Source organism: Symsagittifera roscoffensis, chromosome 1, assembly GCF_963678635.1.
Source record: "Symsagittifera roscoffensis chromosome 1, txSymRosc1.1, whole genome shotgun sequence".
NCBI classification, from domain to species: domain Eukaryota; kingdom Metazoa; phylum Xenacoelomorpha; order Acoela; family Convolutidae; genus Symsagittifera; species Symsagittifera roscoffensis.
In genome coordinates, this window is record NC_087062.1 from 34,584,807 (window position 1) to 34,650,174 (window position 65,368).

Consider the following 65,368-nt stretch of genomic DNA (forward strand, 5'->3'; position numbering starts at 1 on the left):
GATTTCCGAGGTGAATATCATTTTGTTCCTTTGTTATGTTGTCCGTATGTGGGTTATTTTGAATAACTTTTAAACCTGTAAAAGAATATAATTGAGTTAGTTCGCGGAGTGCGTATTCTTTTGGATAATAAGGTAATAGGTTATTTCGGTGTTGAACGATTTCTTTTTTATCTGAGTCGGTGATTTTATATGTGACATCAGTGGGTTTTGCAATCATTTGGTATGGTCCTTTACGAAGGGGTTGTAACTTTTTTGAAATTCCTTTTTGAGTATTAAAATTGGGTATTAAAACAAATGTTCCAATTTTTAAATCGGAGGCTGGTGTAAAGCGTGAATTTATTTGTTCATTAATATTTTGCCTTTGTAACAACTTTTTTGTCACCTTTTGGTAAATTTCATTGTGTTTTTTATCTCTGTTTAAAATCCATTCGGTGTGTGTACCGGAGGCTAATTTAAGAATTTGTGGGTGATGAAAATGATCTTCATCGTGTGTATGTAATGGTAGGTTATAACAAATTGAGTCTTTATTTGGTTGACAATAACCTTGTGCGTTTTTATGAGAGTTTGCTGTAAACATTATTGGTTTGCGTGGCTTTTGGTTAAAAACCATTTCATATGGTGACATTCCTAAAGTTGTCGTGATTTGTGAATTATATGCTAAGGGAAATAGTTTTACATCTGCTGACCATTCGGTATATCTTGTATCATTTCCATTGATGATACATCTGAGATATTCTTGTAATGAACGGTTCATACCTTCGACTAAGCCGTTTGTCCAAGGTGCGTGAGATGTACGTGGTTTGTGTTTAATGTTATATAAATGACATAGTGTGATGATTTCATTATTTATGAATTCTGTACCGTTGTCTGTAACTAAAATTTCTGGTAGTCCGAATTTTGCTATCCAGTGTTCATAGAGTGTTGTGTAAGCGTAATAAGCGTTACAATGTGGTACTGGGTTAAGTGCTACATAATGTGTAAATGCGTCAACAATTACCATAATGTAGGAGTTTCCTTCGGATGAGGGTGAAATTGGTCCTTTGGTATCAAATGAGATACGATGATTAAAGTACAAACTTTGTCCTTTAAAATCTTGTTTTTGTGCTATTTGTTTTTGATTTGGGTAAGGTTTATTTAGTTGACATACTATACAGTCATTGCATAGTACTTTTATCCAAATTGGTGCATTTGGGAAATAAAAGTTTCGTATAAAATTTGAATATGTTTTTTCTGATCCAGAGTGTCCTTTAATATTTTGTGTATGTGAAATATTAAAAGCTATAAGAATCATACTTAAAGGGAGACAGGGGGCTGTAGATTCATTTAGTTTGTCTTCTAGAAGGTCTGTGTTTTCGTTAATTGTTGTATTGTTGAATTTTCGAAAATATCGGAGGAGTGTTTTGTTTCCTAGAATAGTTGAATCTGCTTTGATAGGTTTAGTTTTATATTTGTGCCATGATTTCAGTTGTCGAATTACTGGGTCAAGGTTTTGATATTGTTTCAGTGTTGAAATTGTAATTGTTTCTGTTGGGGGGAGAAAAATGTTTTCGATTTCTAATTTAGATAAGGGTATTGTGTCAAGTGGGTCATGGAGGTCAAAAACTTGATTTATTGTGTATTTTGAATCGTTTGTTTGTGGTCCTGATAAGTTTATTTTATCAGTCAGATTTTCTTTTTCAATTAGTGGAAAATGGTCTTTTTTAGGCGGGTGTTGTTTTATTTTTTTTTGTTGGGTGTTGTTTTTTATCCATTGTGAATATGGGATTGGTTTAAAAGTTGATGTTCCAAGTAGATCAACTTCATAGTGATTATTTTGACAATCTAAATAAAGTGGGAAATGTTGTAAATTATTTATTTGTGATTGTTCAACGTCAGTTTTTACTGCATATTTGCATTCCAATCGGGGTGATGTTTCATTTTCTGCAAGGTAGAATTTTATGTTTTTGGGTATTTCAACTGTGGTTTTTCGTGTAAGTAATTCAGGTGGCGTATTTCGACTTAAGGTGTCTGGTAATGCAAGATTTTTTCCTGCGGTCCAAACTATATGTAATTTTGGGAATTTCATTAAAATGAGTTGAAATCTATAAACTCGGTGGTTTGGATTAGACTTTTGTGTAAAAAGAAAGATGATTGGTTTATGGTCTGTGAATAGAACTGTGGGATGTTTTGATCCAAGGATCAGAAATTCATATTCTGTTAGTGTATATATTATGGCTGTACATTCTCTCATTAGAGTTGAGAGTCTTAGTTCTGCTTGAGTGAATAATCGAGAATTTGCTGATATGAGGTTCATTTTATTTGTACTATTATGTGATTGTAATAATGCTGCGCCGATGCCAAAGTTCGAAGCATCGCACATTGCATAAAATGGTTGATTTGAATCTGGAATTGTGTTTGAAATTTGTTCAGTTAGAAGTTTTTTAATTTCTTCAAATCGTGCTTGATGTTCTATATTCCATTCAAAATTATTTTGTTGTCTAAGTATGTTATAGAATGGTCGTAGATATAATTGCATTTTATAAACATATTTGCTTAAAAAGTTTAACATTCCAAGGAATTCTTGGATTTTCTTTTTATTTGTTGGTGGTTGGAGTTTTTGAATAGCGTCTAAACGTGATTTCAATGGAGTGATTGTTTTTCTTTCTATATTATGCCCTAAGAATTTAACTTTTGTCAAAAAGAAGTGTGATTTATCGGGGGCGGCCTTCAGATTTTCGTTCTGAAGTATTTGGTGATATTGTTCTAAAACATTGAACATTTCCTCTTTTGTTTGTGATTGCATAAAAACATCGTCTAAATAGGTGATTGCGTTTTTCTTGAGTATTAGTGGTCGAAAATTTTGCTCATAAAAGCTGAAAATGCTGCTGGTCCTATGGATATTCCATAGAATAAGCGGTTGAATTCGTATTGTTGATTTCCAATAACAAATTGTGTTAAGCGTCGTGATTGTTCATCTAATGGCATTTGATTATATGCACTATTCATATCGGCGGTGGTAAAGTATTTTCCGTTTATTTTTGTTAAAATAACTTGTATTGGTTCAATGGGCCAATTACACTTTGATTCATCTATGAGTGAGTTGAGGTATCTAGCATCGAGAACAATTTTTAATGATTCTCCTTTGGCTAGAATGATAACAGGGTTGATAAATGTGTTGCCTTTTGGTTGTGCCTCTTTGTTTACTGGTGATATAATGTTGTATTGTTCTAAAATGTCGAGTAATCTGTTCACTTTATCGTGTAAGTGAATTGGTACTTTACTTGCTTTTTGTTTTTTGAAAACTGCGTCTGGTTTTAATGGGAGATGTAGTGATGAGCTGATTTTGCCAACATCAAATTTGGATGTTGCATAGACTGATGAATATTTAATTAGCTGTTTTGCTAGTTTTTCAAATTCGTCTTGTGTTATTTGTGAATGTTGGAAATTAAACATTGTTAAAAATTTCTGTTGATTCTCTGTGTAGTTACTTATGTTGAATGTAGGTTTGAAATATGGGGTTTTTGTGAAATAATCCGTATTTCTGTTTTCGTTACTTATTATATTATTTATAGATAATTCTTCATTAAGGATTGTGGATTGGCAAATATCTAGTAATTGGAGTATCTTTTTTACACGATATGCTTTTTCGTGTATTGGTAATATTGTAGCGTTGGTTTCGCAATAGCCTAAAAGTCCTAAAGGTAATGTTACTTGGTAAGGTGTATTGTTGTATACATGTAAGGAAATAATATCTGAATTCGAGTTTTTCAAATATTTTATTGATGAGATTGTGATTTTGAAAAACTTATGAATAGGTTTGAATTCAAAATCTGACATATAAAATTTTTGTTTGTTTTATTTTTTATCATATTGGTGAACTTGTTTGATTGAAAAATTATAGATGTTTCCTGATAGTGGTTTCAAGTGTTTTCTTTGTTGGTTATATATTGGGTAAAATTTTGAAAAAAATGGTGGTTGTTTATTTAATCTTTGAAAAAATGTTAGGGATGTGTCTTTTGTTTTTGTATATTTATCTTTGATTAATATTTTACTATTCAAGATGTTGATTGTTGGTATATATTTAGAGATAAATGGTATTCCAATGATATTATGTTTAATATCAGTGATATGGAATATTTGTTTAAATGGTTTGGTTAAAATTTTGTTTTGCTCCATTGTTCTTGTGGGGAGAAGAAATAATTGAATTTTTCCGTAGTTTATTAATGTTGATCCTTGTGCTGTTGCTAGTTTGCTGGAGGTTTCAAGAGGTGTTAGCTTTGGGTGTAAGGTTTTTATTTCATTCCATGTGGGAATGTTTATTATATTTGATTCTGCTCCTGAATCAATTAAAAAATCAATTTCAAGATCTGGTGGTTGAAATTCTTTGCTTTTTGGACTTTCCAAAAGAAATGGTATTGTCCAAATTTTTTCTTTGGGTTGTTCTTTTTGTATGTTTTGATAGATGTGATTTGTATTCAAGCATTTTGTTTTTTCTTTCTCATTGTGTTGGTTTGTAGTGTTAATTTCATTAGTTTTTTGTGTCGTCGGTGTGGAATGGACGGGTTCAATATAATAATTGTGAAGGAGTTCTGATTGATTCTCATATATGTGTGATGAAAAAGGTTCTTCATATATAACAGGTTCATAGTCATTTTCGACTTTTATCATGTTGATGGAGAGAGTGTTTTCTGCATCGCTTTCTGAATCTGATGATCCACAGTTTATTTGGTTGAGTTGTAACGTATCAGTTACTGTGTCATCAATACCTGGAGGGTCTGATGTTGTTTCTGGATTAGATTGTACTTGATTAATATGTCTTTGATGTTTAGGTGTACTACTTCTGTGGCGATTATTAGAATTATTATAGTTATTATTATTCCGGTGTGGTGATTGGGAATAATTTCTATAACGATTATTATAACTTGAGTGTCGATTTTGTGAATTATTTCGCGATCTGTTTTGGTAATTATTGTTTGGTCTGTTATAGTTCGATCTATTATATGAGTTATTCCTTGATTGATTGTTCGGGTAATTCTGGTTTCGGTTGTTTGAATAACTTCTATTCCGATTATTTGAGTAGTTTCTATTCCTATTGTATGATGAATTTCGTGATTGATTGTTTGGATAATAATCATTTCTTGATTGGGAATTAGATCTAGAAACAAATCGTTGTGTATTTGAATGTGATCTGGAGTAGTTATTTCGACTATTTGGTCTATTGTAGTGATTTTGTGATGAATTATGCGTGTTTCTTCGTTCTGGTGATCTTCCTCTATAACTTGAGTTATATGGTGATTGATTTCTTGTATAATTTGTATTGTTCGGGAGTGGTTTTCCTGAACTGTTGTTGCTGTAGACTGTTTTGTTCGGTAGATTTTGATCTTTTTTCATGTATTGATAGAATGATTTATTTGGTTCTTTATATTTTTGAGGTTTATTTTGATTGTCTTGCTGTTTTTGTCTACATTCAGAAATACTATGTCCGTATCGTCGGCAATAATTACACCATTTTTTGAAAGATGGTTTGCCTTTAAAGTTTGGGTGTTTTTCGTAAATATTGAGTATTTCAGTGATTTTTTCAACGAGATCTGTATCTGATTCCTGTATATTGTTTATATTTGTGGAAGCTGTTTCAATTCTGTTAACGTATTGTAATTTCAGATTTTCCGTTTCTTCGAGTTTCATTGTGATTTCTGCTTGTTCTAGTTTGTCTACTAGTTTTCGAAAAACTAAATCGGGTTCTCGAATTGACGAAGGATGGGATGCTCTCTTTTTTATTGCTATTTTCCTTAATTGTGGTGTTAAGGTCATCATTAAGATTTCTGTCATCTTTGTGTTTTTATAGTCATGTTTATTTAATGAATATGCTTTTCGAACTAGTGTTTCGATTCGTACTGCTAATTGCTTGATGGTTTCGTTTGGTAATCTGCGAATTTCATTACATAAAACTCTTTGTTGTTGTTTGTTTCTTTCGGAGTCAAACATTTTTGAAAATTCTTGTGTAAATCTTTTCCAATTTGATTTTATTTCTATAGGCAATACTGAAAACCATTTTTGGGCTGCGCCATCTAGAGTTGTTTGTATTAACGCTGTGCGTCGATGTATCCAGTTTTGATGTAGTGGCGTATTAATTGGTTCAGGTCCTATATTTAAAATCAAATTTGCTGTGACTGCATTTAAATAGTCTTCTACAGAATATTCAGGGTCTGTTCCTGTGAATACCATTAAAAGTTTATTTGATGTTATTGATGATCCACCCATAAGGTATGGATTGATCGTCATTTGTAATGATTCTGCTGCATTTGGCATTTGAGAAAAATTTGAAAGTTGATTTCTTGTTATTTCGTGTTGTTGAAGATAATATGGGAGTGGTATTTCATTTTGCATTTGTGCTGGTTGGTACGAGTTTGCAATCATTGGGTTTTGTTGCTGAATTGGTTGAAAAGATTTATTAATTGGGTTTTGTTGTTGAATTGGTTGTTGAATTTGTGTATCTATTGGTTGTGGAGAAAAAATTCTATGATATGTATGTGGTTTCTGTATTCCTTGTCCACGATATTCTTGATTATAGGGTGTAAATATATCTGGTTGTAAGAAATCATCATCTGAGGATAAGTAATCCATTTGATAAGATGTTTGTTTTTTATTTTTATTTTGTTGAAAAAATGGATAGTTTTCACTACGATCCTGTGGAGGATGTAAATTTGTTTGGAAATTTACTGAATTAGGTGGTGCCATTGGGTTATCCCAGTTTCGAGATCTTGTATAATTACTAAAATTTTTTCGTGGTTGATAATTTGTTTTTGATGGATGTGTGTAATTATAATTATGGTCTGCAAAGTTGTTTCTAGTGAACGTTTTGCGTGTTTTTGGCGGTATTGTCATGGGTCTGTATGTTTGGTAATCCATGTGTGAATATTTTGGGGCAACCGAAGGTTTAACGGTTGATTGTAATGTTACCTGTGTTTGTGAAGAATTTGTATTTCTTGGTGTTGTTAAGTTTGGACGTATTGGTGAAATACTTTGTTGTGTAGTTGTTGTGTGTACGATTTCTTCATTTATGAAGTGTGATGGTGTCTGGATATCTTGTTGAGTAAGATTCCTAGTTCCATTGAGGTTTTCATTGTGTATGACTGTAGAGTTTAAACTATTATTTTGCATATCGGGTAAAAATGTATTATAGTTTAATGGTGTTGCATCAATGGTTAATGGTATTACTCGTACATAATCTCTTACATAAGATATCGTACTTATTGCTTGACTTGAGATTGATTGTGGGAAGTTTATGAATGCGGGATGAGACCATTCGGGGTCCCAAACATAGTCTGATTGTTCTGTGATGGCAGTATCATCGTTTGAGTTTTGGGGTCTAAAATTTTTTCTTGCTTGTGAAATTAAATCAATATTATGTGTGAAATAATCTATTATGAACCATGCCAAGATTTTTTGTAAGTCGTGTTTTGTATGTTGTGAAACTTCATCTTTCGTGAAATTTTCTTTAATTATATTTAGAAAACTAGAGAGTAGTGTGATTTCATGTCGTACTCTTATATGTTTAGATGTTTCTGTCGGTGAGACATTTGGTATCTGGATTTCGTTTTCTAATATCGAGATATAACTATATATTATCGCAAAAACTTCATTGGTGAATATGGAGTTTGCTCTTTGTGAGTTATGATATTGGATGCTTTTTATATATTCTGAGAATACTTTTGAGAATTCTAAATCAAGGTCGTCTGTTTGAATTATATATTTACTGTGATTCTGGTTTGGTGAGCTGAATTCTATGGAGTAGATTCCGTATTGTTGTGTTAGGTTACATATATCTTTTAGATAGTGATCGATAATTTGTCTTTTGATTTTTACATCTGGGAACTCTGTTTTACATGGACTGATTCCGGGTTCAAACAAATTTAAGAGTAAATTTTTGCAGAATATATGCTGTCCTCTATCAGTGGTTGCATCTACGATAAAGGGGAAAATATCATCATCATCTGGACTTTCTTCACCTGGGGTGTGCGTTGAGCTCATTTTTTCGTTCGATGACTGTTAATATGTAATTATCAATGTGTCTAATTGGTTGATTCCAATTGTATAAATGTACTGGTTTGTGTTTATACTGCTTTTTTATTCTTCTTTTTCCTCTTTTTGATGAATTTGAAGTTGTTTCTGAGTCAGAGAAATATAATTGATCGTGAATTGGGCAATTTTTATCTATTGATTCTTTTAGTTTATAAAGTTCGTCTAAACTGTTGGTTTCTGATTCTGAAAATGCGTTTCGATTTTTTGAAAATCTTTTTCGTGTTATTTGTCTTTGTTTAGTTATTATTTTTCTTTTTAATGTTTGTCGTTTTGTTCTAATGTATCCAACTGTTTGTGTATGAGGTGTGATTACAAGGTCGTATTTTTTGTTATTTATTTCACAATTGTGTAAAACGATTGTTTGTTTATTTCCTAGGTTTTTAAATGACATAAGGTTTAGGATGACGGATGCAAAAGGTTGTTAAATGATTTCTATTTGCTTAAACTGTTAGTCCTTACGATTTTTTTGTTAGCCTAACCTGGGTCTATTTGTTCAGGGTTGGGGAGAAAAGTATATCGATTCCGAAGAATGATTTTATACTTTCTCGTGGCTAGTATAAGCTAAGGTGTTAGCTTACTTAGTCTTACTTAAGGGTAGTGATTGTGTTCAGGGTTGGAGAATAGTAAATCGATCCACAGGGTTCAGGTATAATTAGAACGCGAGTAGTTCGTTAGATACTATTTTAAACTTACTAAGTCTAAGATTTATCCTGGGTCTGGTAAGAGGGGGGATCAAGTGAAGGATGAATAACCGAAGTTCTTCACTGTTTATCCTAATTTGAATGATTAGTTTTGTTCAAAAATTTCTATTAGTCCTGGGTTTTTAGAAAGGGTTGGATAGTGAATCGACGTTTGAGGTCGTTAGACACTCGTTTAGTGGGTGGGGGAGAACAAAGTTGTTCTTTTTGATCCAAGGATAGGCCTTGATGATCAAGTTTTAAATTTAATTAAATAGAAAATGATTTAAGATCCAAGGATAAGCCTTGATGATCTGATTTTAAAATTAAGTGAATTTAAGTTTAAAATGTTTTAAATTTGTGTAAAGAATAGATTTAGTATTTTTATGATATTAGTGAGCTTATGATTGCTGTTATGTTTAGGCGATGAAGCTGGAACAACAGGTAGATTTATAATTACTAATCATTTATTGTCATGCTACTAATTTTTATTTTGATTTTTCAATAAATATTTTTCAAACATGTTTTGTATATTACTGCAGAATTTTGGAAAACGATCTGAGATCTTTTTATCAATCGTTATTGTATATTAATAATTTTGTTTAGCGCCTGAAATGATTTTGAAGATTGACTTCAAAATTTTATGTTTGCAAATGAAAATCTAAATTCATTGCTAGTAGTATTCTAAATACAAAAGTTTGTTCTGGCTTTTGCCGAACTATCATATAACTATATGGTAAGTTTCTGCTTTGTCGTATGTCGTCTCTGGTTCGAGGTCTTCTTTCAATTCCGGGTAGTTCTGTTATCGTTCGGAATATTGGCTCTGATCTATTGAGTCGTAGAGACATTTCGATTAAAGTATTGTCGTATAACATTTTGTAAATGTTTTGTCTAAATTCTAATCTATTATTGGTTAATGCTAAGCTATTAAGGTCTTGTTCGAGACTTATGGTCGCACCAGATGAGTTATGATCGATGGGTATAACTCATAGAGTAATTTCGGATAGGGTACACCGTCTGCTCGTCACGCTATCTTATTTTCGGCCGGATAGATTCGTGCAACTTCTTAGTCTAATACCGATCCTAATCTTACTCTTATACTATCTAGTCTCAGGTTGTTTAACTAGTCTCTGCTAGGCTCAATAGATCTAGGGTATACTGGTTTATTGCGGCTGCTGAAGTACTCGGGAGAGTTCAACTAATTTCTAAGTTAAATTCAAATCTCTCTGGTGCTGAAATTACAAGTAATTTCAGCACTTACAAATAAGTGGATTGTTAGTTAGATGGATCATGATTGGTTAATATTAAATACTTTACATTGGTAAAATATCTAATTTATCCAATCATAAAATGTAGTTTAGATCAGGTTCCAGGTTTCCAGGTTGACCTTTTTTCAAGTTTGTGTTGTTTGTGTAGTTCCTAACAACGATTTGAGTTTAAAATATGCCCAAATTATTTTTTGCAACAAATCTGACCAAACAGATTGAATGGAACTCCTCGCAAAGAAACTCATTTGGGCAAGGACCTAAGAATGCAATTTTCTCAAAATAGTATTTCAGCAGCGTAAATGATCTTATAGAAAGAACAAAGAGTTTCAGAGAAAGCAAATGACAGATCAATTTTTAAAGAGAGTTACCGGTGCCAATGGTTAAACTTATCAAAAGACCAAAACTAAAACTACTGATGCTAATGTTAACAATTATGCAGTATGGACTGGAGATACCAATAACTAAGCCAAAACTAAAAGGCATCTGTTGCCCTGAGCTACCGTAAAAAGAGAGATATATCTTACGAAATCCAATTGCAGTCGAAACATCAAAAATAAAACTAGTACAACAATTTATCGAACCTCTCGATAAAAAATAAATGCCTCAAGTCGTCAAATGCTCAAAAATGCAGCAGCAGCCATGACAAAAAAATTGATGAAATTGGAGCACGAAATTTCAATCGCACTTACGTTATCAACGCAGAACTAAAAAAAAGCTAGCAGAGGAAAAAAGATTTAAAAACAGGATTGTGTAGGATCCGTGATCTTAACAACGGTTCGCCAAACTCAGATTTTCGAGAAGTAGAAATCAAATGAAATAATTGCAAACAAATGAAACATTTCGGAAATAGTTCAACTCTGAAAGAGTTAGTCCCTCATATGGCTGAAAACCCTAGTGAAGTAAGATGTGATAACCCCCATCCCCCCACCATGACTGGAAACTGTAGAAGTTAACTTTAAAAAATCATAGGATGGATACTAGAGATGATTTTGACCCGGGCACGCAAAAACCCGGAACCCTCGGACACCCCTGAGGCAAGTGATAACGGTTTCCGGAAGTGCAAATAGCCTTTGGGTAGCCTACGGTAACTAGCGGTTGGAATGGGAAAAAATTTAGTATGTTATAGACCTAGTTGAGTGAAGCTTAGGGGTACAACTCCAGACCCCCTGGACTCCTACTTCCGGTGTAATGCCCTCACTAAATAATCACCACCCCAATTTCCGAATGTTGTTTCTCGGGCTCCACTGACCGCAAGGAAATGAAACTTTTGGATAGGATAGGTAGTGATAAAATACATAGTGCATTATAGTTTGAGCCAAATCCGGATGTTGGGCCGGATTTTAATAGCACTTGTGACAAACAGCCCTAGTCCGGAAACAGGTAATTTACGCAAAAAAATGAGCGAGAGCATTTCGATTTTAAAACTGCAAAAGACACTACATACGAACCCCGGAAACAGACTCCTGGAGAGTTAAACTGCTGCATCGGTTACTTCCGGTGTTAATAGCTTTTACCAGGATAAAAGATAAAGAACTTTAGAAATGAGATGATTTGGGAAGTATTAATGGGAAACCTTATGGGATTCTGAACCCGGATATAGAAGTTTGACACCGGGTGACCCTGGAATGAACTTTAAAGGACGATTAAGCATTTATGACCAAGAGTGCATAGAAAACTTCGGGTTTAACACCGGAAAGTAGCGCACTCCCATGTACTGACTCCTGTGAATGGGAATTATTCACTTTACTTGTAATTGGGAGGAAAAACATTCTTAGGGAATTGAAGCAGTAGCTGATATCGATTGAGCATTTACATTATAACCATGAAGCAGTGAAACCAAATACAGTGGAATTCGCAATCATTGGGCTCAACTTACTCTAACGAATGAGCTATTAATAGAAACTCAATCAGAAGAAAATTAGACCTAGAGAAAACTGGCAGTAAAGGGGTGTAGCATGGGAAGTAGACTCTCTAAAATAAAGGAAGGGCGAGATATAAACTTTACTCCTCTCAGAGTAAATTTCAGGTTTTGTTGAAACAATCATAGCGATAACTATAACTAAAACTCAAAGAGACAGAGATAGCAAAAAGTTTACGAGGGGCCTATCTTAAGGCAGGATAAAATTAGCTACTAGTGAGAGTAGTTGAGTTCTAAATCTTAGTTACAGATCAAATTTAGCTGCTAATAAGAGAACTCAAGTTCTAGATGATAGTCAGAGAGGAAAATTAAATACCAGTGGTGTTAGTTGTGTTCTGAATGTTAGTTAGAGAGCAAAACTTGCTACTAATGAAAGTAGTTGGGGTCTCAAAAATAGTTAGAGAAAAAACTTAGCTACTATTGAGAGTATTTGAGTTTCAATGTTAGTTAGAGAACAAAATTTGCAACTAAGGAGAGTAGTTGGGGTCTCTATGAAAGCTAGAGAACAAAATTTGCTTCTAAAGAAAAAACTTATTATTGAGAAAAATGAGTTCTCGTAATTAGTTAGAGAACAGTTCGACACTTGTGAGGACAGTGATTCTCCCAAGTGAGTGTGAATACGTATGATAGTGATTTATCAGGAGTGAGAGATAGTTGCCTGAGCTATCGAGGATAGCAAGAGTTTAAAATTGTTAGTTAGTGTTCAGGCGAAGTTTAAATACAATCGAGCAATCACTTTGATGAATTGCGAACCCTTTCCTTTTGATTAAATTGTAAGAAAATATTTTGACCACTCAGTGCTTTCTGTGTTTAGATTTAGACTTATCTGAATTAAATTACTTTTTTGAATGCTCGGGATCGTGAGAGCGAGCGATACCGCCTTAGAGCAGTACAAAGGGGCAAGCAACATAATATTTGGGTACTTGAGCCACTAATTGCCTTGACCGAAGTGAGGTGGCTAGGGATCTTGATGACAAGCCAGAGATGCGGCCAAACAAGGACCATTTACAAAGAGCAGACAGACGAGGAACAGATTTAGACGAACGCATTACAGCGAACCTACATTTAGGAGAAACTGATGATAATATTGAAGCGCTAGTTGTAGAACATTATCCGAAGTGAGGTGGCTGCGAATCATGAAAACAAGCCAGAGATACGGCCATACGAGGGTCATTTACAGACAACAGATATACGAGAAATGGATGTCCACGGACTCATCACTGCGAACCTAAAGTTAAGAGAAATCGAGTATAATATTGAAGCGCTACTGGTTCTCGGGCTAAGAAACCAAATGATAATGCAACTGCGATCAAGAGAGGACAATAAATTTTCTCCGGATTTTGGTTGCGACCAATTGTGGACTGAAACGACGGAAGGATCTAAGATTGCGTTGCTGTGTGCGACTCCAAAACTGGATCCAAAACAATTGCGCCGCACGGTGCCACCCGTCCAGGGAGGGCAGAGAGATTCGAAGAGTGTCTGGGGTCTACGCCTGTGTAGGGAGCAGAGTTAGGAGACTTCGAGAATATTCTGCTCGAACAAAAAAGTACGCGAAAATTGGCATTAGCCGTCCAACTACAAGGACCACAGTGTTAGGCTAGTCCAAGAGGGAAATGAGGAGGTAGAACTTGGGCAACGGAGGACAAAGGCGACACCAGTGAAATGTACCCTGAAGTAGTCTCGCTACAGGACGCTATGTAGAGAATAGGACGGCTCTTGCTGGAGAACGTGAGTTAAGGACAGCAAAGCTGAGGCTATCCGCTGGGAACGAACACACGCTGAAATATCCTCATTGCAGAAACAAGACGAAGCAGCCATCGCCCAAGTGCGTAGAGTAATCACACAAAATGATGGTCATGCCGTCACTAGGAACGAACATCATACCGAAGGAGCAGGCCACACAATACGGACCTGAGACACTTGCGTACTGGTCGCGAAGGAATGATCTGAGCTGAGCATAGGGAGCGGAATCTTCTACAATAAATGGTTTCAGGGGGACGGCTTTTGACCCATCCTTCTGACGGTAGTTCCAACGGTGGCTCAGAGGGAGATTCTCAACGAGCTGCTTTGGAAGCGAAGGGAGAACAACTCGCATCTAAGAAGACTCTGGTTAGAATGCGGAAAATGATCTGGTGGCTGACAGTGAGAATTGGCATTGGAAAAAACGTTCAGTGGTGTCTTGGTCGTGAACGCAAAAAAACTGAAGGGAAGAAGTCAGGAGCGACAATTCAGGCTATATTTTATCCGTGAGTCAGATTCAGCACTGTTGCAGTGGATAACTTGGGACCAAGGACAAAGCCGACGAGCACTAGAGCACTTGTGGTGATGGATTTATTCACGATGTGTGCAATTGCCGTTCTTCTGGTGTCAATGGAATCAACGGAGTTGCGAGAGAGATAGTGGAGCATTGAGTATTTAAATTGGATTTCTCGAAGTATTGGGAACTGAACAAGGGAAAATTACTGAAGACAAATTGATACAGGAAATGTACCGACTCCCAGCTATGGATAAGACCTTGGTCCATATCTGCTCCATACGAATAGCAAACGATAGGCCAGACAATCCGAAGATGGCCGAAGTGAATTTGAAATTTTCTATGGAGAACTCAAAAATGTTGAACTTTGTGTACAACACGACGATCAGCCGGATGATTGGGGCTAAGCCGCTTCTTATGGTGCATGTACAAGATTGCCAGTACCAGTTGACCAGTTCTACGTGGAACACCACGAATAACCATTAACGAAAATGATATTGCGGAATGGCTAGACGAGCAGTTCCGAGATGCACACAGCAGTGCGAGAGAAGTGCTGGGTACCGATCAGTGTCAACAAATGAACGAGTACTGGCAGAACTTTCACGCGGAGCCCCATGCGACTGGCGACAAAATCTGGGTATGCGCGAAAGAGCGGATCAAATCGAAGAAGCCTTTCAACCTGTGTGAAGTTGTGATGGATGGCCAGGATTTACGAAATGAACTAAAAAGTGGCAAAGCAATCGACTCCCAGTAAAGTGAAGCTTAAGCGATATGTGGAAGACACGGGGCAACCAGAGGAAGCTGCCGCGATCGACCAACTTCTTTGATGATCCAGAGATGCATGCCGAAGACATGGAGTTGAGGGCGAACCAGCGATATGTTCGTAAACAAGCTGAAGCGATATGTGGAAGGCACGGGCAACCAGAGGAAGCTGCCTCGGTCGCGAAGAAATCGAGCAGTGGAGGAGCCACTGTTAATCCCTCTGTGCGAAGCTATGATGGGAAAGTATTATGCGACGGCGCTGGAAGCCAGAAAAGACTATCCTCTGAATATTCCAAAAAAGATAGGCCTCTGGGTGAGACGGTGGTGTTTGAACCTGTGATAAAAAGTGGGACTATAGATGTAGGTGGACCAGTTCGAATTAAAAGGCCATAAACTCGATTTGGTTTTAGGATGCTGTTATCCCATTGGGGCTTAGAATTTGGATGAATTTTTTAAACTTAAGGGAACTGACTGATGGGTTGCAATTACGCTTTAGGAAAAACGAAATGGAAACTTGGAAGGGTTATTATAAGTTTAGGCCGTAGCGGGATGATTTTTTGGACTGGTAAATCGGACCAACTGATAAAAACAAGAATTCTTTTTTGTTAAGGACGGAAACGCTGAACAGCAAAAAATTACTAAAGCGGTTCGCTACATGAAATTGAGTCTATCTTAGGTTAGAAAATTAGATAGTGATAGTTTAGCTGATCGTTAGAAAGGCCGGTAACATGAACTTGGTCATTAGAAATTATTCGAGAGACAAAAAGTCTAGAACAGAAGAGTGTAGGTTGGGTATCCTAATACTTTTTTGCCATACTCAGGTTTCGATTGAGAGTTTTAGCTTGATAAATGCATGCAACATCGTGAAAGTTATTGATTAGTACGTACTTTGGTGTTCACTTAGAAAACAGAGCAGTAGAAAAGAAAACAAATGACCAATCTCGAAAGTAGTTCAACTCTGAAAAAGTTAATCCCTCGTCTGTCTGAAAACCCAAAAAAAAAGGATATGTTGAACCCCGCCAATAGGGACTACGAAAGCTATTTGTACAAAAATCCTAGGATGGATAGAAAAAATGATTTGACCCGGTCGCAAAAACCAAACCCCTCGGACCCCCCTGGGGCGAATTATATTGGTTTTCGGAAAAGCAAATAGCAAATCGTTGTTGTGTTCAAGTTGATGCTGATTTTGTTTTTCAAAAAGTATCATAAATTTGTGCAAAAAAAAGGAATATGAATTGAATTTAATTTATTCAAAAATGCGTTTACGCTGTGATGTGATTCTCATTTTACATTTGCATTTACTGCAACTATTACGTAACTTGCTAACAGACCACTTACTTACGACCTTCACTTTGACATTCTCTCCGGCGGAGAGAATGCTTTCTCACTTTTAAATGTTTTAACTTTAGACTAATTTACTTTTATTCTTTTATTCTTTTAATTGCATAAAGTAGATTTAGTTACAACAAAGTAACGTTTTATCATGGCGCAGTCAAATAACGAATCTAACGTGAGAGGAATACCTCCTTTTTGGCAGAACCCTATTGTAGATCCACCAATTCCCTGGGAAGACTGGAGCGATCTCTTTCATTAAGCTATTATCGCTAAAGAAAACATAGATATCGAAAACTTAATAAATCCTTTGGAAAGACATAATCCTCAACCTCCAACTTTGGAAAATCCGACGGACAACAAATCAGATAACCGAAGAAAATCAAGAACGGACAGGAATATACAAGAACAAAGACGTTACGACGACGAGGAAACGGCATCCATTAAAGCAAAAACCAAGAAATTTATTGGAATGAGAATGGATGAAGCCGATAAAAAATTACGATCATTCTTGTATCTTGCACTAGGAAATGAAGGAAAAAGAATCTTTGGACAAAGTTTCACAGAGTTTTGGTAATTTGAAGAGTTTTGATAATTCCTAGCAACTGTTTTCGTCAGAAAGACAAATGTCACATTTGAACGTCACAAATTGTTAAATCGTAAACAACGGGACAGAGAGTCTCTCAAACAATTTTGGGGCGCCCCAGCCGAAATTGCCAAAAAGTGTGACATAGCCGCAGGAGAGGAAGAATGGATCAGGGATATTTTCATTAACAACAAAAAAAAATTCCGTGAAAAATTACGACATCCAACGGAAACCCGTAACCGAATATCTACCTCCACGAGAAGCACTGAACGTAGCACTCATCGACGAAAAGCGAAGTTTAAACCACTTGAAACTCACAAATAATTTTAAATTCAACGGATCCACGGAAGTAACACCTGTATGAAATGTGGCGGGATCTTTTCGAAAGGACACTTAGCGGTTTGCCCTGCGAAGGATACTACTTGTACATCCTGTAAATATAAAGGCCATTTTACCAAACTTTGTAAATCTCGTCGCAAAAATGAAAACATTGTAAATAACCAAACTGTAGATAATACAGATTCTAATCCGTTGGATCACCTAGATGTAAATAGCGACCATGTAAATAGAGAATTCGGTGGCGTCATAACGCATGGTCGGAATCGGGACAAAGTGAAAACGACGATTACTCTGTATTAAATGTCACTACAGTTTTCAACGATGACCGAAAGGAACTGAAAAACTACTGAATATTGGCCTCGGGAAAGAAAATTAAGTACTTTTGAATATACAAGTGGACTCAGCTATCCCGGTTAGCTTTCTCAAGAAGAACGTACTAAACGAATTGAAGCTTCGAGATCCTTATTTAAAAATCTATCCAGTGGAGAAGGTAACCAAGGATTTATACTGTGGATTTACAGACAACGCAATCAACATTTCTGGAAAAGTGATACTTCCGATCTTTTCTAGGGGTTGGTCACAAGACGACTGCCACTTCTTTTTGATCGAGGGACACGAGCGGAAATGACAATCTACCCAAAGTGGGGATAGAAGTTTCACAGAAATTTTTCCCACACTTCCAGACAAACCAGTTGTGTAAGTCCATAAATTTTATCTCACCAACAGATAAAGGAAGAAAAATCACAAACATTTCTAAAACATTCAAAAACTTATTCCTTCGGATTAAAAAATAAAAAATCAGATAAAAACTAAACATTTTCACGAACCATTGAAACCCATCCAATTAAAAGGAAGACGAGTTCGCCTCCATTTACTGGACTCAGTCAAAACTGAACTTAACAGATTAAAAGACGAAGGACATAATAAAAAATTAGGAAACTGCGACGAAGATCGTTTTATTAGCCCAATCGTCATTACTTGCAAAAAAGACAAATCAATCAAGTTGCCTCTGGATTCAAAGTTCATTAACAAACAGATATACAAGAATAAATACCAGATGCCGAATATTCATGAAATGGTCGACAACGTAGCGGCAGAAACAGCAAATGATTCCGTTGGAGAAGTATGGTTTACAAACTTCGATTTAAGAAATGCATCTAGCCAACTTGCTTTAGACAAGTTTACCAGCAACCAATGTAATTTTAGTATAGTGGGCGGCAATATTACTGGCACTTACCAATTTTCAAATGGTTTAGGCGATATGCCTAATGAATTCCAAAGAGTAAGGGACTCAAATTTAGGTTCTATCCCTTTTACCAATTGCTACTTGGATGATATTTTAATCGCATCTATAGGAACTTTCAAAGACCACAAAAACATTCTGTTAAAAAAACTTTATCGACATTAGACGAATATAATTTCGCAGTTAAATGGTCAAAAGTACAAATTCTTTTGAAAACAAATCGAATGGTTGGGATTTAAAATCTCAAACACAGGAACCTCACCTTTATTCAACAAAACAAAACCGATAAAGGATCTACCTATTCCAAAAAATTTTTAAGAATTGAGATCATTTTTTGGATCCATAAATTAGTACATTAAATTCGTACCCTGATCTTAGCTTCCTTAGGAAGCCCACTCAGACCTTTGCTAAATAACAATTCGATCTTTCAGTGGAAATCAGACTAAACTAAAGCGTTTGAAAAAATCAAACAAGAAATCATCAACCTCGCGGAAAGTACTCGTTTTGACGTAAAACGTAAGACTAGAGTCCAAAGAGACGCTTCACACAATGGGTTGGGGGCTTCCCTTGAACAACTTTACAGGAGTGATTGGAGAACGATTTCTTTTGCCTCAAACTTTTTAAATCCTTACGAGTCAAAACATTCCACTAAGAAACTCGAACTGTAAGGAGTCATCTGGGCTGTCGAACACTACAAAAATTAACTTTATGGATCAGATTTGGAAGTAATCACAGATCATAAAGCATTGCTTTCAGCCCGGTCAACAAATCACGGCAATGAAACGTATCATAGCAGACTAACAAGATGGGTGGATAGATTACTACCTTTTAACTTTACAATCAAACACCGCGCCGGAAAAGGTATGGGCTTCACTGGTTTATTTTCAAGAATTCCATCCGGAAAAGCTTTACCAATATCACATTATGACAAAGTATTTGTAGTAGCAAATGTTAATAAAATTAATAAATCAATCAATCCGTCGGAGAAAGAAAGAAAGACCTGCTCAGCCGTTGATTCAAATTTGGAAATTTCCGGTTACGCAAAATTACGTAATTACCTTATAGCATCAGTACTAAAACTGATAAATTCGACTTTTCCAATTTGTTCATCTAATCACTATTGAAATGAATTTTTCCTATGGATTATTCCAACACAATTTTTTTTATATATTTCCATTTCTAACCCCGCATTTTTTTTTGTTTCTTGTTTCTTAATTGTAGATTAATCAATTCACCTGTAGATAAAAAAAAATTGTAAAAACTGTTAATATGGAAAATAAAAAAATTGTAATTTATCAGTCTATTTTCAGTATTTTAACATCTTTAGGTCTTCCCTTATTGGAAGATCATCAGGATCTTGTAAATAAACACCGCGAAAATTTGAAGTTACCCGATCGTCCCTTGAATTTAAATACTCTTTTTAACGCCAAGGTTGTAGCTCTCCTAACTGAAGACGACCCTATGTTGAGCCCTATCGTAGAAGCACTTCAAAATAAAGTCGAGACGGTTAATGCGAACTCCCCTTATTTCAAACACTTTACCAGAGATTTACACGAATCCGATGGATTATCGTACATGGATGTCAGACTTGTTATACCGTTTACCCTGAGAAACGCAATGATGAAGACTCTCCATGAAACTCATCCTGGTCAATTTGGAAAGAAGTATTTGGCCCAATACATCTGGTGGCCCCATATTAATAGGCAAATTTACTTTCACGGAATAGACTGCTCAGAATGTACTATTTCGGGTAAGAATTTGCAAAGTATAATTCCCAATTCGCAGATCAGTGAACTTCCCGCTACTAAAACCAAACGAACAACTCAACTTAGATTTTGCTGGACCTTTAGATTCATATTGGTGGTCAAACAAAAACATTTCACTTTGCACCGATCGATTTTCAAAATTTTCTTCGGCAAAAATTACCTCTACAACCTCTTCAAAAACAGTTATCAATTTTCTGCAGATTATATATTCTTACATGGCATTCCCTATTCAATTAGAGTCGACCACGCATCTTGTTTTACAAGCCAAGACTTTAAAAGTTTTCTGCGACTCAAATTATATTAAAATATTATTTTGTACAGTAGGATACCATCGCTCCAACGGATTAGTTGAAAAACTTGTACATACTGTAAAAATCAAAGTGTTAGCCATGGACCAAGAAACAACAAAAAAATACATTACAAAACGCTGTATCAAAAATTATCTGGAACTTACGATCCACCTACCAATCAATAATTAAATGCTCTCCCTTTGGAGTTCATTTTAATAGAAAACCAAATACAATTTTAAAATATTTGGCGTCTGGTAAACCATCCATTGGATTTTTAGACAAGGGTAAATCTATAATATCTAAGGAAAGAGCAAAGGATTGGAATGCCGATAACAGAGCCGAAGACGGGTACAAGGACACCTTGATTCCAATGAAAAATGAACCACCAACAGAGAAGGGTTACGACTCGAATTACCCCTCCACCTCGAAAACTGAAGTTACTAGAATACCACTGCAGAGTCCGTTTAAAGGTAAACTCCTACGGTAAACGAATGGGAGCATCAACGGAGATCCATTTTTAGGGAACTAAACAAAAGGATCATAAATTTGTCTACTGCGACAGTAGAACTATCCGACGGAAAAATAATTCGAAAATCGGATATTGCTATCCCTTAATCAAAATTGACTAACATTAGATCCTTTAAAGGCAATATTTTTTCCCCTTACTTTCCTAACCTTAATGTTGAAGTGGGTCGGAAACGCGCGAACTCAAGAAGACAAATCAAAACCCGAAAACCACAACCCAGGACCCGACATCAGATTGAAATAGGATCATCGGACAACATGACAAAGACACGTGTGTCAAAGCCCTCTAAAAACGCTACTCGGAGAGAACCACCCGGTCCAAGAAGACAACAAAACCTCCAGGTTAATCTGGTTCAGACGGCTCTATGTAGATTCCCTCGGATATTTCGGATACTAGTGACTGGGAATGGATAGCGGGAGGTTTCCCATGTAGAGATGTATCCAGGGAACAATTTATTTCCGACTCACTAAAACCTTCCAACCAGGATGAGAATACCCATAATTTTTGCGAACCCAACGATAACTTTAAAGTTGAGATTTTAGAGGACATCACTAACCCAGAAGTCGACCAACAAACACAGTGCCCAATAAGCATCAATCCGGCGGAGACAGAGCCCGCACCGCAGGGCCGGGAGTCATCCACGTCAGCCGAGACCGCCACAATTGCAAAGGTGCTTGACTCACAGGACAGCTCGACTCTTCCGATGTAAGAAGATGCAACGACGAACTTCCCTGTCTACGAAATTGTAGATTCTTCTGACGAGACTGTTCCCGCGAAAAAACTTCAAACTAATCCTGGTAACGTTTCTCCTATTATTCTCCAGTCTAGTAGAAATGTAGGTCCTTCAAAGTTCTAAGGCAAAAGATTCTTTATAAATATTGTAGATCTACCTCAGGCGACCTCTGGTTCGGCATCAAACCCGATCATCTCAGAAAACTGCCATAGCGATAAACGGGACCACAACAACAGTGAAACTCCTTTGGAAATCGTCACGATCGACTCGGAATCCCCCACACCCGACCCAATCTCTTCCTCATCAACAGACGAATCCCTAAGAATGGCGATTGATAACTTTGAAGATCAATCAGAACTTGACATTGAACTTTATAACTTAGAATTAGAAAACTTTTTAAACTGTTATCGTAAGTGTAAATGATTATGCTTTGTCCATATTTGGCTTTGGTGCTATTTCATTTTCGCCTTCCTACAGACACAATCTCATACCATTTATCTCGTCACCTTTATTTAAAAAGTTATAGTTATGAATTACATTTATTCTGCACACTAATCCTTCGGATTAGTTAAATTTTCTTAGGTACCGTACGTCGCCGTACTCCTCTCTAATGCAGTTAATTGTTTTGCCATAGAATTCATAAATCATCTCGTCAACATAAACCTAAGATGATTTATTTTCCTTCCCTTTTATATTGGACCATATCCGCTGGATATTAGACATTTTACCTTTGGATAACGATTTCGCAATTCACTTAAAGATCCATTAGTCGTATTGAGTCAGTTTCGCTAGTTTAGTTACAGTACACTATCGGTGTAGTAAATTAAAATTTTATTCCCCAAAAGGGGGAGAAAGGATGCAGTTAGTTAATAATTAGTTAATTGTACAATTTAAAACTTTTCTGCTTAGAGGAATGATGTGATTCTCACTTTATATTTGCATTTACTGCAATTATTACGTAACTTGCTAACAGGTCACTTACTTACGACCTTCACTTTGCCATTCTCTCCGGCGGAGAGAATGCTCTCTCAGTTTTAAATGTTTTAACTTTAGACTAATTCACTTTTATTCTTTTATTCTTTTAATTGTATAAAGTAGATTTAGCTACAACAAAGTAACATTTTATCACGGTGTAAACCATGACCCCATTATTATAAATTTTGCTTAAATCTCCATTTTTAAAGTTAAAACTAACTTTTCAAGAGCTTTATGCTTTTGAACAGTTTAAACCATGAGTGAGTTTGATTCCGAGAATTTAAAAAATCGAGCAAGTTTTTTCCGATGAAAGTACTTAAATTGAAAAGAAAAACTGAGTTTTTGTAAAGTTTATGGATTCAAAAGTTTTCTATGTGATGCCGGAAAAAAAATTTTACCCTCAAGCTTTGTCGATCATCATTTCATGTCCTTTTAAAATTAAGGTATTTCTAGCTTAGAACTGGTTTGATTTCTGTAGCCTGGGTAAGTCAGCGCAGTATATCTTGACTATGTTTTCCAAACCTCTGGCTATTTGAAGATCATACCCTACATTCTGCCCTCGTCTAACTTTTTCGATTCTAGGTCAGGGAAGCGTTATGAAGCACCACACTAAATGGTTACAAGTTTTGCGTTTTGCATCAATGAGAGTGTTTCCATCAAACAAATTTTTGGCTTTTTTCAATCATTTTACTCCAATTTAAACAAGACCAGGCATCCAAATCGGTTTTTGTGGATTTTTTTTTTCAAATTGTTTTTCTTAACGAGCCATATTAATTTCATTTCTGTACAAAATTTTGATAGAAAAATGATTTTGATTCTTCGGTCTTTTGTCCTTCGACTTTTTTGTTTTTGTGGCATTGATGCACTATTTTTATGTGTTCGAAAGGCAGGTGGGGATCTACAATTTTCTTCAGGGGAAACGCATATTCAAAAAAAATGATTTTTCGAGCACTCCTAGAGTAAAATGATAGGCCAAAAAACTGATTTTTGGAGCACTCCTAGAACACTATTAAAACTCTAATTAATTAAAACTTTCTGAGCCGCTGAGAAATTTTTGAATAAAAACTCCAAAACCGGTGGTTTTTGGCCTTTTTTGGACAGTTTCGACCAAGAATTGCGTTTTTTCGGCGTGTGCTCCCCTCAAAATTATCATAAAACGGCACCGAAGGGTTAGGGTTTTAGAAACTTTTTTGGCTTGGTCGGCCAAACAGTAGGAAGTCGTTACGTAATTTCAAAGGGTGAGTGGGTCGAATCCCTAAGAGGGGTGGGGCGTCCGTTCCTTCCCCCCGCATCCGTCCCTGTTCGAGGGTATGTGAGTTTAAGGCAGTACGCTACAATCCTAATTTGTTCGTCCGCTGTCTTCTCTGAGATGATTTCGTGATTTGTTATTTTTTTCGATAGTTTGGAGATGAGTTATTGTAACGTAAGAAAGTTAAAACCTCTTTTTCATTTTCATTTGTCGAGGCTCAAAAATAGTTATTCGTGCTTCCAGAATGCATGTTGCCAAAAAGCACTTCAGGGATCAAATTAATTTAGTAACATTTTATGATTAATTGACGCATATTAAACTCGCGATAAGATACTAAATACTAAATTATTGATTTCTCATTTGGTTCAGTTGAATAAATAGCTGCCCCTAGATAGTATATTTCTCTTAAAAATCGATAAATTCTTCTTCATATTTGCACTTGGAGGCAATGTCTAAAGATTTTTCCTTCTGCTCGTCGAAGTTGTTCGCATCTCCTTCGTCGCCGCCGCTGTCAGGCACAAATGGTGGCTCCATCTACGAAACAAACAACATAAGATATTCAAAACAAATTGTCCAGCATCGAATCGCAACAAGAAATGTAGGTACAATTTGAAGGAGTCCTAATCTTATAGAACAGTTGTGGACTTCATGCGGTCTGTTTTTCATCCTATCCATATTCAGCTGGATACGAGCTAATCCTTGGAACCCTATTTTTCTCTCAGCAAATGTGCAAAAAATCTTGGATTGTGAATAAGGAGTTTACCTTTTAGAGCTACCAAGCAGGCTTGAAAATTGAGATGACAGCTAAATTAGTACACGGGAAAATTAGACATAAAGAAAACAAACATATAAACAAAATTATGAAAAATGAGGGACAAAAATTGCATTGAGAAATACCAAACGATTGCTGCACTTCGCTCCGCTGCAGCAAGTGATATAATGCGCGTGAGTCAGTGCTTTCGCTATTTCTGATTGCTTTGTCAAGAAACCAATAAGTCTCGACCTATGCCACTTTTTTTATTTTTTGAAAAGAAACATACCTGCATCTAAGAATGGTGAAAAGAAAATAATTTTTATGGATTTTTGTGGTCCAAAACATTGTCAATAAAATTGATTCCCATGTTAGGCTTAGACAACAAAATTGGACAAAAAACTGGATTTAAATCCAATTTTTCTGGCAAAAAAGTAATGGATTATAATTCATTTGAAATCCATTATAATGGATTATAAATTAAGTACAAAATCAGTTTAAAATGGATTTTTTACCACTTTATTTTCGTTTCGCGTCGTGCAAAGTTTTGCAAGAATTTCCGGTCCGCATTTAACAAATGAGTGATGCGAAGTCTTTGCAAAGTGAGTGTACGTCCTACTCCTTTTCTAAACCTAAATTCAAATTGCAAAAAAACTTTGTTGATCTCTCCCCCCTATCATTTGGCCCTTTGTTCCCTCACAACCCCCATTCCAACGTTTGCCTCTTTCCCCCGCATCTGAACCAACAACCCCCATCCACTTGAAACCTCCCACCCTCTGATCCCGTTCAGGTATGGTGTGTGTGAGGGGGGTTTGGTTTGGTTCAGTTCTGATTCATTTGGTGGAGGGGGCTGGTTCAGGTGGGGGCAGGGTTGGAATTGGTTCAGGTGGAGGATGGCGGGTGTAAGGATAAAAACGGGGCCAAGATGCAAACATTGGAGGGAATAGAAGCGGGCAATTGTTGAAAGGAACAAAATTTGGCTATTGAGTAGCATAAAAAAGAAACAAAATTATTAAATTTTTAAATAATCAAAATAATCAACTTAAATTTAAAACGTAGAAAAGACTTTATGTGCGTTGGAATTGGCATCTCAGCAAAATTAGAAAAAAAAACAATTATATTTGAGTTTTTTGTCAGTGTCCCTCAAAAGTGAAAAAATAATCGATTCTAATGGATTAAGAATGGATTTTGTTTCCTATAAAAATAGTAATATTATAATCCATTTTTAATTGATTATAATCGATTTTTTTCACTTTTGTTTAAATTCAATTATAATCGATTTTTTATCACGGAACTTTAACGCGAGTAGCCTTCAACTCCTTCACTCGTCAACCTGCCGTCTCAATTTTTGGGTTTCCATATAAAACAACAAAACAAATGCGAACAAACTCAAACAAAAGGAATGCAAATGGGTACTTCAAATGCGTTTTTTTGAGTTGGTTGATTTTGGACAAAAACTTATCGATTGAAAAAATTTATGAACTTAGCCAGAATTGAATGCCGTAAAATGAAAAGTGGAAACCACAAAATTGCCCAGTTTGAGGTTGTTTTGTCTGGATAAACTCAATCAGCTTTCTTAAAGTGTTATCTAATAAAGGATTTTTTGGCCAATTAATTTGTTTCATTTTGATCTGAGATAACTTCTAGCAGGACTATATCATTGCTCAAAGTGGAGTTTGAAAGAGAAAATGGCAATGAAGCGCGTCAATGTTGAAAAAAGCAGCATTTGGATTAAAAAATTAAATCTTCAGTTTTTTGAAATGAAAAAAAAAACTACTAGCTGGGAAAAACGAATAAAAGAAAGACGTTTTGGTTTTTATCTCAAGTCAGCCAAATTTTCCATTTTTTAAACTTGAATAGGATTCGCTCAGTGCATACTTATTTTTTTCAAAGAAAACTGGAATTTTCAGGAGGAAAAATTGAAATAATTCATATTTCCCCTTTAAAATGTCACTAACGCCGACGGACGACAAAAAAAGTCGGCCCCTCTCCTAAAAAGAGCAATGACTGGGACCTGAAGATATAAAGAGTATTTGGCCGTTTAAATTATATAGATATAGATGCCCAAACATCATCCAAATTCATCCAGATGCCAAAACGTCATAGATGCTCAAACGTCATCCACAATATGTTTTTTTAACGTAGATGTCCAATAAAAATGGTGAAAACTTTTTTTTATAAAATTACTTTTCGCTGGTAAGTGGCGATGTAGTCGACGGAAGCAAAGAACTTGTGATTCTTCACATCCTGTGTCCCGTTTCTTAGGGCTCCGTAGCGTCTCGTCACATCCACTTGGAGAAGGCAACGGACGATGTCTTTCAGCTGGGGAGAAAAATGTTCGGGAAATTCGACCTTAAAATAAAAATGATCCTGATAGAATGCTGTCAAAAATAATTGTTGAAACATAATTTCATATCGGTTGACGAGTCTTAAAAGCAGCCCGCTTCAGACATGCTATGGTAAAAAACATACAAAAATATGGTGCAGCGAATCATTGTGTTTTAAAATCGATTTTCAGTAAATATTTCAATTATAGGTTTTGAACGTGGCCAAGAAAACCAGAACTATAATCTTGAATATGTATCAGAGTCTGAGACAAAATGCTCCGCTAAGATGAACGAATTAATTATTCGGCTCGATTGGAACTAACCTCCCCCGCCACTATTTTCTCGTAGAGTTTAATGTGTTTCTTGGCGTGGAAAGGACAGTAGCCAGCTGCCATCTCGAACATCAGCACTCCAAAAGTCCACCAGTCAACAGCTTTCGAATAGCCCTAAAAACCAACCCATAATGACAGGTGTGGATCGATTTATCAAGAAATTTCACGATGGAGAATGTTTTCAAAACCGCTCTGATTGTTTTTAAAATGTATTTGCTCACTTTTTAGATAGACTAAAATGACGCACCGATAACTTTTTTCCTTTATTTTTTGCTGGGAGTGACAATGATCGTGCGTGATTATTTATTGATAGGCTAGATCAGGTAAAACTGTATTTTAGTGCAGTAAAGAAACATGAATGACTCTAAACTATTAAATTCTCCATTTAATTCTTTCGGTTTAAGTCTAAAAGCAAATGGTCGAAACAATTTTTCACGGCTCTGTGAAGTTTTTTGGTATTTTCTGAAAACCCGAGCACTAATAGGCGTTCTAAGTACAATTTCGATGGCCGGAACAGTTAGAGCATTTGAAAGATTTCCAACCTTGCTCAAAATAATTTCAGGTGCTAAATACTGCGGAGTCCCGCACAGAGTCCAGGCACGGCCATCAAGTCGTTTGCAAAAGCCAAAATCAGTCAGCTTTACATACCCTCTGTGGTCTATCAGAAGATTCTCTGGTTTCAAATCCCGATGAATCAGGTTCATGAAGTGCAAATACTCAAAAGCAAGTACGACTTGAGATCCGTAAAAACGAGTTCGCGATTCTCCAAATCTCTTTGCGTTTCTAAGATGGGTGAATAACTCTCCACCTGATACGAATTCCAGAGCTATGTAAAGATAGCTGTTATCCTAAAAAGATGCAAAGTTAGAATGTTACAAATTATTGTGAAGAAACGATAGTTTTGTCTTTTTTGACCTTGAAAGCAAAGTACTGTTTGACGAGAAAGGGAAACTGACAGCAGCTCAAAATCTTCTTCTCCCCTACAGTGTGAGATACTTGCTTCTGTTTCATAATCTAAAAAAAACGTTTCTGCAAGCAACCAGTGCCACTCAACTTAATCCATATATGAGCATGTGCAATTGTTGTATCAAAATTAATGTCTTGGATACGTTTTTGAGAAAATAGCAAACAATATTGTTTAGTTAAGTCTTAATTAAAAAGTTGCGTTTTTTGGTTAAAATTTAAACCAAAATTGTCCAAAAACAATCGAAAACTTTTGACGTGTATAACTTTTTTTTACAAAATAGGTTCTTGTATTCTCTGCAAATACGTTCTGGTTATTAGTAGATATGAATTAATACAATTGCCGATTAAAATCAGTATTAGGGCGCAGCCGTGAGTGTTCTCTGTGCTCTTTAAAGTGTATGCTATAGGCTTTTGTTGAAAAAAAAACTTGAAAAAAATCAACGCACAAAATGCTACATCGGCCAGTTTTTTTACAATTCATTTTCACAAAGACTGTTCTATTCATTTCGATAAAAAACCTGATCTTTGTCGAGTATTTTGATGGCTACAAATTTGTCCTTCTTGCTGTGCTTGTATTGTGCTAGCACCACCCTTCCAAAAGATCCACTGCCTAGTGTCCGCTTAATGTCAAAGTCATCTAGGGTGACATCGCTCTAAACGCCATACACAAGCTGCTGAGTTTTCACCATTGGAACTAACTTTTCATATCCTCAAAATTCAACTGATGATTTTTTGTTTTTTCTTTTTTTTTAGGCTGTAAGATGTAAGAATATTTTTTTTTAGGCTGAGAGAGAGAGAGAGAGAGAGAGGAGACAGATCTGCTGCTCTCCTAATCCCCCCAATGATTAACCCACTACTGCTCTCCCAATGATTATCGAGTTGTTGGACTTATTTACCATGAAGAACTAACTCAGCATCCATCACAGAGGAATCCATCACAGGCGGACCATGTGAAAGAAAAATATATTGCCCAATCAAAATTTGTCATTCAAAAGTCTGACAGAAAAAGGTGACCTTTTAATCTGACTTTTGGACTGAATAGATGTCATGAAAAGCCTCAAAAAATTCCGATACCAAACTGACAGTTCAAATTGAGAAATCTGATTTTGGATACCTTCGGGTTTTTAGACCATCTGTCGTCGAACTCTTCCCTTGCTTTGGTCAAATACTGAATAACTGAAAATCAGATATAAGTCTAGTCGAAAATCGCAATCGCTTTTTACAGCTAATTTGCCTTACAACACATTTAATTATTACAAATAGGGGCCTTACCCTCTAAACTCGCGACTGAATGGTTTGCAAATGTAGTTTAGAATATCTTTTTTATTATATTTTTTAGAATGAAAAATTCGACTTTTTTCTGCCGGCCAAATTAATTTTCCAAGCTCTCCCAAAACAATCGAGACTACTCCACCCCCTCAACCCCTCAAGCTTAGAGATCATTTGCATGCAGGCGCCTTTAGAAAAAAAACTGGCATGGTCATACAAAAAGGTTGCCCTAAAAAGTACGATAGGAGGACCTTTGAGTGATAGGGGACCTTTTTCACAGGGGGTCGAATCCCTAAAGGAGGCGGGGGCGTTTGCACTCTCCTAAATCAGCTTTTGATATGAACTATTTGCCGATTTCCCACCCCCTCGTAATCACACATTGAAGTTGATTGAAAATTTTTTAAACGGAATTTAGCATGTACGAATTATGCTTAAAGTATGTCCACTTGTTCAAACCGACCGCGTATGTTTATGCCATAGCTTCTTCGCAGTTCATAACATCGAACGTCTTCTTAAATAGATTTTCATCAGAAGATCACTAGAATTTCACAAAAAAATCAAAAAATGAAAGAGGGAAACTAGAAAGCGCCCTGATTTGATCTTCTGTGTTAGTAGGCCAGCCTTAACTATTTAATCTACATCTTCATTGTATATTTCATTCCATCGAATGGAAAAACTCTATGTTAAAGGAAATCATTTGTGCATTTGTGGTGTGGGAAGTCTCTAGGTCGACTCGAAACGTTCCACAAGAAAGTTTTAGCTAGAGTAGCTGGAAAATTGCTTACATCTTTTATTGGCTTCTTCACGAGAAATAACTTTTGAGCCCCTGAAAAAAAATATTGAAAGACGATGCTTTGAAATTCTTTAAAACAAATTTTCAGATCAATCGAACAAAGTGCTTACTTGCTTTTCTTCGGCGGCATGATTAAATTTCTCAAAATCAGCTACGATTTGTTGATATCATCTCAATTTTGTCCAGCAAAGCCTTTCAGTTGTAAAGCAGCTAGTATACCCAGAAGTCAATTTTAACTTTTTTAAACATTTGTGTTGATTACATATGCCGGAGCCAACGAAGTCATTTGCAGAGTTAAAAGTCATTTTTTAGTTAATAGCGTGCTTAACGGCCCGAGCCGAGACCAAACTACTTCATATCTGTTGAAGGAAAAACCGTTCTCAGTTTTCTTACCTTTTGAGAATTTTTGCCGTCCTAGAAGACTGATCATACATACATCAAAGCTGATCCAATAAAAGCAATACAAAACTAAAAATGATTTTTTTTTCTCGTCTAAGACTGATTAAGGCGGTTCTTTGAAATCCGTTTAAAATTTTTGTTTCACATTGTTTCCAAACTATGAATTCAAAATAATTTGATTTTTTATTAAACCGGGAACGCGCTAGCTTGTTTCCCAGAAACTAGTCTTCTACCGCAAGCATTCAGCTCAAAGAGCTGCTCACTGCCTTTACACCCTCCAAATTGGACTTTCGTTTAACCTTTTCTCGGTGATATATAACAATAGGTGGTAGGTTCAAATTAAATAGCTGGATCGCTTTTTGTTATACTTCGCACATTATATATAATTTGTTTCAAAAGCCAAATTGTTTGGCAAAAGAAGTGTAAATTTTGACTATTTGAATAGCATTTCATCTGGCAGAAAAATGTATTACAAAAACTATGTTAGTAGTAGTATAATTGATTGAAAATGAAATGACTACATTATGCATTATAGTTCTCAAATTTAATACATGCACTATACTCAAAATTACCATCTATTGTAACATGTCACCGTTTTCTCACCAATTTTTCCAATATTAAAAAAATTCAGTTTTTTTTGCACTTTAGGCGAATTTAAGACTGAAAACGCTTTAATGTTTTGAAACTGCCAGCTTCATCTCAATAAAGTTCACACTGCGTAGAAGAAATGGTTAGAGTGAAATTCCACCTTAACAAAATTTTTCTTCCTTCTGAACAGAAACTAAATCTAAAACAAGACTGCTCGGATCAGGGCGAAGCCCTGAATGTTCCGACTGCCTTTTAAGGTTGATGGAGCAGTAATAAAATGAAAAAATTCAATGCAATAAAAACAATTTTAAAAAAATTTAGAAAATTTGAGATTTTTCGTGAAAACATTCCCCACACGTCATATTAAGTACAAAGTGATAAATTTTGCTCCCCTTGACAATTCAATTATGGCATATAAGCTTCCTTGAACCAGTTTGGAACAATTTCTAAGACGGATTAAATTTCGCTTACGCGTTAATAGCGCGAATTATATTGCGCGCTAATTGTCCCAAACTGACCAAAATGGCAATATTTAATACCCCATAACTTAAGGAAAACTGATCATAGATGAAATATTTTTTCAAAATTAAGTTCAGCACAACAATACTTTTTGAATGATATTAAAAAACTGCGTCAAAAATAGCTAGTTAAAAAGTCAACGTTCTCACAAAACATTTTTCGTGTAAACAAGAGTAGCCGGTCGCTCCGCTAGTTGCACAGAAATTTACGACCACAGTCATTAGATAAAAGAAAAAGTTTTATTTTTCCAAATCTGTGGAATTTTTAGTGCAAGTTGCGATGAGAGGAAATATGAAAATTGGAAGTCAAAAACTTTAACAAAAAAGAGATGTCGTCCTAAGGAATTTTGACTGTTTAGAACCAATATATCCCTTCTATATTGACCGCTAAGTCCCTTCCCTAAATACCAGAAGCAGCAAGGGGTGAGCTGTGATCCGGTATTTGATGACAATCCCTTCGGTTGAAAGGTTGAATTTGGTGGTCGATCGATGTACTACACTGGGTTGCGCCCCTTTTTCTCAATTGCTCTTGACTGTTCTTTTCCTCGGAAAGAATCGCAAGAAACTGGATATAAATTGAATTCAGAAACAAATATATAAATTGCTGAGTATAAGGGTCGCTAAGTGGCCTGAATACAGTTTATTAAGTATCAATGAATTTAATCTGCGATAAGTTCCTGAAAGCTGCCTCTTGCAGTTCACTTTACAAACAATTCGAAACAAATCTTCAACATTGCTTCACAAAGCTTCACTAAAAATCTCGCGTCGAGAACTCACTTTAAATATTTCACGAGTCACTCTCAGGACCCGTCTGAGCTCTATAAGTTTCACTCCTGTTCTCTCTAACTAACTGAGAACCAACCGTTTGCTCTCACAGCACAATGGTCCTGACCAGCTCGGTGGTTGTGCCTTAATCGCGTATCGTTATCTTTATTTACTTTTGGTTCGGTCAGAGGCGTACCGTTCCCTATCCCTACTAACATTCACTTAACTAGCTGCCACTCAGGACTTATCAGCTGAATCAACCATTAGGTCAGCTTCAATTAAACATCGAGGTGGCACTTAGTTAATCAGGACATACTGAGCAAACACTGGGTTCAACTACAAAATCAGCTCCCAATCCCAAGGCCTGTGAAAATGTCAGGCCTGGGTAATTCCCTTCCCCCTGTCCGTTTTGATCCGAAAAAACACCACCAGAATTTATTTAATATGCTAGGGCTGTTCATTAAATCTTCATCCCGAAATTCCCATTTCCCCCCATAGATGTTCCTAAATTTTGTGCGGGGCTGTGTTTTTTTACTTGTTTGACGTTCTTATCGAAAGTCCAAGTGGAGTGGGTTAAGCTGACCCCAATGTTTGCTAATTACAGAAAGTCACTTTCGCTCGGGTACAAAGTTAAAAACTAAAAATTCTCAATTTAGGAGCCTCCCCTTACCTCCCCAGGCGGGTAGGTACCCCTTACGGTTCCTTACAATGCTAATTTATCAATTTTCAGGGGGTTCCGGGAGTCTTGGGGTCAAAAAATGCCAAATGACCTCTTAGAGGTCATCCGAGGTCAAACGCGTCCAAACGTCTTATTTTCGATGGGAGATCATTCCCACTAAGTTTCCTTCATATCGGACCATCCCTTCCCATATTTTCGAAAAATTTGGGTCAATTAATACTTTTCCCTAAAATTGCCATTTTCACCCCATAGAAAGTTCCGGAGAGGATTGGGTCAGCAGGGGTCCCCCTACTGGGTTGGGCCCCCCTTCACATTGGTGCATTAAGTTCACAAGTCAATTATCACTATCAGGTGTTAATAGCCTAATTCAATTTTCAAGTGCTAGTAGCTTCCGACGTAGCCGCCGGATTGGGTCCAAACATTAATACATTATAGGTCTCCCCCCAACCTACCATCCCCCCAAGTTCCAGCCTCCTAGCATTATCAGGGGTCGAGAAATAACGAAAAGTGGGTTTTGTTTACATAGGGCGTAAAACTGGAAGTAATAACGGATGCGTTCAAAATCCCGGTGGTGAACTTCCCTCGCCTAGGGCTACAACATATTGCAAAATAAAGTCATTCTGATCTTTATTTACCGGTTTACAAAAAGTGCTAATTGCATTTCGGAAATCATTATCACTCGCCCCCAGGGGTCTCAGGGGTCTGGAAATTGGCATGCCCGGCTAGAATCATCTCTATTAGTCACCCACCAATTTTCATAAAGATCGGACCAGTGGTTCCCAATCCGGGGTGGGGGGTGGGGGGGTCTGTTGAGACACATGGTCTGCATGGTCTGTTTTTTGTTTAGCTTATCGAAATTAATTAGACAATACTTGATGGAGGCTGGCCTCTCAAGTTTAAATCTACTATAATTTTAACTTCCAAGACCTCGAACGCCATCTAAAACCAGCTAATCTCTATCAAGATGTAAAGAAAGTCACAATTAACGCGCGATTTATTCCGTGCGATTAACGCGTTAGCGGAGATTCAAACCGTCCAAGAAATCGTTCCAAATTAGATTGAGTAGCATGCTCTATGGCCTATTTAACACTTTACTAGCTTCAAGCAAATTAATTCACTGTGTACATTATATAGCATATGGGGTGATTGACATATTAAAGTTCACAAAAAAAATTCGAATTTTTTTATTTTTTTTTTGAAAATTTCCTTATTTTGTAAGTTAAAACTACTCCATAGAAAATAACATTCTGTCAAAATATTCGAGGTTTTGCCCTGACGCGAGCACTCGTGATGATTTTATAAGTCAATTCAACCACCCCCCGCATTGAATATTTGTATTGTGGGTCCATTATTTACCTGGGAGTGGGGCTACAACAGTGAAAAGCCTTCTCTATGATAAATGATACCAGAATTTTGAAAACCTCAAAAGCTTTTTCTAAATGTTTTCCTCCTTTTTTCTCGAAAATGTCATCATTTTTATAAAAGTTTTGATTAATCCATAGAAAACAAAATGCAGTCCAAACATTCAAGGCTTTGCTCTGATACGAACAGTTTTGTTGATTTTTGAAAAACCATCCCCTATCCCTCAGAACTTTTATATTTTGGGTCTATTACTTACAATGGAGTGGATCTATTATTTACAATGGAGTGGGGCGAAAACAGTAAAATCCTTCTTTATGATAAATAATGGCTATCAGGGTGCTCGAAGCTGTAACTCCATTCCATTTAAGCATTTAAAAAAGTTTAGTATTTGCTCCTGCTTCTTTTTGTTCCGACTTTTGATACGAAAGTGACGGAATATTTGTGCTCGGGGTGGGTTTTTTTTTCTTCAGACAAATTTCGAATTTTAAATAGCCATTTTTTACGGATTTTTTCATTCGAAAGGTATTGTTGTCCTGAGCTCAAATTTGAAAAGATATTTCACCTGTGATCATTCTTCGTAAAGTTACGGGGGTTTAAAGTTTGCCATTTTGGCCAAATTGGGACAATTAACGCGCGATATATTTATCGCTTTTAACGCGTAAGCGGAGAGTTAATCCGTCTTAGAAATCGTTCCAAATTATCCTTTTGTACTTTAAATGGCGAGTGGGGGGATGATTTTCATTTAAAAAAAAATCAAATTTTAGAAAATAATTTTTTTTTCATTTTGTTTTATTTCATTGAGTTTTTAAATGTTATTACTGCTCCATAAACCTTAAAAAGCAGTCGGAACATTCAGAGCTTCGCCCTGATACGAGCAGTTTTGTTATTATTAGTATTTCATTCATAAACGTATTAAGAGCAAGACTGCTCGTATCAGGCTAAACTTAAACACTCCGACTGCACTTAAACTGGTATCGAATAATTGCTGGTAAAATATGATTAATTCAAAAACTGGAATTACTTTTGTCCCCAACAGCTAAAATATAAAAAAAGTGCTATGAATTGATATTTTTATAGAAAACTGATTTTTGATAAATCACGCAATTCCCAGACAACTTTTGCGGTTTTTCAGGATTTATTGAAACGACAGAAAATAAAAATTTAAAAAAAAATGGTTCAGTTTGCAGCCATGAACGGTAAATGATGGTCACCATGCATTTTCGGAGTAAAAATTGTTGACTATAATCGGTGAAAATGGATTTAATTGCTTGGAAAAGAAATAAAGTTATAAGCCAAGTTATAATTGATTTTTTGTATTGTTTATAGAGTTGAAAATGCAAATTATAAATAATATCGATTAGAATCCATGTCAATCAGCTGCGCATTTTTGAACATTAATTTTAACTTCACAGATTTTAGAAAAAAAGTTTGAATCAAATTAGTGCTGTCATTTTGATTTTTTAAGCTTTGCTACGTTTTTTTCTCTTCTTCTATCATGAGTTTGCAAAAACCTATCTTGCTGGAAAATATGGATCTTAAGCAAATTTGAGCTTTGCGGGATGAGTTGTCGACTTCACAAAAATATTTACGTTTTCGACCAAAGCTAAAATGTGTTCCATATTCTTCGACACAAGACCCAAATGTGCTATGTTTAGACCAACTCGACCCAAACTGGCTATGTTTCGACCGACGCGACTCAAAAAATGTGTTCGACAGTGTTCGACTCAAGCATGCTATGTTTCGATCGACTCGGCCGAACGAAAATTTTGTTCGACTATGATCAACCCAAGTGTGCTTCGACCGACTCCACTAAAGGAAAAATATGCATGATTTTTTTTATCAAAGCGTGCTATGTTTTGACTGAATCGACACAAAATGGATAAGTTTCGACCTAGTCGACCAAAGGGGGAAAATATTAGAATTTGTTTGACCCAAGCATGCTATGTTTCAACCGACTCGACACAAACTGGCTATGTTTTCGCTTCGATTGAGTCGACCGAAGGAAAAACATGTTCGTCGTTGTTCGACCCAAGCTTGCTACGTTAAGACCGACTCATTTTAAAATGGCGAAAATTGATTGCCCATTTTAGTTTCTTTTGCCCCCCCCCCCCCCAATTTTGTTTCTCGGTTCATTTTATTCCTCTGCATCAAATCTCAGTTTCAATTAATCTGGTTTAGTTGTTTTTGATTTCCTAAGTAAAGTGTTAGTTTTTTTTATCTCTAAAACTTTGTATAAGATACGAAAATCTGTTCTGCATCTGTGCAAAACAAGAATATACTGCTCATAAGCGTAAGAAAAAAACTCTTATACTTTTTGAACAGTGAACTCAGCTTTTTTGTATAGGATACAAGATTTTGGACGAAAATTTGGCTTAACGTTTACAAAATTTGGTGGCAAGAACGCATTGAATTATTTTTGACTATTTTGTCTCTCAAAGTATAAAAGTGAAACATTGCTCTCAGTTTAACTGATTGAATTTACTGAATTCAACCTCATAACAGTCCGAAAAATTTATACCTGTAAAGTACGTTCACAAGCGAAGCTGATTTGTACAACATGCATAGCTCTAAATTAAAATCAATATTTTTGTTTTGATTTGAACAGTCTCTTGGCCAATGAGTCGAAAAATACCAAAGCTGAAAACTAAAAATAAAACCAAATCAATAAATCGTTGTCAAAATATAATTTAAATTTTTGAAACAGCTTACAACGGAGAGTATTAATTGAAAAGTTATGACCGAAAATTCGGCAGCATCCTTTTTTCAAGAGCTGGATTTGTTTGAAATTGATATGCCAGGTGGCCAAAAAATTCCATTCAAGAACAATAAAGCTCTGTTGGATTTGTTGAACATTCAATATCCGCATTGGCGAGAAGATGGACACGTGACGTCGGTTCCAATTGCACGGGTTCCTCGATTATTTCTGCATAATTTGCAGATGTCAAAACAACTGGCAAAGGAGTTTGCTTCTCTGCAAAAAGGAGAAGGTGGCGAAATCAAACTGTACAGACTGCTGAAGGATGCAAAATATTCGAACGGGAATGGAGTCGTGATTTTTCCAAATGTAAACGGGCGAGAAATCTTCAAGAGTACGATGGCACATGTAGAAATTGACACTGTTTTAACGCACCCATCCAAGGGTATATTCGTGTTCAATGTAAAAGCAGTGGGAGGCAGATTAACTCCTCAGAAGTTGAAAGGAGACATTGAACGTCATGGAAACTTTTTACGAAAACTATCCCAATATAGCTCTGACAATCCTGCAGACCTGATTCCTATTCACTCAGTAGTTTGTTCAATGCACGACGACAACAAAAAGAAGTTCAGTTCGCTTTTAAATCTCGAGCACGATAGAGATCAAGTTTTGATTTTTAGCAAGAGTGAACTGAAACCGGACACTTTTTTGGCAGCGTGGGAAGCTCAGCTGAATACACTTCCAGATTTCGACGACAAAGAAAGTTTTGATATTTTAGTTGCGCGTCTCGTGGCTCTCAACTCGATTGAAAGCTCTCTAGCGTTGATTCATGATCAAATGGCGTCCAATTACATGCAGGCTACAAATGAAAACAAGAAACAGTTCGACGAATTTGAATTTGGTGAGGACAAATCGCTATTGGAGGGTCACTCGCTAGTTGGCACAGACAAGAAAAAGCGGTTCATAATCTGGACACAGGAACAACTGAAAATCATAGCCTTTGTAACAAAACATCTGCTTGACCCTAGCCGTAGAGGCTTACGACTTCTTGTAACTGGCTGCAAAGGATCCGGAAAAACTATGTTGCTGGTTTTTATTGCCAAACTCACTGAGAGCCTTTTTAACAATCCAGATTCCGATTGTTCAAGTTATGGAAACGTAGTTGTTTGTGATGGATACTTCAAGTCACCAGTGCTGACAGAACTACTTAAGCGTCTTCTTGCTTCAACGGGAGCCTTGGTCTACGAGGCAGCAAGTGAGATACTTCATATACTTAACAATCAATTTTTCGCCATAAAAACATCAATACCATTTTTCAGTTTTTCCTGGCTATGAATAACATTACTTTCTGAAAATCAGATGTCAAAAACATGACTTAAACTAAAAATATTATTGAATGCCATCAATCGTCTTCAAGATATAGAGCAAATTTCAACGCTTAAAATGAAAGGCGCGTAGAACGCACAATTTTACGCTGGTATTATGCACAAGGGCAGGTTCAGAGGCAGTCCCCTTCTTTGGGAACTCAACGCGCCCTGTCAAGTCAAAGGACCCTTTAGAGCTGATTTCCTTCATCCGAAGGGAGGGGAAGGGGGAGGGGGAGGGGTAAGAGTCACGCATGCATTCAAGGGAGGATGTTGGCGAATTTAGGGACGTATACATTCAGGGGCGTCCGCCCGACTCTCAAGATTTGACCCACTCACCCCCCAAAGGGTCCTTTTGGTACTATTTTAGTAATTTGCTACTATTCCCCCTCGAGAAAACCCTAGATCCCCTGAATACATTGCTCTATGATTTGCTGGCGCACTGTGATTAGTAACCGCTGGATACTAACCAAAATATTGAAAAACCACTTAAATTGTACTCAGAACCTGGATTGGGATCGACTGCTCGTGATTCAAACAAAGAAGCACCACGATTTGGCAGTGACTTTAAAGATTATCTGAAGAGCGCGCGTGTTTTGTTATGCGATGAATTTGGTCTAATGACTACCCTGAAGTATAACTAGAAGTTTTTAAGATGAAACAAAAGCAATTTTGATTGTTGTTTTTGATCTTTGTTGTTTTTGAGCTCAACTTTTTACAGAAAAAAAACAGACCTTCGCAAAACTCGTAATAGAAAAAACATAGAGAATGAAAAACAACCAGAATAAAAGCATTAAAAATTTACAAAATAATTAAAATGATTAGAAAAACTGTGCAGCTGAGCGAGCCCCAATGAACATTAATCGAAAACATTGTAATTTCAATTGTCAATATCTGAGAATCAAACCAATTGAATAAAATCGATTGAAATGGTTCATAACTTTATTACTTTTTAAAACAATTATACCCATTTTAATTGATTTTAATTGATCAAAAATTGATTATATTAGGTTTTTTATCCATAAAAAATGTTTCATAGTCCATTTTTCATTAATTGTAATCGTTTATTTTTACCGTAAAAGTGAGTCTTTACCATCGTTCACCAGTCATGTTTGTACACTGGTCTTTTTTACTTTTTGATTTCCACCCTTTCAACAAGTCTTGAAAAAACACGAAATTTGCCTGGGAATTGCATGACTCATGCACAATAACTTTTCTATGGGACTCAAATTTACACAGTCACGGGACATAGAAGTTGCAACTTTTAGTTTTCAAGCGAGAAAATGAACTAAAATCTTTCACGTTTGCGCTGTGTTCTCTACGACTAATAAAGAGTCACGGTTGAAAATTTGACATATGATGGACGAAATTTTTTTGAAGAATAACTCTAAAAGAGGGTCTTAAGGCAACGTTTGGGCATTTAATTAAAGGGCAAAAGAGAAGTGTTCTTAGTGCTAAAAATTCACCGTAAAAAAGCAGTTTGAAAAATTGAACCCTATTCGTTGGAAATCTAAATAATATTCGGCTTTCATTACGAGGCCAAACTGTGCATTCTCTGCATTGTAAGCGGCATCCGCAACCTTGCTACTTTTCTTTGATCTTCTATGCTGTTTCGGATTCCACAAACAAATACCTAAATCATTGTACCGCTCAAAATCGCTCGAAAATAGGCGAAGTTGCGGAATCCGCAACTGTGTTTGCGGAATTTAGAACCGTTTGTGGAATCCAGAAACAAATGATAAAACATTTGTGTCGTTAAATTGAGCTGTTGCGGAATCCGCAACTGTAAGTGGAATCCGTAAATTGTAATTGGAATCCGCAATTTGTTTGCGGATTCCCTTCACATATATTCATATGTGTAGCAGCCTTTAAAATTATATCTTTTAAATACGTGATTTGATTTCACTAGAAAAGAAATTTACTAGAATAGAAATTTACTAAAATAGATCAGTGTTTGGGGTTAATGGATTCCCAATCACTGACCAGTATTTGGGATCGATGAAATCCCAAATACTGAACTAATTCGTCGATTTGCTATGCGTTGGGTTCCTAATCACTCTCAACCTAATGACTCCAAATAACGGATATATTCCATGTTTATTCCGCATTATTCCAGTTTTCGGGATTCCATCAATCCCAAATACTGACCAGTATTTGGGATCGATGGAATCCCAGATAATGACCTAATTTGGCGATATGCTGTGTGTTTTATTTCCATACACTCAACCCAATGACTACAATTACTGCATTTATTCGGAGTTATGCTTCCAAAATCAGTATTTGGGATTGACGCAATCCCAAATACTGACCTAATTTGTCGATATGCTGTGTGTTCCATACACTCTCAACTCAATGACTCTAAATATTGAAATTGTTTGGTATTGTGCTTCCAAAATACTAAAAGATGACATCCACCGATTTAGGTAACCAATGTCTTAAGACTTGTTCGTGGATTTCGCCAACAATGGTTAGGTCTTTGCTTTTAAATTCCGCATTGCTAGAGACAAGAATTCCAGCTCAGCTTTTAATTGTTCATATGCAAGTTCAGTATTGAACAAAATTCGGAATCCACTTTCAGTTTGCGGAATTCACTTACATTTGCAGATTCCGCTTACATTTTGCGGAATCCACTTACAGTTTCGGAATCCAGAAAATTTACGTTAGAGGTGTATGTATGCGGAATCCGCTGAAATTTTTTTCGTGGAGTCCACTTACATTTTGGAACATACTTTACGACTTGTCTCTGGTATCCAGGAACATACAGACACAAAATTGTGCTCCTATCCAGTGCACAGTTAGGCCTCGTAATGTTTGCTGTTTCCGGGGAATTTGTGGTACAAAGAACACTTCTCTGTCGCCGTCTAATTAAATAGCCAAACGGTGTCCTAAAAACATTTTTAACGCTTTTTTATTTTGTCTTTTTTTATGAGTCCTAAAACTGGTTAAAAAATAAGTACGTAGGGCGTTATATCGAAATTAAAAGACTAACAAAATTGATTGAAATATTTTTTTTTCAGGTTTTTATTCTAAGTTTATGAATGAGTTTAGAGTTTTCTGTGCTACTGGCAGAGGAACCGGTTACTCTTGTTTACTGAGAAAAAATTGTGACAAAAATGAGCTGTTTATTTTAGATTATAAATATGGATAATCAATCAGGCCTGCTTTATAATGTGTTCATTTTTTTTTCAAATTGGATTGCTGTTCCAAACACGAAGTGGAAAGGATTTTTGTATACGGGTGGGTGCTTTTCTGCTAACTTGAACTTTTTTCCACGCAAAGTGAAGTTCAGATGAGTCTGAGTGATACAACACTCAGTTTAGAGAAAAATTGGTAAGAGTTTTGCACGAAGGTCCAATTCAGAGCGTGCAAAGACAGTGAATCTAGTTAAAAATTTCATATAAGTTCAGTGGTAGTTAAAATTAAAAATGAGACTTGCCTGAATGTGATTAATATTGATCTTCAATAATCGTCTGCCCGAGTCGAGATTTTTCACCTAATTTGAAGCAAGATTTGAGCGGTTTGAGCGGTTTTTTTAGACAATTACGCTCAAAATCTTGCTTCAAAATGAGCGGTTTGAGCGGTTTTTGAACGGTTTATCTAAAAAAACCGCCCAAAAACCGCGCAAGATTTGAACGGTTTTGAGCGGTTTATCTAAGAAAAACGCTCAAAAACCGCGCAAGATTTAATAATAAAAAGTCGACCACAGAGGGATTCGAACCCGCAATCTTCTGATTTGAAGTCAGACGCATTATCCGTTAGTCTGTGCGGACTTGCTGGAAGCTTAATATTCGCTGTATTTGTTCTACTGAATATGTTCAACGTTTTAGACATGCACAACAAATATAACCGACCTAACCGACCTAACCAACCGTGGGGGGATGGTTAAACGTGAGGGGGTTACGTTGTGGGTTGGGGGGGGGGGGTACGTTGATGGAGGGTTCGTTGGGGGGGGGGGGGTCGAACTCAAGAGAAACGTTGAGTCTGGGACCTCGACCCGGGAAGACCGCTCAAAAACCGCTCAAAAACCGCTCAAATCTTGCTTGAAAAACCGTTCAAAAATCACCGCAAGAAATGAGCGGTTTTTGCGCGGTTTTTTAAGCAAGATTTGAGCGGTTTTTCCAAAAAAAAACGCCCAAACCGCCCAAACCGCTCAAATCGCTCAAATCTTGCTGGAAAACCGCTCAAACCGCTCAAATCTTGAGCGGTTTTTGAGCGGGATCTCAACCCGGGTGTCCACAAATCGATCCTATTATTTTGTTACCAGACAGGCAGAAAATGCATAAATCTATTATTATTATTATTAATTTATACTTTTTAAAAAATAGAAAACATCTAAAACTATTTCACTTCCGTTTCAAAAAGCTTAAATCATTTTGGTGCCTACTTAAATTACCTCAGACAAATGCTTCAAAGCGGACATCGAAAGATACAAGACTTTGCCCAGTTACAAGTAGTTTTTTCAAAATTAAACGTTAGAAAACGCTTATTTCAACAATATTTTTCAAAGAGAATAAAAATCCTTGTCCGTAGCTGAGCAAGTAGTCCAAAATTTTGCAGCTACAGGTTGCCTCAATTCAGTTTGGAACAATTGTTGGATCAAACTTCTTCGCAGCTTGCACTTCATGCTAATAAAAACTCTAAATTTGTTGAGATTTTTTTATGTCCCAGATGAGATAAATTTAAGCCCCGCAAGACTTAACACAAATCATTATAGGAAAATATCTTGTGGCGGGACAAAAACTGTAGAAAATTAACTGAACTAAAAAATTGATCTTTTCACCGGAAATTAATTAGTTGGCAAAACAATTTGATGGTCAGAATTTCGAAGAAAAGACTAGCAAGCCCGCCTTCAAATGATTAATCAGCTCGCAAAAAGTTAGTTGCTATTTCTATTGAAGCCATTCGAGCGATGAAACTTTAAATACTACACTTCACAGACCAAATCTGAAGAGGATAAATTAAAAATTTTCTAATTAAAATTAAGCCAGGAAATATTTTGTGTTTCTTTTCTATCATTTTCTTTCAAGTTCGCGAAAAGCGTAGAGTTTTCTAAGCAAGCAATTCAAGCAACAAAAATTTGAAAAATTTCAAGTTTTTTTGTAAACCGAATTGGTTTGCGAAAATTTAAGTTTTTCTAAGCAAACTATCAGAGCTATGCAACTGTGAAACATTTCAAGCTATTTCATAAACCGAATCAGCTCGCAAAAGGCTTTATAATTTTCGAAGCAAGCTATTCAAGCTATGAAACTTTGAACTATTTCACGTTATTTCGTGGACCAAATCTGTTCAAGAAAAGTTAAAAATTTTTCTAAAGAAGCTTTTGAATTATTCCAACTTATTTATTTAAACGAATCAACTCAAAAAAACTAGCTCTTTAGCTATTCAAGATATGAAAAATTTCATGTTAGTTTATACACTGAACCAGTTAGCAAAAAGTTGACTTTTTAAAGCAAGATTTCCAGCTATGAAACTTTGAAATATTTCAAATTACTTCCAAGACTGAATCCTTTCGAGAAAAGTTTTAGCTACTCTGAGTAACCTATTCAAACTATGATACTTCAAGTTATTTCATAGACGGAGTCGGTTTGCGAAAAGAGTAATTTTTCTCAGCAAATTATTCAAGCTACAGAAATTTAACATATTCAAGTTATTTTGTTAACCAAAACTATTCGCTTGAGTTTAAATTTTTGGAGGCAAGCTCTTCTAGTAATGAAACTTCAAATAATCCAAGTTATCTTCAGAAAGATCGAATCGGTTCGCAAAAAACTTTAGCTATTTTGAGCAAGCTTATCAAGCTATGACACTTTGAAATACTTCAAATTATTTCATAGACCGAGTCGGTTTGCGAAAGTTGAAAGCTGCTAAGCAAATCATTCAAGCTGCAAAACTTGGACATACCCAAGTTGTTTTATAAATCAAAACGATTCGCTAAAAAATTAATTTTTGGAAGCAAGCTCTTCAAGTTATGAAACTTCAAATAAACCAAGTTATCTTCACAAAGACCGAATCGGTTAGCAAAATTTTCCTAAGCAAGTTATTCCAGCTGTGAAGCTTTTTTTTCAAATCATTTCATAGATCGAATCGTTTTGCAAAATGCTTAAGTTTCACTAGGCAAGCTTTTAAAGCACTGAAGTTTTGAAAAATTTCAAGTAAATTTGAAGGTCACCTCGGTTTGAGATAAGTTTGCTAAAAACATAAATTTTTCGCAAAACGGTTAGGCCTATGAAATAGCTTCAAATATTTCATAGTTTTTCTGAGCACGTTATTCATGCGATGAAACTTTGAAAATTGTCAAGTTGATTCATAGAGCAAATTGACTGGCCAAAAGTTTCAGTTTTTCTAAGCAAGCTCTCAGTTGCAGTTTTTCAGGCATTGAAACTTTGAGTTATTTTAAATTTTCATGGAGCAAATCAATTGGCGAAATGCGTGTTTTTCTAAGCAAGCTCTGCAAGCAATGAAACATTGAATACTTAGAGCAAATTGATTTGTAAGAAGCTAGTTTTTCTAGCAAGGAGGTTGCTGTTTTTAGTTAGTTTGCCTCAGCAAATCAATCTGAAGAGACAAAATTTCAGGAAAAATGGACAAATACTGTCTAGCCATAAAAATGAATTCAGTTCATCTTGTCGGAAGAATTGAATTTTTGTCAAGCCTAAAGAAATGTTAAACGTTGCTTTCGACAAAGCTAAAACATTGCTTTCAGTTAAACATTGCGTTCATAGCGCATTCCGACTTTAATTTAAAGTATACGATAAGATGGCATATTTGTGCTCAATGTGGCGTGTTTTCTGCAGGTAAATTTCCACTTTCAACTAACCATTTTTGGTTGGATTTTTGATTAGAGAATCAGAAAAAATGAACCCCTTGCAATAAAATTTGAACGATATTTTTTTTGAAACTTTTTTCAAATTTTATCAATTTTTAAATTTCTTCAAAAGATTATTCATTTTTTGGAGCTTAAGAGGCATTCGGAACATCCTAAGCTTTTTATTGATAATAGCAATCTTGTTAGGTTTTTCTAGCTATACTTCTGCTTATTCAAGCAACGATCACAATCCAATGCTTGAAAACTTGAGAGACGACCAGCACTGTGTTCTTTTCACCTCTCACAAAACGATTAAGCCAAGCGATGATTACGATTGCTTTTATCTTAAGTCATATCTCAGGTCAACCTGCGAAATTGTCACTTTTGCTGAAAACTGGCGAACTTTTCAACCAAGTTTGAGCATGCATGAAAGGGAATGCAAAATTGCGCACAATTTTCACGGAGAAAAACCAGAAATTCATTTCGTGGCCAGGAAATCAAATATGACACGTGAAGGCAAAAAATTTGAAGCTGAGTTTGTGGAGAAAAGTGTTTCTGTTATACGAGAGTATTTCTACAAATCGCAGGGCCTAAATACTTTACCGGTCATCACACATATACCGCAAGATTTATTAAAAAACGTAAAAGATACATTGATGATTGAAAAAAATCCGATTGAAGGAACAGAGCATCTTTGCCTCAGCGACACTAGGTCTACGCAAAATAATCTGCCAACAGTGTCCTTTTATGGTATTGACGAGGTTGAAGGCGCAGAGTTTGGGATGGTCATATTTCTTTTAGGGCTTTCGAGCTACGAAAAAGAAGAACTTGAGCCTTTTTTTCTGACAATCATTTCGAGGTCATCCACAAAGCTTGTTATTGTTCAAATGAAAGACAACAATATAAGCATTGATTCGAGTCCTGCAGAAATTTGCAGGAATGAGGCGGCGTTCTTGGAAAAGACCATACTCCGCGTTGCCGAGCGAGGAACTGGTTTAATACTGGTGGGCACAAAACACAATTTCTCAAAAGTTGAAACTATCTCCGAGTCAACAGAGAACTCAGAACACAAAGAAAGAGACATGAATCTTCCAAAAATTGACGGTGTTAGATGTCTTAAGGGTCCCAAAGGGACTCTCGTTGCTCAAATAGATGATATCTACAAACGAAAAGACTTGAAAAAACTTCTAAAAAGCGGCGTAAGAGATGTCGTTATTGTTGGTTGTACTTCAAAATGCGACTGGGAAAGAAAGTTCTATGGCAGCACCAGGAAATTGATAAACTTTGCAGAATACTTTAGAGTGACATCGCATTCCGACCGAAATGGCCAAAGCGTGGTGGAAAATTTTCTGAACCAAGAGAATAGCGAAAACAAGCCATATGTTTTTGATTTACAAGAATATCAAAATGTTTCCTCAGAAGAAGAGGAAATGCCCAACTCGGATGAAATATACTCAAGATGGGAGATCTGGAAAAATAAAGCGACCGAACATTGGAGGCTCAACGACACGGTTGGAGCCCTTCATATTTTCACAGACAGCAAGTCATTCCTCACGCGCCAATATGAAAGACACGTTCGAGAACGCCAAATTAGTTTAGCAATGAGTGATCGAAAACACATGGCAAAAATGGACACAATCATTGGTAAAATGTGGCTGGAATTTTCGAAACTTGCTGGATTTATTTATTTTCACTCTGGAAGCGACAACCTATCCTCTGGAGCATGTTTCACAAATTCAATGAGAAGTGCTTTGTGTGGGATAGTCGAAAATGCGTGCCGGGAGCAAGGCTACCAATTCATATACCAGGTGATCCAATCAGTGCGGGCTAAATATTGCAGAGCAATTACAACAGCCAATGAAAATAACCAATCTTTAATGAGAGCATTGGTGGAAGAAGACGTGGAGTTTGGGGGTGTATATGGGCTGCGTAAAGATGATTTGGAAACTACGGTTGACGATATTTTGGAAACATGCGAGGGATTAGAAATGCAACGAGAATTGTATGTAAAGATGATTTCGGACAAAAAAGTAGACGAGATGATAAAAATGCGAACACAATTGGCTGATGAGCTTTACGAGTTGTCAGCTGCAATGTTGAACAGATTGAAGGAAAGCAAAAGAAGCGAAGGCAGTACATTTATGCTATTAAGATTCAATTTGGTGGTGGTGCAAGATCTGATCAATACATCTTTTCGATTTTCTTTGGAAGCACTAGAGTGGGACCCGCTTCACATAGAAGCAAAAAGGATCCTTCACGAAACTTTGACCTATCTGGCTATACGCTTAAACGAAATTAGACTGTTCGCTCATCAGACTGACGAGGAGTTATATTTGTCAATTTTGCCAAAGATTACCTAGCCAAAATCGAGTTGTAACATTGTCGTGGAATATTGCGTATATTAAGAAAATAGTTTTTTATTGAATTTTTGTTCAATTGTGTTGGAGGGGTCTCAATAAACCTCAAGAGTACCTAGTGTGAAATACAAGAGTCCAAAGTTATTATTATAGGTTTGTGACCATTGGATAAAACATTAAAAAAACAGGTTGGGTCAACCAAGCTTTAATTTAAGTATGCGAAAATGCGGGGTTGCTTTTATATATTTACTTTATTGAAGGATTGCTCTAAGTTAGGAAATGCGGGACCCTTCACTCCGATTGAAATTTTAGTGACCCCTCTATCACAATAGTACCAAGTTTTTAAATTTATATATTCATTTTTTTCTTCGTTTTCGTTTTGAGTGAAAAGGACGGAACTAAAATGATAATCTGATTGCAAGCTTATACACAGAGGCTAAGCTTTGCTTCGCAAACACTAGCGATAACATGACAAAAAGTAGCTCTATAAAATGCAATAACAAAACGTAGAAATAAGCCTCGAATTAGTAAAACTTCGGATACGACTCGGATTCGAACCTTCGCACTACAATGACCATATATTATGAATCTAACTCATTAACCGCTCAGCCACGGACGCCCAATTTCTGAAAAACACTAGCCACAAATAAAGCAGAGAACACATGCTATCCAATTTCCAGTGCTATACAGTTAAACTTCAATTCAAATCATATCACGCCTTAAATTTTTTTTAATTGATACGTCATTCGACGCTATCTGACGTCCATGTTTTTAACAACACTCAGAAATTTTGTGGATAATAACCTAATTGAGTGAGAAAAGTTGCCTTAATATTGTCATTATAATACATTGTTGTTGCAAGTTTAGACCATGAAATTGATAAAATTGTCGCTAAATAATCACTTCTTTCAGTAAAAACAATGCAGTAAAAATCATTATAATCAATTATATTCCTCTTAAAATCCATTATAATTTTTTTCAAAACAGCTTCTGTAGAACTCGCCTGGTAGAAATCTAGACTAAGCCACCTCTCCCTTCAAATTCAACCCCCACTCGTTTTCAACGGGGGCTATTTTCATGATGGAGGGACCAATCCGAATCGTTAGTCGTTTCTATTCACTGATAATTTTGCACAAAATCGAAGTCGAAAAAAGCATTAACTGATTTAACAGCAAGTTTTGCTGTACAATTTGCACAAATATATCGAGTAAATCAATGGGTTTTTTCAAATTTTTTGAAATCGGCGTCCTTTAAGTAATAAGTTTTTACATTTCCATTTTAGATCAGATACTATTTGAAAATTCATTTTTCTGATTACTTTGCAGTCGGTCAATTTTAGTTTTGATGGCCTGAATTTCTTTGCCTTAATTAAAACTTTCGCGATTTTATTGAGAATTTTGATTTTGAATACTCAATTCTGATTGGCTGAAACGAACTGAAAAAAAAAAATTCCAGCAATCAGTCCTTCCATCATGAGGGACGCCACAATATTCAACATTTCAACATCCCACCCCGCGTTCAACTCACTCACCCCCTGTTCAACCACCCCAACACAACGTTCAACATTCCCCATATTCAACGCGCTCTACTCCACAAACACACCTTCCCCGTTCAATCACCCCTCCCTTTCTTCAACGTTCAACGACGAACCTCTTCCCCCACGTTCAGTACCCAGCCCCTGTTCAACCACCCCTCACCCCAACGTTCAACATTCTTCCCCCACGTTCAACCGCCACCACCCCTTCTCCTATATTCGACCTTTAATCACCCCGTTCAACCACTCCCTTCTTTTATGTTCATCTACAACAACACTCCCTCTCATATGAGCTTCAGTTAGGGGGAGAAGTAAATGCGTGGGAGGACATAATTTAGCAGTGGGGTAAAAGAAGGTCAATTGAAAAGGTATCTCGAGAGAATAAGACAACAATTAATTTTATATAAGCCTTAAGCAAATCTCAATTAAACGAACAAATGTAGAAAAATTTTTCGAGCTGGGACTTTCTCAATTAATGGGATCTCCGCAGAACAATGATTTAGAAAGATTTTCTTTTCAAAATGTGCGTTACTTTTTTTCCACATGCCGGAGCAAGTGATTTGTAAACGGGAACTATACTTTTTTCCCCCAAGAACAACTTCACTCACAATTGAACTCGCATTATTATTGAACCTTAACAACTTCTAAGAGAGAATTTTTTATTATGTGCGTTATTTTTTAACACCTTGCGAGAGCAAGTAATTTGTAAACGGGAACTAGACTTTTCCCATAAACAATTTTGCTCACAATTATGTAGAAATTGAATTTATTTTTTGTTGAACTTTAGCAACGTGTAAGTTCCTTACCATGTGGTCTAGAGGTAACGCGGTCATCTTTTCACCCTAAGGTCTGGGGTTCGAGTCCTGGTCGGAACTTGTTTGTTTCAGTTTGTATGAAATTGACTTTTTTCGGTAAAAATGTCGGACTTTCTTTTGTCTGCTCAAATTTAGTCCGCTTAGTAGCCATATCGAGAATTTTATGTACTGTAAGCAAGTTTCATTGTAGTTACAAGTGCTCTTCATTGTAGTTTCAGGAGGGACTTAAAACGTGGTTCCGTTGCTTATGATTTCTTTCGAATTCTTATGTTTTTTTTAATTGATTTGTTCTATCGCAAGTGGTGCGAAGCTCTGCTTCCCCTCAGTGTGTAAACTTAAAAAATCTATAATTTTTTAAAATAATTTTTCAAACCTTACTAAAGAAGAAACTCTTTGCCTTTACAATTTTGGTGCAAACCAACTTATGAATAGACCATAATATTAATAAAAACTTGCAAATGCACTTTTTTGCCAGACTTAATTTTTAAAACATTTGGTTATGACAGCTTTTTTTTGCCTTTCTGAGAAAATCTGAAAATATTCTTTAACTACATTCCTTCATTGTTCCACTCCACCTTTGTGCCTCAATAGTTAAGAAACTGTATTTAATTGTTCTTTTTCACACAAAAATGTTTCATCCGTGTTCCGACACAAGACTTAAATTCCTTGTTTAACAAAACCACAAAATTTTTCAGAGGTTGTTGTTCTCATGCATCATAAACACGCTTAAAAAGCCCTCTGAACAATGCAAGGAGATAGTTGCTTCGCAAGGAGCACAAAAATTAGTTTGAATTATGTTTGAAAACAGTTAAAAAAAAGACGAAGGAAAAACCTCTCAGATGTCAAATGGTTAACATTTTCCTGTAATCAGTTTGACAAATTTTGAAAATCCGGATGAAGTTTTTTTGAGATACTTTAACCTGCGTGGCCACGCAATTGTGTTGATTTTGCAATAAAACTAGATGCACAGTTTGTTTGAAATGCAATTAATATATTCGAATGCAATTAATATATTCGACATCAACAAAATTCATAATAACAGGTTTTAATGGAGAATAATCAATTATAGCCATTTTAAGCCCACTTGACCTTTTAAAGCTCAAGCTATAAAAGTTTTCAAACACTAAATGTTCAAAAAAATCAATAGAATTGTAAAGTCAAGGAGCACCTAAAACCCTTCATTTTGAAAAAAATTACCAGGTAACAGAAAAAATGCAAAAATTTTTTTTAAAACACAAGTACAACCTAACTAATGGAAAACAATTTATCGCATTTCAAAGAAACCGTGCGTTTGCCTAACCACGTAAAATAAGGTATCTCAAGAAAAAAACGTATGTCACGGTAAAAGCTCAAAAGCTATTCATTCGACGTCTCAGAGGTTTCTTCTTTTAAAGTTTTTATTAATTTTATGATCTATTCGTACATTGGTTTGCACCGAAATTTTAATGGAAAGATTTACTTCTTTGATAAGGTTTGGAAAAAGGCAAGAAAAGTTTTTTAAGGTGAACGAGATCTTGGCACCACAGTTTGCTCAGAGAAAAAAAATCCTACTGCTCGTAACTAAATACAGCTCAAAAAAGTAATGCAGCTTCAAATACGTCAAAACATAGATACAAAAAAGATAAATACAAAAATCGGTTTGAAAATAAAAAACTGATACTACGCACCCGGATTTCGAACCAACAGTCACCATTTTTCACCACTAATAGCTATGGCCTCTTTCGATAAACTACTTTCGCGTTTATTTTATTCTTAGGGATCAGTTAGCAGATTAATGCATAAACTTCGCGCAATCCGTGCACTAAATTATGCGGCTTCCGTTAAAACAAGTGCACTGACTATATAATACTACGCTCACTTAGGTAAGAAAAAATTCTTTACTGCCGTTTACAACATCCAGGAATTGAACCGCAAAAAATCTAAAATCTACAAAGTACAGTTTGAATATACCTTTGAGAAAAAGAGCACTTTGAATAAGCCTTTTCAGTTTTTTTTAACTGACACAATTCCATAAAGCAGATGAAACAATGATGGTAAATTTAGATGAAGATATCATTAGTTTATCAATTATATTAACTATTAACACGAACAATTAGTCATTACTCATGACACCAGAACGTGAACAGAGCTGAGGAGAGACAAAAGAAAAAAATGACTCACGCTGACCAATCGGGTGTTTCGTCGCCGTTTAAACCAAAGAAAGATCGAACTTACACACTATTTTCCAATTAAAATTAATGAATAAAAGGTATAAATGGGAAAAACACATATTTTAGAATTTCATGCTGAATATCTGGTATTAATATGCTATCAATTTTTTCGAGAACATTGAGTCCTAACACAGTTTAAAATTTTGAACACATTTGTAATATCACAGAAAGATGGATACCAGACATATCTAACATTTTAATGCTATAATAACCAGCAGAATTAGCTTTAAGCCAATAAAACAACTGAGTAAATATAAAAAAACAGCATTGATTAGCATTGAACAATATTTTAAAAAGACCCTGCAGTTTTGAGCAATTTTAATTTTCCTAAATTTTTATAAAATTATTACACTATTGTATCTTCCCTCCCTAACTTCATTGTGTCAAAACTTTAAGCATTTTTGATTTTCTTTTTTGCGTTAAAATTTTTATGTAACTTCATATTTCCTAATTTTGTGCTAGAATTTTAAAGCAAGTTAAATAGATCTTTTTTTAAGAATAAATGCGTGTTATTCAAGAAACATTTCAGTAAACGAACTCAAGTAAATAGAACAAAAATCCTTACTAATTTTTGAAAAATCTGAACTTTCAAGTTTTAAAGCAAAAACTTCAAGAACAATTTATGGTAGACGCTTTTTTGATAAAATTATTCCAATATGAATAAACTGGGTCAAAATGCAACCTGTAAATTCCGCTGGAAATCAAAAAATTTAATCCCTCTTTTGATAAGCCGTTCACAATTTTTCAGCAGATGAAATTAAATTGAACCCAAAAAGTGCAAATATATCTAAGTGCATTCAATATTTCATTGATATGTATGAATGCAAATCCGTAGTTATTAGAGCATTTCGAGACTTTTTCCTGAAAAGAAAAAGAAAAAATAACAGGGACCTTTATAAGAGTCATCACTGAGTTCATTGACTCTTAATAACTTCTCGGCGCTTTAGCATAAAAACAAAAATTCTTATGCAGAGGTTGAGCTGCCCTTGGCAAATACAGCCGAAAAACGGCAAACGGAGCTTTATTATTTGAGGAAAACATAAAATGATCAAAAACCTTGAACCTAGCCAACTGACAGTTGGAAAACAGTAATGAACGCAAGTAAACAGAAAAAAACTGAAATTGTTGAAAAAACTTTGAAATTTCAAAGAAAAAAAAAGATTTCCTTTGAGCTATTTGAAATTGTAGAAAAATTAACGACTGGCCCTTTTTTGATTACCATAACCCAACTTAAGAAAAGTGGATCAATAGATAAAATTTTTATTCCGCTGGAAATCTAAGAATTAAATTCCTCTTTCGAAACTAGAAATTGTTCACGATTTTTTGCGCCATTTCTGCGTTCATAGTTGGAGAGTGCTATTTTCGTAACTATCAGCAGATGAAATTCAATTGAACTAAAAAAAAACAAATATACCTAAGTGCATTCATAAATCTTTCATCTAGCTGCATTTGGTCGATCGAATTAATTCATATCAAACAAGCTATTAAGAAAAATAAAACGAGGTTTTAGACATTGACAACGAAATAAGACTAGATTAATTGAGCTGAATTTACTGATCAAAGTTATGCAACATGCCTTGAAAAATAACAAAAAAACCTTGAATAATAAAACTTATGCTATGTGTCAGACTCAATCCTCCGACCAGAAAAGTTGGTATCTCGTGTTTTCGTGCCTGCGCCGCAAGCACTTAAATATAGTTAACACTAGCCACTTATAATGCAGCTACAGATGCTAATTATTTCAATTTTATGCAACAAAAGTTTCCTACGTGCAGCATTGAAACTCGTAGATTCATGTCATTCTAACTATGCCACAACCTGAACAACCAGCCCCAGACAATCAGCTAAACAATCAGCACTAAACATCAGTCGCTGTCGCTAAACAATCAGCGCTAAACCTCCGCCCAGAGTCTCACGTTAATCCAACTATGCCTAAGCAATCAGCAAACTCTAATGCTACAGAACATGATTATAGCAAAAAAGCCATCAAATGGTCATTTTTATTTGTGAATTCTATTGGAAAAAAAATAAATAAATTATTTAACAACGCTCGCTAGCTCGCATGGGTAAAAACAGAAGCGAAGTTGCACTTCGCATACACAAGCAAAAATATGACCGACAACGCTACTGGGAAAAACTGAATGAGTAAAACTTTAAGTCTACAAAATTTCTTAAGTGACGCACGTCAATTATTAGTCTACATAATTGCTAAGTGACGCAAGCCAATTAAGACGCATTAGCAGTACCAGTCAATTTGAAAAGAAATTTACCAACTAACATGCCTCAATAGAGCGGACGCATTCTAACTAGTATACGAATAAGTTCATTTCAAACATGCGACCCTACTGAGGTTCCAAATCTCTTATTTTGCTACTGGTCTCCTTCCCTACCTCTACGCTACAGAATCATAACACCTTGAGGCTTAAGTGCTATTTGTAATACAATAGTGTGTGTTAATATCCTTAGCATTTGCTGTACCTAATCGCTGGTTATTGATCTTATGCATATACTGCAATAAAAGGGCATTTTCAAAAAGAGCACTAATATTTGCGACTTGGGTTGGAAAAAAGTGAGTTCGCAATATCACACAAGCTTTGCTTGTGTAAAAACAGGCGATGGAATCATTTTTGAAAAATGGACTAAAAACGAGTTTTTCTCAACATTTTTTATATCAGATAACATCAATCCTTCAGACAGTTTAATACATCGGGCTCTCATTACTTCCTTGTTGCTAAAACAGAGTTAAACCGTAGTAAGAAAATGAAAATCGCAGGAAAAAATCTCAACTTCAAAATTGCTTAAACAGAAAAAAAATCATAGAAAGCATCATAGCCAAAAAAAGTTTCGACAATTGAAATTTCTGAAGCAGAACGTTTTCAATTTGCAACAATTGCGGTTCATTGCCGGACTTGAACCCCTAGATTTTGTCGTCTCAAGCCTGTGTGTCAACAATAATAGGGCCAGGGTACTTTAAGGTAATAACTCGTACAAAAACTTAATTTTCAAAATAAATTACAAGAAATAGACACTATTTGAGAAAAAATACAAATGCAAAACTAAAGTGGCAACATTCTGCCCACCTCGTAGAGGCATTAAAAACAAGCAAACTTCAATATGCTTACATTCTAGTTAACTAAAACACATCAGTGGAAAAAAGTTTATCTTATTTGTTTTCTAGTAAGTCCAGTATTCAAGGTTTTCCAAGATATCAGCCTGCTGCAACTAACAACTACATATGCGAAGAATCATACGCCCAAATTACACTAGAAGAATCCTGGATATTTCCACTCGATGTGATTATAGGCTGACCGTCGCCGCCCAATATTGAGTTGCTTTGTATATCTAATCTGGTAGATTCAGCTATGGGTTGTTGCTGTTGGCCGTCTAACGATAAGACGCCATTTGATGAATTGCTCTGCTGAATTGGTATTAAAGCTAAAGCAAAATTAAGTTCAACTAATAATTAGCAAAGTAGTTCCAATTTGACCGAGAAAGATCTGATATTTTGGAAAAGATTGGGGAATGATTTTCAAAACTTAGCCACTAACACAAAAAATAATTGAGACAAATTATGAAAACCTACAAAAAGATTTATATTGAAAATCTATCTTCACGCATGTCGGTTTGAAAAAACTATTATGATTGACACCCAGAAAATTAACTTCATTTGAGAAAGCAGCTAAACATGACTTCCAACAGTGACTTTTAAAATCAAACCGCCTGAGCAAAGTTCGGTCAGCAAAAAAATGAATTAAAAAAACGGCTTAACTATCAACCCCCTGGATAATTATATGGATAACTATAGTTCAAATTAGTTTTTTAAATTTTCGGTTTCATCGAAAAAAATACATCACCAGAAATCTCTACCAGTGCAAAAAGATTTTGATGATTCACAATTTGTTGATAGAAAAAGCCCGATTTGAGCAAAATCCATTACTTTGCACGTAAAAATCAAGAGCTATTTCCATTTATTTTCGAAGAGACTTCGTTTAGCTCCATTTTAAAATCAAATTTGAAAGTCAAGCTCCAAATAAATCGGAAAACAAACGAAACAAGGATAGCCGGTTTCTGTGCAAGTAGCACAGAATGTTCCCACCATAGTCTTTAAAAAACTACGGTTGAGAAAGAAAGGATCTGACGTAAAAATATAATTTAGGCATATTAGACAGTCATAGTAACACAGACAAAACGGATAAAAATTTTTGTAGAAAAACGATTACAAAAACTTTTTAAAAAATTGAACTTTTTGAAGTTTTTCTTTTCCAAAATGAAGCTTAAAAAACTCCAAAAACTAGTTTTACTTGCTTAAAACTAAGTTTTAAGGTCTTAGATTAGGCATAATTAAGCTGTTGTAATCCTGCTCGCTTGCTTTATTCGCTCGAATTAAGAGGAAAACAAAAAATTTCAAACCGGTTTTTCTCGACACTGGGAATTTTTTAATGTGGTTCGAACCACGACTGAAAGGGCTTTAATATGACATATCACTCAACCCAGTCCGATGATTAATTGTGGTACCTAATTTTGCGTGGAAAACAAAAACAAAAAAAATTAAAACACACCCGAATACAAAGTTCCTCCCCATTTTCGAAGGTCGGATTAATAAATCGGAAATGTCACCTAGTATGTTCTAATTAAACTCATAATGTATCGACTTGTTTATGATTTTTTCATATTGTGTTTTTTACTCAACAAAGTAATTCACTCGACAAAATTTTTGTTCCGACCATTGAAGTTTTTTTAGTTTTTTCTTTTGTTTGTTTTCGACGCAAAATCAGGGTACCACAAAAAATCATCAGACTGGGTTGAGTGATATATCATATTAAAGCCCTTTCAGTCATGATTTGAACCACATTAAAAAAAAATTCAAAAAAATTCTAGCGTCGAGAAAAACCGATTTGAAATTTTTGATTATTTAGCTTAAATTAGCTTATTTATGCTTAATTTAAGCCTTGAAAATTTATTTTTATTCAAGCAATGTTAATTTTTGGAATTTTTAGCTCCCAATTAGGTATCAAAAAGATTTCAGAAACAAAATTTGCAAAATTTATAAAAACTTTTTTGAAAATTAAAAACATTTTTTTTTCGTTTTTCTGCAAAAACTGTTTTTTCTATATGTCTGTTTTAGCATGACAGTCAAATATTGCTAAGTTCTAGTTTTTTGCTCAGATCCTGTCATCTCTCCACGCAGAAAAAACGACATTAATTTGAAGAAAAAAAAAACTTTTTTCGTACTTTTAAGACTATGGTATGGTCGGAAGTTCTGTGCTACTTGCACAGTAACCGGCTACCCTTGCTGATTTTTAAGCTATTTCTAGCGCAAGCTAAATTTTGTGAAATAATTCATCTCGAAACACATGGCACAAGAAAGAACTTAATTGAAAAACAGTAAAATATAGCTGGGGTATACTTCGATTTGTTAACTATTTAATTCACACTCTCCAATATTCTGATAGAAAAATATGCCAAGTGACCGGCTTTTGAAATAAACAAAAGACAGGAGATTTTTGATAAAATTTCCTCGTTTTAATCGGATTTATGCATTGCAATGAATTCATTTACCTTCAAAAATGTAATTCAACTAAATCGCACTTAATTCATGATGATTTGCAATCCGCAAAACCAAATTTGCAATTTATAGACACCGGAAATGTGGCTTCGTTATATAACACGAACCTTCGCTTACGCTCTGCTGATTCAAATTCAACTATCATGTTCAAAAGATTCTCACTAAAAATTGTGTTATTTGAAGTGCCGTCATCTTCTACACTGACTGAGGACACGACTTGCCCGTTGGAATCAAACCCACTGGCGTTTCCAGTTAGTGTCACTGGCATGAGTTGCTGCTGGCCTCCTTGTGTAGTTGTCAGTAAAGAGATACTCTGCTGTTGGTTGAGGTGGGAAGAGGAGGAGGTTGTGTTTGAGGCATGGTAGGATACTGGAGAAACGGCTAGCTTCTCTCCTTTGATGGACTGAACAGATTTGGAAGGATTATTTTACCAATAATATTTGCACTCAAATTAGATTGTTGAATTATTTTTACTTGGTATGGAACCTATGTGTCAATTATATCAATATTCTGTTCACACAGGATCCTATTTTTTTAAATTTAAGTTGCTGGAAAAAAATTAGCCGATAGAGCAAATAAGCCTAGAGAAATTAAACTTATCATATTCATTGCCATACTAACTTGACAACTCTTCATCAATCATTACAACTTGAAATACATTGCCAAATTCTGGAAAATATTTCCACAAGATAACTTGAAAAAAGCTATTCTGGTGAATTATTACGATAAGACTGAAATATATCGATAAGACTACCTTATCCTTCCTCGATAATTATTACAAATAGTTTGTATCTTTTTTAGCATAAATTTGGCTGGGGCTAGTCATCTTATGCACGGAGGACCAAATTCCGAAGACTTTCAACAAATCAACATTCTTTAAAATGTCTGCTTTTCAGGCCTGTTTATTTGAATAATTGCAGGGTGGCTACTTTACAGAGAATAAAATAGTTACCTCTCTTTTCGCGAGAAAACATAACAAAAAGTGAATTTTAGATACCAGTGTCTAAATAACAGACTTTTAGATACCAGTGTCTAAATAATACCGATCCTCAAGTAGCACCCTGAATAATTGTGAGTTTCAAAACTAAAGTTTTCTCCTTTTGCTCGTTATGACATTCACAAATTACGACAGAAGAGATCCACAGGTAGTGCTGTACAAACCTCTCTGTACTTCTGCAGGTATATCCTCAGTGGTTCCACATAACTATCGAATCCCAGCTGCTGCATGGCGTATATGAGGTCTTCTCCGTTGATTGTCTTGCGCTTCTCATGCGCACATTTCTCACTGGCCTCACTGGTGATGAAAGATATGAACTCGGAGACGCACTCTTGTACACACTCCTTGGCGTCCTTCGCTATCTTACCGCTCTTAGGAACTGCACTCTTCATTATACGTGCAACATTTGCAATAGGAAGAAACCTGAAAACAACACTGGTTCAGTTGAAGGAAGAATTTTCAACCGACCAGGATAACAGCTAAGTAGCACGAGCATTACTATTCTTTGTCAAACTGCAAGTCATACTTACCTATGTAATATTCCGGCAACTTAATTAATTTTAATCACGAAGAAGAATCAACATTAATTAAAACTTTCATCAGGTTTCGGCATGTAAAATAAATAATATCAATATTACTAAATTCGAATTATTACAGCCAGAACTGCTGCCTGAATTTTCTGTATGTCGCTTGTGCTGGAGTTGCATCTCGGTCGAAAAAAGTCGTGTTGTCGTTGTCGAAACTTTTCATATCCATTGTCTCAAAATGAACCAGCAAAGCTAGATTAACACGAAGGACTACATGATAGGGCAAAATCACATAAAAGCCGAACATTCCGTTACAGATTACGATGAAATAATTAGAAGAAACTAGGTACTGTTGAACCAGGAAATCACTTAATACAATTCTACAAAATAACAAATCAATTTATTGCCAGGGATGCACCAAAGCGATTTCAAATGCAACCTTGAAAGGATCTACTTAACAACCCCCCTTTTACTTAAGATTTTTAAAATTTCATTAATTAACATAATAACGCAGTTGCCTGCTTGATATCCTTGTTTGAGTATTTTAACTAAGTTGCTAATGGCTGTTATCTAAATGTGTTATATATTCAACACCTGTCCTGTTCCCTGAGTGGTTCCGGGGTGTCTTGTGGTTCAGTCTTGAGGTATCCTAAGGGCGGAGTGTCATTGGATGAGGAGCTGTTGAGGATCTGTTGCATGAAGGATGTCGAGGACACTGAGCAGTTCTGCACATTAACTTGGGTGGGGCAGGGTGAGGAAGAGGGAGAGACTCTCTGCTGTGCATTGTGGATCAAAGTAGCACCAACGCCTCCGCCCGATGAAAACGACTGCTGCTGTGATAGGGCACCGCCATCACCACCAGCTATATTCATATCTACCTGCAAAGTCCAAGATCTTACTATTCTTTTAGTAAGATTGTTTAGCCTCCGATTAAAAAGTATGCACAGTGTTTTGGTCACTTTTTAGAGCTAACAAGTTGGTTTAACCTCAGTACGTATCATGGAAGGTCATTTTTTGAATATTTGAAGTTTTTAATTATCAAATGTCGCTAAAGAACTCCAAAAACCAATTTTAATTGAGTAAAATTAAGTTTTCACGGGCTAAAATAAGCAAAAATATGCTATTGTAAGCCTGCCAGCTTGCATTAATAAATTTTTAAAAAGTTTTGATTACCAAAATGGCGCTAAAAACTCCAAAAACTAACTTTGCTCGACTTACATTGAGCTTTCATAAGCTATTGTTAGAATGCACGCTGATCATATTAGCTCGAAATTAGACCACAAATCAATAAATTTAAACCGGTTTTCTCAACACTGGGAAAACGTTTTGAAAATTAATGATGTCGTTCGAATCACGACTGAAGGGCTTTAATATGATATGTAACTTGACCCATTCCAATGATTAATTGTGGTACCTGATTTTGCGTGGAAAACAAAAAAAAATAAAAAACTACAACACTCGAATACAAAGTTCCTACGCATTTTTCAAATAGTCGGAACAATACCGCAAACTATATTGTATGTTAATTATGATAATCTGGAAAAAAAATAAGCAATGGATGCGGACTTTAATGGAGATTTTAAAAAGGGGTGTAATCAAGTTTGTATCTTGGGAAAACAGAAAACCTGCCGAAGGCCAAAATGAACTAATAGGCTCCCACTTTTAGAAATAACCCAATAAAATAAAGGATCATAATTCATCCTGCAAACACGAGGCAGCCAGAAAAAAGCATCTATGAGTAATTATTTCAAGCTGGTCTACAACTACAACTAACATTTAAATAGAAAACAACATGAAAATTGAAAAGGCTATAAAATATATAGCCTTTTCACACGAATAGTTACACGATACACGAATAGTTAATGCCTGTAACACTTCGACAGAATACTCGGGTAAAAATAAAATGCATCAGAAGCGTTGAAACTGTTGCGAACTTCATTCGTAACAACTCAGTCGAAAAAACTTACTGAGTGAAAAAAAACTCTACTGAGTGAATCTGTGAAAAAACGAGATTACATGACTACGAAATAGGAAAAACATACCATTACAGATTACGATGTAAGAGCATCAAAAGATATCAGCGTTTGACTCGCACCTACAGTGCATCAAGCAACTGTTGAACCAAGAAATTGCTTAAAATAGCAGTATAAATTTAAGATTTAGTATAACAAGGATAGCAGTTTGCTGCGCAAGCAGCAGATTACTCCAACCAACTGATTTATGAAAAAAATATATATGAAACTTCTCAGCAAATTTCGTCTAATTTAATCTGAAAATCAAAAACTTTCAGAATAGTTTTTCCGGTAACCGAGACGACTTTCTGAACTTTTTTCAGTTACCGAATCACGACCAAAAGGATACCACACTCCAATAAGATACCTCCCTTCAATATGATACACTTGACTCCCTATGCAAGGCTATCAAAGGCTTTGGTTATCAGATTATTTATGTTCTAATTTCAACAAGAATGGCCAGATGGTGAGCAAGCAATACAATATTCAGATTTATTTTTTCAAATTAGTGTAGTTTTGGTGCGCGATTCGATGCGAGAACTATCTAACACGTAAAACGTTAGTGATTTAGACATTATCGAAAACACTTGTCTTCTGAAAAACACAAAAAAAAACAATTCAGAATACTTGTTCTAAAAATTTATTTGCAGAATAATATTCAATTTTATTAACTAAAACTTCTTTTAAGCAAGGAAGCGCTAAATAAGTGAAACTAATTTGTTCACGACCTGAATTAAATTGTTCTTTTAGAGAGCTACTGGCTCGCTACTACTCGTTCAAAATTGGACTGAAACTCAAAAAAATTCTAACCGGTTTTTCTCGACACTGGGAATTTCTCAGAAAATTTGATAATGCCGTCTAAATTTCGAGTGTAAAGGCTTTGGCAGCAAAGTTCCTTCCCATTTTCAATGGTCTGAACGACAAAAAATTGGTTAAATGTTCGACTTTTTTTATTTTATTACTGAACTGAAAAACACATTTGTGTCCATGCTCCGCTTTGATGAAAGTATACTGGGCAATTAGATAATCTGTGAAAACCTCTGCTTTGAAGAAATTATACTGGAAAATAAGTTTATCTGCCGAAACCTATTTAATCTGCCGAAACCATTTTGGGAAAACATTTCAAAAAACTTTTGCAAAAAATAGAAATTTCCTAAAACTTTTTTCCCGTTTTTCTCGTCAATTTTCTGCAGAAAAGGTTTTCCAACTGTCGAATATACCTATTTTCTATGTTTTAGTTCAGATCTTAAAAAGACACCACACAGAAAAAAAACGATACTAATTTGAGAAAATATTCGTATTTTTAAGACTATGTTCGGAACATTCTGTGCTATTTGCAGAGTAAATGTTTATCCTTGTTCTTATCAATTCACCTAAAAAAATTAAATATAACTTAAGGTTCCTAAATTTGAAGAATATAATTTTATAACAAAAAGCAATAAAGTTGTATCTCGCATGCGCCTCAAAAACCCGCACCAAATGCTGAGCCTGAGTAACACTATACGCAAGATCTGATTGGTAAACAACCATACCTGATATGCAAAACCAATTTAACTTCAAGACACTCATATTTATAATAAAAATCTCATGTTTCCCAATAAAAAACCGGGTTTTAGATACTCAATTTGACACTAGATGAATTTTTTATTCCACCGAGAAATCTGAAAACTAACTTGAAACTAGAAGTCAAGCATGTGTTTCGTGACCATCGCTAATTTGCTGATCGATAGTGGAGTTTGTTTTTCTTTTAGCAAAGGAAAAAAACGAACTTAAGAAATCATCAGTCAAACCGCAAAAAAATCAAAGCACGACCTACATAAGAGTCTTCGCTACGTTAATTGACTCTTAATCACTGACAGCATATTTGGCTCCATAATGTTTCTAAACTTCCCACCAGCTGTGACAAAAATTATAAGCCAATCTTCAGACAGAAGAAGAATTGACTATGTGAAAAACTGACAACATATTTCAAAATCTATAAGATGATTTTTTGTCTGTTGGCTGTTTTTATTTATTCGGCGAAATTGGATGCAGGCTGAATGCTGACGCTTTCTTTTAATGACAAAGCATTTCTTCCTTTTGTATTTGTGTTGTATACTCTTCGGCTTTAAACAAGTTAATAATAGCAAAAGCTTCGCCACACTTGCGATACAACGCAAGCATAGCACTGCAAGCTAGCGAATAAAAAATGAGACAAAACAGTTGAAAAAAACTTGAAAAATGAAAAACTCAATTTCTCAAAACAATCGAGAAACACAACCAGGCCGGAAACCAGACCACCAAGCCGGCAATAGTTATGTATGCGCCAACTTGGCCTGAAAGCGGTAATGTGCTATAAATTGTCATCATGACAAAATTTTGAGCGATTAATTTTTAAAACTTGAACTTTAGAGTAATAACCAAACTGATTGACCTTAAAACAATAATGAAGTTTAACACCACAACCCTACCGAACTAAGCCAATATAAACACACGTCGCAAACTTTCTCGTCGAAACTATAGCAAAAAGCAAATGGAAAAGAGTCAATGAACGCGAGGAAACATAAAAAACACTGACTTGTTTTATGAAAAAAAACTTAATTTACAAAGCTCAAAGTAAAAAAAAAATAGACTTAAAGAACAATTTGTAATTGACACTTCTGAGAAAAATAACCGAATTTGGGAAAACTGGATTAATGGGTACATTTTATATTCTACTGCGGAATTCTAAAACTAAAAACAACTTTCAAAATTAAATGCCAATCACGTTTCTCTTCGATAGTGGAGTTTGCCTTCTTTTAATAAAAGGAAATGAACTAAACTTAAAAAAAAGTAAAGCCTCGGAAAATCAATTTTGAGCGTGAACAACTTTAGGATTCATGAATAAAGAATTCGCCAAGACCCATATATTTGCCTCTAAATAAACCCCGATAGTATTGAAATAACTTCGAAAATAAACTAAAATTACCAAGCACAAAACACGGCAGAATCCGGAGACGCACACGCACAGCTGTATGCGTTTTGAAAACACAGTTAAGCCTCGTACTGGCAAAACCAATTTTAAGGAGAACGAAATGACTTTTTCATGAAAAGAAAACGAAAACAATACAAACTAATTATAAAACAACGCATGGAAACACGCATTTACGCAAGATATTTTGCAGCTCTGCATTAGCCCTTGTTGTTCCTTCGTAACGAAAGTAACGGAATAATTGTGCTCAGGGTGGTTTTTTCTTCAGACAAATTTCGACTTTTTACATAGCCATTTGCGACGGAATTTTTTATATCAATCAAAAAATATTGTTGTCCTAAGCCTAAATTTGAAAAGATATTTCACCTCTGACCAGCTTTCGTAACGTAACGGGGGTTTAAAAATTGCCATTTTGAAACAATTAATGCGCGGTACATTACACGCTATCAACGTGTATTTCGCGCTATAACGTGTAAGCAGAGATTTAACCGGTGCACAACATTAAGGCTGATCCAAGTTCTCGAAAAGTCGAAAATTTCAATAGAAAAAAACAGAAAACCCTCAATAAACTAACTGAACAATTTATATATTTGGAGAATGTGGCAAAAACGGCCTTTTAATATAGCAAGGTGCAGATGTGCAAAAAATAAAGGATATCCGTTTACCGTGCAAGTGGCACATATTGCTCAGTCCACATCAAAAATACAAAAGTTTTTTTTCAAAGTAGTGTCGTTTTTTATGCATGCTGTAATGATAGAACTATATGAACGCAGAAAACTTAGGAACTAAGTCATAAAATAATCAGTTGTCT

At 35.6% G+C, this 65,368-nt stretch overlaps 3 protein-coding genes across 3 annotated transcripts; 1 reads left to right on the forward strand and 2 right to left on the reverse strand.

Annotated features, from left to right (window-relative positions):
• Positions 1–24,384: 24,384 nt before the first annotated feature.
• Positions 24,385–34,098, reverse strand: LOC134856929 (cAMP-dependent protein kinase catalytic subunit 1-like). Its single transcript, XM_063873219.1, has 8 exons — positions 34,050–34,098; positions 29,470–29,531; positions 28,874–29,008; positions 28,305–28,403; positions 27,932–28,237; positions 27,381–27,503; positions 26,918–27,082; positions 24,385–24,513 (listed from the first exon to the last, which is right to left on the reverse strand). Exons 1-8 carry the CDS (start codon positions 34,096–34,098, stop codon positions 24,385–24,387), a joined length of 1,068 nt encoding a protein of 355 aa, XP_063729289.1.
• A 3,136-nt stretch (positions 34,099–37,234) lies between these two features.
• On the forward strand, positions 37,235–45,927 carry LOC134856691 (uncharacterized). The gene is made up of 2 exons (XM_063872962.1): positions 37,235–38,678; positions 45,807–45,927. The coding sequence occupies exons 1-2, from the start codon at positions 37,463–37,465 to the stop codon at positions 45,857–45,859; spliced, it is 1,269 nt and encodes a 422-aa protein (XP_063729032.1). The 5' UTR covers positions 37,235–37,462; the 3' UTR covers positions 45,860–45,927.
• A 9,573-nt stretch (positions 45,928–55,500) lies between these two features.
• Positions 55,501–60,469, reverse strand: LOC134856692 (uncharacterized). The gene is made up of 4 exons (XM_063872963.1): positions 60,190–60,469; positions 59,233–59,491; positions 58,234–58,474; positions 55,501–55,940 (listed from the first exon to the last, which is right to left on the reverse strand). Exons 1-4 carry the CDS (start codon positions 60,465–60,467, stop codon positions 55,735–55,737), a joined length of 984 nt encoding a protein of 327 aa, XP_063729033.1. The 5' UTR covers positions 60,468–60,469; the 3' UTR covers positions 55,501–55,734.
• Between the last annotated feature and the right edge of the window lie 4,899 nt (positions 60,470–65,368).

Coding starts and splice junctions, on each gene's coding strand:
- LOC134856692 (XM_063872963.1), bottom strand. CDS start 60,467: ATGAATATAGCTGGTGGTGATGGCGGTGCCCTATCACAGCAGCAGTCG. Junction 58,475..59,232: donor ACCTGCAGAAGTACAGAGAG/GTTTGTACAGCA, acceptor AAATCTGTTCAG/TCCATCAAAGGAGAGAAGCT. Junction 55,941..58,233: donor TTCAAATAACACAATTTTTA/GTGAGAATCTTT, acceptor ATTTTGCTTTAG/CTTTAATACCAATTCAGCAG.
- LOC134856929 (XM_063873219.1), bottom strand. CDS start 34,098: ATGATTCTAGCCGGGCATGCCAATTTCCAGACCCCTGAGACCCCTGGG. Junction 28,404..28,873: donor AAATACTCGACAAAGATCAG/GTTTTTTATCGA, acceptor CGTTTTTTTTAG/ATTATGAAACAGAAGCAAGT. Junction 27,083..27,380: donor AGAAAATAGTGGCGGGGGAG/GTTAGTTCCAAT, acceptor TTTTATTTTAAG/GTCGAATTTCCCGAACATTT.
- LOC134856691 (XM_063872962.1), top strand. CDS start 37,463: ATGACCGAAAATTCGGCAGCATCCTTTTTTCAAGAGCTGGATTTGTTT. Junction 38,679..45,806: donor CTTGGTCTACGAGGCAGCAA/GTGAGATACTTC, acceptor AGGTTTTTCTAG/CTATACTTCTGCTTATTCAA.